Below are 72,089 nucleotides of genomic sequence, written 5' to 3'. Positions count from 1 at the left end.
ATGGGCTTTCAAACGGTATATCATTTTCCAGGATTCTTTTTTGGTTCGTATGAGAAATTACGTTTGTTTTACAAGAAAACGTGTTCACGAGAGCACTCAACAGTGTTACTTATCAAGTTGTTTAATTCATTGAAAACTCTTTTAGATGGACCAGTAGTTAATTTTTAAAGTAGGCTGTCTTAAAATAAGGAAGTCATAGGTTACAAATTGCACTTTAAACACTTACTTCTGATCTGACTGAAATATTTTCAGAAAATGTTAGAAAATACTTCAAACAAGGGCTAATTTTATAATCGAAGGTTAATTCCAGATTCCGATATAAGGATTATCTGTTAGTGGGTTAAAAAGGGTTGTTAAGGCTTATTCACATTCTTATCTTTTTCAGCAGTGCAGTTATGTGTGAAATTGTAATTTGGAGTAAATACTAACTGCATGAATTTGTGTTTAAGTACTACTACACACAGTAGGCCTATGGACATTACTTACTTATTCACCCTGTATATTATTGTTTATTGAAAACTATATTTGCTATTAATTATGTACACATAAAGTATAATATCGTTTTTTTTTTTAATTCGGATAGAAATAAATATTCAATTGAAATGGGTTACTATTAGATTTTACAAACAATTAACATCACATGTTAACCTTGTTTTCGTGTAGAATAGAGGGGGTGTAGGAGACAGAAAAAGGAGTAATTAAAATCAAATTAAAACCAATTAAACACACATAGATTTAATTCAATCCTAGGACCGATTGTACGCAATTAATTCAGTTAAACTTGATTGAAGTATGTGCAATTGACACAGGGAGATTGTCATCAATAATGAAAAGTAGAGGTAGATGGCCGTTGTGATTAAAAGAATCGTTTAACTTGGGCAAAATGATTTGAAGGTCATAAGTGAAGATTTAAATACTGAGTCATATTTTACCGGTTGTGATGATAGAAATGAAAATGATAATTTTGTATTTTCTTATCAGGACACCCAAGGAAATATCCAATAAGATATAATAATAATAAAGAAGTCCCAAGTCGGAAATAAGGAATTCTTTTTAAAAGAGGACAAGCAGAGCGGACATTAAAAAACTGTTATAAAGAATATTCTCCAATGTTAGAATAGAATCTGAAATTCGATTAAATTCGATCACTTCTGAGATCGGGGAAGTGATTATAATTAAATATAACTTAAACGTTCAGAGTTTGAAGGAAATTTGTGAGAAGTAAGAAAGATTCGTGTGAGTCTACACAGTAGGTTTTTCTTTAAATTTTCGTAACCAGGTAACAACTGACAGAAGGTGATATTAAATTCATCAAATTATTAAGTGATATTTATTGTGAAAAGTTGAAATTAATGAACTGTAAAATGGAATAAACTTTAAAAAAAAAAGAGAATAAACCATGTTAAGTTCTAAAAATCAAATTAAATAATATATATAAAAGATTGGAATCCTCTCGAACAGCTGATATGATAGGGAAGTATTCTCTCCATTTTCTGAACGAGAGAACATCCCAGTCGCACTAAGTGATATCCCAGCCGATTGGTCTGCGTTTGACATCTGGTATAAATTACAAATCAATTTGATTGACTTCAACCAAGGTTTTTTGTTTTCCCAATTTTTTAAAAAAATATATATATATTTTTAAACTTTACTGTTAATATTTTTGGGTATTGTTGTTGAAATAAATTGTTATAAAAACTTTAAAATAAAATTGTGAAAAAGAAAATGCAAAGAAAAACAGAAAACTTTAGTCTACATTCACTATTTGTATGTGTATTATTTTACACAATTAATTATTTCATGTATTTATAATTTACAAAATTCTCTTTAAATAAAACGTGCAAATTGGATACAAATTATTAAAAGTAAATGGAGAAATTAGTTGGTGAGATTTTGGCTAAGATTGGGTTTGTTGGTAGTTTGCTCCAAGACATATTTAATCCTAATAAGAGAGAAAAACCATACATGAGAGTGGCTTAGCCTCTTCTTCAGGGATCTTGGAGCCCCAAAACTAACAACACCATTCCCCGAAACTCGCCCTTAATTTGGCAACTCTTACCACTTCATTATCGTTCAATATGATCCCAAAATAGAAACTCTATAAATATCTAATCTAATTTTGTTGAATGGAATTGGGAGAAGAGGTCACAAGTTAATATTATACTGGTCACATTAGTGTGTTTATTATTTTAATACAGAAGTTATATATAAAGCGATAAACAAGGATAATACTTAGCATCCTTGTTAAGTAAACACGTCAAGATTGTATTGATCTGTCCCGTCTAGAAATGGGCCCTAGAAAGGCATCAAGGTACAAGCAGTAATTAAGTGAAGTTAGTAGTAAACAATTACTAGGGCAACCCTTGAACCACTAATAATCTCTGAACTACCACCTCGAACTTGCTGGCCGTGCTATTACTGTAGCAAAGAGGGACGTGTCTTCCCTTTCACTAGAAGTGGAGCGGTAAGGGACCATCAGTTCCCTTCACTTTACCCTTAACCCTTCTTCCTCGGTTGTTACTACTACCACTACTAGTATACAACCCATTCTAAACAGTTGGAACTCCTTTCGATTCAATCCACCGCATCTCGCCCCATAATGGCGGCTCAAAACCCAAACCACAAAACCTACGTCGTTTCAATCCTACGCGCCACCTTTTCATAGCTCTCGTTACTCACACTACATAACGCCCAAGAACGAGCGAGACCAAACCACTTTTCTTAGCTAGAAGAAACTCTTAAATCAAACAGATAACATCTGGGTGTCTTAATATTTTCACCAGTCACGGAGGCGGAAAGGAAGAGATCTTGGGGGGAAAAAGTAGAGGATCCATCGTCCGTCCACCCCCCCCCCCCCGACCGCCATACAGAAAACCTTCGCAGTAGAAAAGGAGGTGAACTCTACAGCAAAAGGAACTGACTACTCTTTGCCGCCTCCTTTCCAAGTTTTATAAGAAAGGCTAGATAGGAATAAGCGGGGGTGGTTTGGCTGAAGTAAGTGGAAGAGTTTAAATATGTTCAAGTTAAGAATAGGGTAGCGAACTTTTTGGCTGTAAGAGAGATGGGAAACAGCAGCTTTCTACTCTCTTAATTCTAAAGCTTCCTTCTCCCACAGTGTGATATGGCAGAACGTTAGCTCTGGTAACCAAAGGGGGGGGGGGTTTGGGCAAAAGGAAATAAAGGGGTTATTTGGGAAGAGGTTCAAGAGAGATGGGGGCAGAATGCTGAGCGAGAGTTTTTAATTTCACTGCCTTTGCTGGCCGCCGCCTCCAAAACTCTATTTCGACTATTTTTAATTACAAAACCTAATTGTAAACCAAGTCGATAACTAATTAGAGTTAAAAGCGAGACCCTCTGTCTCCTTAGAGCCATGAACATCATTATTCTCCTAAATGGGTTTCTATAAACGTCCTTCCTTCCCCCCAAATATATATATTGAAATTGTAACAAGCATGTTTTAATTTTACTGCAAATTGGGCACATTCAATTATTATTATCAAAGTCCCACGAACTTTTTTTATGACTAAAGCTTTTTGAAAGCTTTCCCACTTTACAATTATCTTTACAAATTTTTTTTTGTAACTAGTTTAACTAAAAACCATAAAATTCTTTTTCCCAAGGAGGAAAAGTTATGAAATTTTGATATACGTTACAGCCTATAATGGAATAAGACCGAATAGCGGACAACTTATCAAAAAATAACAAATTACTTGCAATAACTTTTAAGCTTAAACAGGACTTGCGACATGGGACTTCAAAGTTTCTCTGAAATTAAGTTTACCTTAGCAACCACCCAGAAAGTTTTATCCTTTTTGTTTCTAAGCACAAACCTTTACTGGCTAAACCTTGCCCCCTAAGTACAATGAAATAAGTCTAGTAAATCTGCTTCTAATAAACAGCAAACAGCAATAATGTTGCCTGCATTTCTTCCTTGAAGGTAACGTGGAACCTGAATCTAAGCAATCTTGACTGTAGTTCTGGATCCTGGTTGGCCAATAATAGTTTTTTCTGCTGAAAAAGTGAAAAAAAAAATAAATTAAAATGTAGGTCATGATTTTGAAGTGTCACGTGATTTGGCACATGAAGGGATAGTGCCAAGCCATTCCTCATCATCTACACAGGATAAATGGATTCTTGTCTACTTTTCTTTTTCTTTTTTTTTTAAAAAAAAACAAATCCAATTTATTAAAACAAAAGTGCATCTAAGACGCCACGGTAGCCGAGCGGTTAGAGGGGCGAGACCTGCGAAGCTAATGTGTATTTTGGTACTGGGTTTGATTCCCCGGTCTTAAGCCTTGGATTTTATTTAATGGTTAATAAAAATAAATTTACAGTAAAGTATGTTTGCTAGTCGCTTCCGTCCACAACACCTAATTGGTAGTAGGACGTTAAGCCCCCGCCTGAAAAAATAGGCAAAAAAAAGTGCATGTAGAAAATAAAAGTGAAACTTAATAGAGATGTGAATTTAAAGAGATGGCGAATGATTGCCCCAATGATTGACTAACGGCCAACAATGGTTAGCAATTTGAGAAAAAATTTGTTCTTGTTCTATTTTTAAAGCTCATACGAAGAATTATCTCATAACTCAATAATTTCACGATTCCTTTCCGACGGAACTTCGGTGGATCCCAATTTGTACTGCCAATGTTTTAAAAAGCAAAAAAAAAATTATAATAAGATAATTAAACCACAACCCATAACTCAATTTCGCTCACTCGAGTTAATGCAATTCCCAATTAGTGCTTCAGCAGATCGACTAACTTATTATTTTTTATTTAACTTGTTGATCTCAAGTTATTTTCCAGCAAAGTTTCTACTAGAGTGGCCACTTTAATCCATCTTCAACTCCTCCAAACTTAGTGATTCTCTCATTGCTCAATCAGCATCCTTCGTCTTCTTGTTATTTATTTATTTTTAATAATAATTATTGTTTACAAAATTATAATACGTATCATTATTTAAGCGGCTCGTTAAAAAAAAGAAATAAATATAAACAATATAATATAAAGGTTAGCTCAACTAATTTAAGAGCCAAATTAGGCGGGTAAACTACATTTTCTTTGCAATTTATTTAGTTTTCCTTTTTAAATAATCACATGTCAGCAACTAATAACTCACATCTACTAGACCAAAATAACTTACATTATACCCTCGTATCATTCATTCATAAAATAAAATAAATACTTAATAAACATCGGCTATGAATAAAATGAAAAACCCTGAAAATTAACAACTAAAAAAGTCCCCTTAATTGATTAAAATTTCCCCTTTTTTTATGTATAAATTACTATATTTAAAATTATAATATTTCTTGCGAATAATGATATAGTTCCGTTTTCAGAAGATATATATATAAGAAAAACCAAAACGCTTATAACAGTAGGGTGCACCCTTTTTTATTTTTAATTACTTGTACACACCCTTTGGAGGTTGGTCAGGAAAAAAAGGTAATTGCGTGATAAAATGAAAATTGCCTGACGTCTGTAAATTAATCTCACTGAAACTATATTATTAGTTACTTTCTTCTTTTTTTTTTATAATATTATAACCGTATTATATTTTTAAAATTTTATATAATTATTTTGTGGCTACTTTGGTTTACTTAGCATATTGTTGTAATGAATATGTTATTCTAAAAAGTTTATTTTTAAAAAGTTGCAAAGAGAACTGTTGGCTTAATTCGTGAACAAAAAAAATCTATATAGCTTTCTGTTGACGATGGAGGCTTAGATAGTCAGTTGAGTCGCTGGGAACATCCGGTTTAGGCTAGACATAGTGAAAGATAAGCTGTTTTGATGTTCCATTTATAGATCTGAAAGAAAATGATTCTTCTCTGGCACAAGAAGAGAGTGCAGATCATATTCGTAGCAATGGAAAACCGAACTGATTATTCTTAGAAGACTTGACAGTGAATGGTTCGAACGATGTCGTCCAGTTTACAAGCTTTATGTAAGCCTAAAAACATCCTGGTATCACCCCGCTTTCCCTGAGCAGTAGGAGTAGGCCTTTTCTTTCTATGGCTTAGTAGAGTAACACAGGACTGAGAATAATCTGAAATCTTAAGTTCATATCTTACAGTATGTACAACGGTTAGTTAATCCCACACATTTAGCACTTATGGACTAGCCACTTTTTCAGGGATCTTGGCGACCCTGCGGTTATCCCAGTCTAACAAAATGAACCTTTTTCATTAACATCCTAAACACTCACCTGAATACACATAGGACTTTGTGAGATTATTTGTACGTATTTAGCGAACTCACAGACTAACTCGATGTCCATTACACTCTTACTAATTCAGAATTACACATTTATGTGTTTTGCGGTAGTCTGCATTTATGCACAAACACAGATTTATAAAGGGGAGCCGCTTATGATCTTATTGGTTGCCATGGAATTGGCTAATAGCCTGCGCCCTCTTCATAATCTTTAAATCTTTTTTTCTCAATCAATCCATTTTATACATCGCTACTTCAATTCTAAACACAGGCAATAGATCATTCGAAGCCGTTCTCCAAAGATAACGTGATTAAGGGCAGAGTTACTCTTCCAAAAAAAGTACTTGCTCTTGCTAGGGCATGACATTCCTTTTATACCTTTTATTGCGTGAAGCGATAAGCAGTCGCTTTCCCCCCAAAAAAACTGTTGTTTTTAAAGTTATAAAATTTGACCCTTTTTGACTTCATTTCTTGTCTCTACTTCTTTAGATCTGTCTTAGACTGTTTTATTTTTTAAATTTACACATTTTGCAACTGCCCATGAACAGACAAGACAGACCAACCCTGTAATGTAAAATATTACTTTGTAAACTAGCCCTAAAGATGACCTAGTCCCTAGGTCGAAAGCTCGGCAGAATAAATGTATCACGACTGAAATGGCAATTATTTTTTCATCCTCTTGATATTAGTTTAATTACTAATACCAAATTAGTGTAGTTAGCTTACCCATCAATTTTGTTGACCAGATATCCATCAATTTTGTGGATATCTTTCTGTTTTAATGGTTGAAAACTAAAAATACCATTCCATCAACTAATTAAAAGAAATCTAAGGGCTCATTTACGTATTGGACTTATTGTTTAGCCGCAAATATGCGGTTACAGTTTGCGTAGAATTAATTAAATGGATGCATTCATTGCAAAACCTGATTCGACCGCTACGCCACCTGTTGTTCGCCAATATTCAGAACAATAGTGGTTAATATCAATTCATTTTGTAGTTGGTGAACATTTTCTATTATAGAACCGGAAACGTTTGGTTAATTTAGGTTAAAATTTAACGATAGAAAACGAGATTGTTATAATTTATGGAAATGGCATAATAAACGTAATTTTAGCTGTTTGTGGTTCTTCTAGGTTAGGTATTCAAGCGCAAAGTGTTTATTAATCGGGGTTAGAATTGGATTTACATTCTAATACATCATTAGACGATTAATATCAAACAGGAAATCGAGGGTGATTGCATCAAGTTGTGATAGAATCGACGGCGACGCCTTGTAACAGTTGATTAACACCCATAAGACAGAGGGAATTTTAGTTGATTAAGGGTTTGCCAAATTAGTCTTCAGCCAATCAGGTTAATGCCACAACATGTAGAGCAAAGTGAGCACTCAAAGGCCGCAGAATGAATTTTCTGCCCCAGGATTGGGGATGAAAACATTCTTTTTTAGTAAGTGAAGGAAGCCGTGAGAAAATTCTAATATACAGGAACATTGGAGTAGAAGAAGCCACCGCGTTCCAGCGTATCTGTCTAGAGGGGAGAGGCGTCCCTCCGTTAGATCAGAGTCTGGAAAAAAAAATTCCTGGATTAAGTATTCACGTAGTGGGCATTGGACAGGCCGACGCGATGCAATGGCCTCTCGGTTAGTTGGTTAAATGCTATATTAAACATAAGTGAGTGGTTTTTGAGCGAAATCTCCAAAGCCAAACTGTCCTTTGTCGTCCAAAGCCGTCTCACAGTTCCTTTGTCTGGGGAATGCCTGGGCAATCAGACAATATATTGCTATGCTAATCGGACTACCCATTCAGTCAGTCACCATTGCCTTAAACCTTAACGTTTTAGTAATATCAAGGAATATCTCTGGTATTGATAAAATCGCAGCAGCTCTGCCTTAAACACTGTGGAACAGTTTTGTTTCCTCGACTATCTGTTCTAAAAGAGTTATTACCTTAAAGTATCCAATTAATTGTACAAAACTAAATTCTATAAAATTATTTTATAGCTCTAAGAGACCCTGTTGCTTACATCATTTTGTTGACGTATTACCAGAAACAATCTCATTAAGTATTTGATAGCGTGGTGTCCAAAATTAATGCATTTACTTTTCAATCCATGGAACAAAAAATCTAGGTGTGCCCTACAAGATTGAAATATTGAGGGAAACCTTCCTAAAAACATGAATATAAAATGTAAATTAATCATCTAAATTTGGTTGAAAGCCAAATAATTTTCAAATTCATTTAAAATTACACAAGTCACAGTTAATCTTTTAGGTTACAGTTTAATCTTTACCAAAATTTTGTATGTATAAAATGAAGATAAACCTCTTGGAACAACCCAAATTAAACTTACTCCTTTAACTTTTCTTAAAGTTAAAAACTTTTCAATTCGATAAATTACACAACTCGCTAAGAAGTGTACATAATAATTCTTTCCGGTGAATAAGTAAATGAATGGAAAAGTTAGACTAATTCCAATATAATTATGATTACGTAGGTGTATTTAGAGAATCGTATATATGTATGTATGCGTACATAAATTTCTACATATATAAAGGAAGTATTAATTAAGAAACAGTCGCATATGTTTCACCTTTAATCTGTTTCAACTTGAATCACACCTTTCATAGTTCTCAGTACAGATGTTTTCTTATCAAAACTTAGCTTTGCAAAATATAACTTTTCTTGCAAAAACTAATATTATTCAAAAGTTGACGTATAATTTATAGCAATCTTTATTAATTACTGAGAACTAATTGAATGATCTGAGTTATTGATTTATTTAAAGTAATACAAGTTCTTGAAATCGGTTCTTACTTTCTGTTACTAGCGAGTAATGGAGAAGTGGGAGTTTTGCCTTGTTGAAACCGAACCTCTTTCCGTTCATGTTTTTCATAAGAATGAAAAATTAATGCTATTTTCAGTCATGACAAACTTTATTATGCCGTATTATGCAGTTTACAATGTTTTACATCATTGGTTCGTATGTCTTCTGTCTTGTCTGCCCTCTAATGATGTAAAATAGTACATTGTAAATTAGCCTTGAAGATGACCTAGTCCCCCTAGATCGAAAGCCCAGCATAATAAAGTTTGTCATGACTGAAAATGGCATTAATTTTTCATCCTATTGAAACTATGATTTAGTCACCAAAAATAATGAACAGTTTTTCATAAGATTTTTTTGTTTTAAAGTTGTCCTTGATATAGACAATCAGAAATAGGGATGTGAGGCGTAAAAAGTAGGAGTATCAGAAAACGATGGAGGATATAGTATAGGGAAGAAGAAGTTAAGTTGTGGTGGATATGTTTTTAGGAGGAAGCCCCCTTATAGTTGGGCCAGAGATGGTTGAGAGAGGATGGATTTCCTCTGGCAGAATAGAAGAAGAGGAATATCTCCGAGAAGATGGCTCCTGAGAGCCAAGACAGGGCCCTGGTTGGATCGGAAGCTTCATGGTAGCCGAGCGGTTAGAGGCGTGACCTGTAAAGCTAATATGTATTGTGGTACTGGGTTCGATTCCCCGGTCTTAGGCCTTGGATTTTATTTAATGGTTAATAAAAGAAATTTACAGTAAAGTATGTTTGCTAGTCGCCTCCTTCCACGACACCTAATTGGTAGTTGGTCGTAAAATCCCGCCTCAAAAAATAGGCGATTACTTTTCTTTACTTTACTTTTACTGATAACATTTATCTAATTGTTTAACGTAGTAAACATGCTGTATTCAAGGAGATTCTTCTAATGGTAAAATCATGTCTAGATCTGATTCTAAGCTAGCAAATCACCATCTTTTGATCTGTTCAAAAATTTCTAAAAATATTGTGGAGATTTAAAATTTTCTCTGTCATGTAACATTGTTGATATCTTTCCATCTCTTTCTCTCTGTACAAAATTAATTTACTGCTATAGTCAATGCAATCTATAGCTTGTTGCAGTATACATATACAAGATCAATGTGCATATAAAACAATATTGTAGAAAGCAACCCATGTCAAACAATTTGAATAGTGAATTGAATAACGAACGGAAACATCGTAACATTGACATGTTAAGCACACACAGGGTATAGTGATGCCATTGTTTTGTGACATATAGTTTTGGATGCTGGTAGCACGATGAAAGGGCATGTAACTACACAATATAGTGTGGAGAGCCAGGACCAGGGACTTTGGGGATACGCTTAGTCCTGTTTACCTAGCAAACAACTTGTCTTCTTCATTAATAATGCATAAATATTCTGGATTTTCAGTTATTATATTCTACCATGTATATGTTGTAACAATTATTCGACAATGTTGCTGGTTGTTGTCAAATTATTCGCTTGACATTATTTTCCAATTTAATTCATTTCTAATAATCTACACACAAAAAATGAACTGACATTTACTGAAATATCTCCAACTGGATTGAAATTATTTTGGATGTGATTGAATTAGTTCATGTTTTGACATTTCACAGTTCACATTAGGGAGCCACAATTTGGACCAATTAAATGTTTCGGCTCACAGTTAGTCTTTCTCTAGACCAGTGGTTCTAAAAACAAAGAAATTTCAACCCTTTATATCTTCTACAGTTATAGATCTGTGCACAAAAAAACTATAGTTTATAATTGAGAAAAACAAAGTGTATAAGAGAACAAAATTTCATACTAATACGTGGTTCACGGTGGGAGATATAGAACGGCCATAATTTTACAGAATTTCATGACCCAAAAAATTTTCAACCCTTTATATCTTCTACATTTATAGATCTGTGCACAAAATAACTATAGTTTATAATTGAGAAAAACAAACTGTATAAGAGAACAAAATTTCATACGAATACGTGGTTCACGGTGGGAGATATAGAACGGCCATAATTTTACAGAATTTCATGACCCAAAAAATTTTCAACCCTTTATACCTTCTACTGTTATAGATCTGTCCACAAAATAACTATAGTTTATAATTGAGAAAAACAAAGTGTATAAGAGAACAATATTTCATACGAATACGTGGTTCACGGTGGCAGATATAGAACGGCCATAATTTTACAGAATTTCATGACCCAAAAAATTTTCAACCCTTTATATCTTCTACATTTATAGATCTGTGCACAAAATAACTATAGTTTATAATTGAGAAAAACAAAGTGTATAAGAGAACAAAATTTCATACGAATACGTGGTTCACGGTGGGAGATATAGAACGGCCATAATTTTACAGAATTTCATGACCCAAAAAATTTTCAACCCTTTATATCTTCTACATTTAAAGATCTGTCCACAAAATAACTATAGTTTATAATTGAGAAAAACAAAGTGTGTAAGAGAACAAAATTTCATACGAATACGTGGTTCACGGTGGCAGATATAGAACGGACATAATTTTACAGAATTTCATGACCCAAAAAATTTTCAACCCTTTATATCTTCTACATTTATAGATCTGTGCACAAAATAACTATAGTTTAAAAATGAGAAAAACAAAGTGTATAAGAAAAGGAAATTTCATACGAATACGTGGTTCACGGTGGGAGATATAGAACGGCCATAATTTTACAGAATTTCATGACCCAAAAATTTTTTAACCCTTTATATCTTCTACATTTATAGATCTGTGCACAAAATAACTATAGTTTATAATTGAGAAAAACAAAGTTTATAAGAGAACAAAATTTCATACGAATACGTGGTACACGGTGGAAGATATACAACGGCCATAATTTTACAGAATTTCATGACCCAAAAAATTTTCAACCCTTTATATCTTCTATATTTATAGATCTGTGCACAAAATAACTATAGTTTATAATTGAGAAAAACAAAGAGTATAAGAGAACAAAAATTCATACGAATACGTGGTTCACGGTGGGAGATATAGAACGGCCATAATTTTACAGAATTTCATGACCCAAAAAATTTTCAACCCTTTATACCTTCTACAGTTATAGATCTGTCCACAAAATAACTATAGTTTATAATTGAGAAAAACAAAGTGTATAAGAGAACAAAATTTCATACGAATACGTGGTTCACGGTGGGAGATATAGAACGGCCATAATTATACAGAATTTCATGACCCAAAAAATTTTCAACCCTTTATATCTTCTACATTTATAGATCTGTGCACAAAATAACTATAGTTTAAAAATGAGAAAAACAAAGTGTATAAGAAAAGGAAATTTCATACGAATACGTGGTTCACGGTGGGAGTTATAGAACGGCCATAATTTTACAGAATTTCATGACCCAAAAATTTTTTAACTCTTTATATCTTCTACATTTATAGATCTGTGCACAAAATAACTATAGTTTATAATTGAGAAAAACAAAGTTTATAAGAGAACAAAATTTCATACGAATACGTGGTACACGGTGGGAGATATACAACGGCAATAATTTTACAGAATTTCATGACCCAAAAAATTTTCAACCCTTTATATCTTCTATATTTATAGATCTGTGCACAAAATAACTATAGTTTATAATTGAGAAAAACAAAGTGTATAAGAGAACAAAAATTCATACGAATACGTGGTTCACGGTGGGAGATATAGAACGGCCATAATTTTACAGAATTTCATGACCCAAAAAATTTTCAACCCTTTATACCTTCTACAGTTATAGATCTGTCCACAAAATAACTATAGTTTATAATTGAGAAAAACAAAGTGTATAAGAGAACAAAATTTCATACGAATACGTGGTTTACGGTGGGAGATATAGAACGGCCATAATTTTACAGAATTTCATTACCCAAAAAATTTTCAACCCTTTATATCTTCTACATTTAAAGATCTGTGCACAAAATAACTATAGTTTATAATTGAGAAAAACAAAGTGTATAAGAGAACAAAATTTCATACGAATACGTTGTTTACGGTGGGAGATATAGAACGGCCATAATTTTACAGAATTTCATTACCCAAAAAATTTTCAACCCTTTATATCTTCTATATTTATAGATCTGTGCACAAAATAACTATAGTTTATAATTGAGAAAAACAAAGTGTATAAGAGAACAAAAATTCATACGAATACGTGGTTCACGGTGGGAGATATAGAACGGCCATAATTTTACAGAATTTCATGACCCAAAAAATTTTCAACCCTTTATACCTTCTACAGTTATAGATCTGTCCACAAAATAACTATAGTTTATAATTGAGAAAAACAAAGTGTATAAGAGAACAAAATTTCATACGAATACGTGGTTTACGGTGGGAGATATAGAACGGCCATAATTTTACAGAATTTCATTACCCAAAAAATTTTCAACCCTTTATATCTTCTACATTTAAATATCTGTGCACAAAATAACTATAGTTTATAATTGAGAAAAACAAAGTGTATAAGAGAACAAAATTTCATACGAATACGTGGTTCACGGTAGGAGATATAGAACGGCCATAATTTTACAGAATTTCATGACCCAAAAAATTTTCAACCCTTTATATCTTCTACATTTATAGATCTGTGCACAAAATAACTATAGTTTATAATTAAGAAAAACAAAGTGTATAAGAGAACAAAATTTCATACGAATACGTGGTTCACGGTGAAAGATATAGAACGGCCATAATTTTACAGAATTTCATGACCCAAAAAATTTTCAACCCTTTATATCTTCTACATTTAAAGATCTGTGCACAAAATAACTATAGTTTATAATTGAGAAAAACAAAGTGTATAAGAGAACAAACTTTCATACAAATACGTGGTTCACGGTGGGAGATATAGAACGGCCATAATTTTACAGAATTTCATGACCCAAAAAATTTTCAACCCTTTATATCTTCTACATTTATAGATCTGTGCACAAAATAACTATAGTTTAAAAATGAGAAAAACAAAGTGTATAAGAAAAAGAAATTTCATCCGAATACGTGGTTCACGGTGGGAGATATAGAACGGCCATAATTTTACAGAATTTCATGACCCAAAAAATTTTCAACCCTTTATATCTTCTACATTTAAAGATCTTTGCACAAAATAACTATAGTTTATAATTGAGAAAACAAAGTGTATAAGAGAACAAAATTTCATACGAATACGTGGTTCACGGTGGGAGATATAGAACGGCCATAATTTTACAGAATTTCATGACCCAAAAAATTTTCAACCCTTTATATCTTCTTCATTTAAAGATCTGTGCACAAAATAACTATAGTTTATAATTGAGAAAAACAAACTGAATAAGAGAAAAAAAATTCATACGAATACTTGGTTCACGGTGGGAGATATAGAACGGCCATAATTTTACAGAATTTCATGACCCAAAAAATTTTCAACCCTTTATATCTTCTAGATTTATACATCTGTGCACAAAATAACTATAGTTTATAATTGAGAAAAACAAAGTATATAAGAGAACAATATTTCATACGAATATGTGGTTCACGGTGGGAGATATAGAACGGCCATAATTTTTGCAGAATTTCATGACCCAAAAAATTTTCAACCCTTTATATCTTCTACATTTATAGATCTGTGCACAAAATAACTATAGTTTATAATTAAGAAAAACAAAGTGTATAAGAGAACAAAATTTCATACGAATACGTGGTTCACGGTGGGAGATATAGAACGGCCATAATTTTACAGAATTTTATGACCCAAAAAATTTTCAACCCTTTATACCTTCTACTGTTATAGATCTGTCCACAAAATAACTATAGTTTATAATTGAGAAAAACAAAGTGTATAAGAGAGCAATATTTCATACGAATACGTGGTTCACGGTAGCAGATATAGAACGGCCATAATTTTACAGAATTTCATGACCCAAAAAATTTTCAACCCTTTATATCTTCTACATTTAAAGATCTGTGCACAAAATAACTATAGTTTATAATTGAGAAAAACAAAGTGTATAAGAGAACAAAATTTCATACGAATACGTGGTTCACGGTGAAAGATATAGAACGGCCATAATTTTACAGAATTTCATGACCCAAAAAATTTTCAACCCTTTATATCTTCTACATTTAAAGATCTGTGCACAAAATAACTATAGTTTATAATTGAGAAAAACAAAGTGTATAAGAGAACAAAATTTCATACGAATACGTGGTTCACGGTGGGAGATATAGAACGGCCATAATTTTACAGAATTTCATGACCCAAAAAATTTTCAACCCTTTATACCGTCTACAGTTATAGATCTGTCCACAAAATAACTATAGTTTATAATTGAGAAAAACAAAGTTTATAAGAGAACAAAATTTCATACGAATACGTGGTTCACGGTGGGAGATATAGAACGGCCATAATTTTACACAATTTCATGACCCAAAAAATTTTCAACCCTTTATATCTTCTACATTTAAAGATCTGTGCACAAAATAACTATAGTTTATAATTGAGAAAAACAAAGTGTGTAAGAGAACAAAATTTTATACGAATACGTGGTTCACGGTGGGAGATATAGAACGACCATAATTTTACAGAATTTCATGACCCAAAAAATTTTCAACCCTTTATATCTTCTACATTTAAAGATCTGTGCACAAAATAACTATAGTTTATAATTGTGGAAAACAAAGTGTATAAGAGAACAAAATTTCATACGAATACGTGGTTCACGTTGGGAGATATAGGACGGCCATAATTTTACAGAATTTCATGACCCAAAAAATTTTCAACCCTTTATATCTTCTACAGTTATAGATCTGTGCACAAAATAACTATAGTTTTTAATTGAGAAAAACAAAGTGTACAAGAGAACAAAATTTCATACGAATACGTGGTTCACAGTGGGAGATATAGAACGGCCATAATTTTACAGAATTTCATGACCCAAAAAATTTTCAACTCTTTATACCTTCTACTGTTATAGATCTGTCCAAAAAATAACTATAGTTTATAATTGAGAAAAACAAAGTGTATAAGAGAGCAATATTTCATACGAATACGTGGTTCACGGTGGGAGATATAGAACGGCCATAATTTTACAGAATTTCATGACCCAAAAAATTTTCAACCCTTTATATCTTCTACATTTATAGATCTGTGCACAAAATAACTATAGTTTAAAAATGAGAAAAACAAAGTGTATAAGAAAAGGAAATTTCATACGAATACGTGGTTCACGGTGGGAGATATAGAACGGCCATAATTTTACAGAATTTCATGACCCAAAAATTTTTTAACCCTTTATATCTTCTACATTTATAGATCTGTGCACAAACTAACTATAGTTTATAATTGAGAAAAACAAAGTTTATAAGAGAACAAAATTTCATACGAATACGTGGTACACGGTGGGAGATATACAACGGCCATAATTTTACAGAATTTCATGACCCAAAAAATTGTCAACCCTTTATATCTTCTACATTTATAGATCTTTGCACAAAATAACTATACTTTATAATTGAGAAAAACAAAGTGTATAAGAGAACAAAATTTCATACGAATACGTGGTTCACGGTGGGAGATATAGAACGGCCATAATTTTACAGAATTTCATGACCCAAAAAATTTTCAACCCTTTATACCTTCTACAGTTATAGATCTGTCCACAAAATAACTATAGTTTATAATTGAGAAAAACAAAGTTTATAAGAGAACAAAATTTCATACGAATACGTGGTTCACGGTGGGAGATATAGAACGGCCATAATTTTACACAATTTCATGACCCAAAAAATTTTCAACCCTTTATATCTTCTACATTTAAAGATCTGTGCACAAAATAACTATAGTTTATATTTGAGAAAAACAAAGTGTATAAGAGAACAAAATTTCATACGAATACGTGGTTCATGGTGGGAGATATAGAACGGCCATAATTTTACAGAATTTCATGACCCAAAAAATTTTCAACCCTTTATATCTTCTACATTTATTGATCTGAGCACAAAATAACTATAGTTTATAATTGAGAAAAACAAAGTGTATAAGAGAACAAAATTTCATACGAATACGTGGTTCACGGTGGGAGATACAGAACGGCCATAATTTTACAGAATTTCATGACCCAAAAAATTTTCAACCCTTAATATCTTCTACATTCATAGATCTGTGCACAAAATAACTATAGTTTTTAATTGAGAAAAACAAAGTGTACAAGAGAACAAAATTTCATACGAATACGTGGTTCACAGTGGGAGATATAGAACGGCCATAATTTTACAGAATTTCATGACCCAAAAAATTTTCAACTCTTTATATCAGTGGTTCTTAACCTTTTCATAGACGCGGAATACTAACATATGTATATATTTTTTTTGCGGAACACTTGGGCCATATTCGCGGAACACCAGTTAAGAACCACTGCTCTAGACTTTGGCCTCTTCTTTGATCAAAATCTATTTTGTTATTATTAATAAATCATTATAAGAGCCATGAAGGTGACCTAGTTCTCAAATATAAATCTTAGGTCAAAATTAATAAAAAATAAGATTGAAATTTGCAATAATTTCTTTTATTTACTGGATCGTAAAGTTATTTAGTTCCTTGGAGAGAACTGTTACTGTCCAGCTTCTGCTTTCTAGAAGATATTTCGTTCTCGAAATATGTGCAGTAATAGAAGTACTCCTTGTGTTTAATTAATATAAGGTAAAGGAGAATAAACGATCAGAGTTTGACTTACTTCAAACAATGTTTTATATTAGTTAAAACGAATGAGATGAATAGATTGCAGTAATGATTTTTGAAGTAGAGCCGAAAGAATTATCCTTAACTTCGGGCAACATAATTTGGGAAAAAGAGGATAGAAAAAAATGAAGAAAATTCGAAAGTAATAAATATAAGTCTGGTTGCAATAACAAGATATTTTTGTTGCAGAGAAAATGTAGAGTTGTAAACTAGAAAGGAAAAACTAGTGTTAGAATGTGTAGAAAGTGGTATACAGGTTGTTAGTTCTGGCAGTGGACAGATCGTGGTGCATGAGTCTTTGTTGTCATCCCAGATTTGGAAGGAAGAAGTGTCAGTTTGTATTGGTGATTCGTGGATGTGGGTGTGAGTGAGATAGAGTGTCTTGGGGAAACTGGGGATTGTTTCAGCCGGCTGGGTGGATACGGATGGGTTAGGGCCAGAGACGACTGTGCTATATCTCGACCCTTTTTTTTTTTTTATTACTCTAAGGGTCCTGCAGGGCTACTACATCTCTACTCTGGAGCACCAGTACATACAGAGATATATATATACACAGAGTTACTTGGTGTGTGTATTGGGGGCTGAAGAATTAGAGCATTTGTCTGTGAATGCATGTGGACTGGCACAGTTTGCTGGCAACACTAACTCTTTCAAAAACCCAGGATGGTGGGCTATCTTACACAGAACATGGAGGAACTCATGACTGTTTACAGTTACAAAGGAAACAGGACCCATTATAAATCTTATTGTCAGAGCCTAAAATCTAGCTTCTATTGATTACAATAAGAGCGTCCATTTTCTTAACATACCAGCTCACAAATATGCGCACAAAAAACTGCATCTATCTAAAAAAAAATTTTCCAAGGCTCCCAATTTTGGGAGATCTTTTGATAGAAAAGAATGTATAATCTTCTCTCAAGTTATTCTCGTGGAAGTCATGGAGAAAAAGGAAGTGGGAAGAGGCTGCAAAGTAAATGATTCTTTTGAAATAAATGAACGTTGAAAAAAATTGTAATTTCAGGCGTTAGAAGTTGTTGTTTTGTTGGTTTAGTAAGGTGCGCAACATCGAAGGTCCTTTGCACCTGAACTATTTTGGAGAATAGATAAGGTAGCCGAGCGGTTAGAGGCGAGACCTGCGAAGCTAATTGTGGTACTGGGTTCGATTCCCGGTCTTGGATTTTATTTAATGGTTAATAAAAGAAATTTACAGTAAAGTACGTTTGCTAGTCGCCTCCGTCCACGACACCTAATTGGTAGCTGGACGTTAAGCCCCCGCCTGAAAAAATAGGCGATTACTTTACTTTACTTTTATTGGAGAATAGACACTTTACTATATTACTTGATTTACTTTAACATCTAATCTTGTCGAAACTGACCAATTGATTGCTCTAACGCGTCTTTCCTTCTAACCTAACTAAGTAATGTTAGGGTGGAGTACTCGATATTCCTCGTACCCCACAGAGATCTAGCCTAAATTTTAAAATCACCTATTTACACGAAATTTATATACACACTCATACACTCATCCTAATAAGTACATTCGTCCTAATAAATACGTTCATCCTGATAAATACATTCATCTTAATAAATACTTTCATCCTGATAAATATATAAGTATGCATGATTATATTGAATTAAATACCTTAATATCTTTAAGGAATTGCAGAGTGTTTTGTACGCTGTTTTCGTTGTCTCGTTCAATACTTCTTCCAGTTGTGAGGGAATGTTAAACTTTTGACTAGCTCTGGAATACTTGGAACATTCAAGCAGGATATGGCGTACAGTTATAGGAACGCAAATAGGTGGCATCTTCTCTTCTGAAGATGTGACCATGGGTTAATAACGTGTGGCCAATCGCACAACCTGGCTAACACAACCTCCTCACGGCGAGTGTTTCGGGCATGATGTTATAAGAAGTAAGCTTATTTAATTTGTGCTCTCATATTCTGCTGTGAGACAAAAGATTGAACTATAAATGGGAGAAAGAGGTTTTTAGAAAGAAACCTATTAAATTAGTTCAGCCTCAAGAGAAGGCTGCTAAGAATATGTAAACTACGGCTAAGCGGAGAAAAAGGAATCTAGAAGGATGTGAAGGGGGAAAAAAAAAACTTCTGAAGGCCTGAGTGATCGGTAAAGAAGAAGACAATATATGAAAGTAGTTATTTAACCTAAAGTAAAAATTGTAAATAAATAAGTAAATGCACAAAAATGCAACAAGTCGCATAAAGATAGATTGAAAAATCCGTTCCCCCATAGCTGCCCAATTGTGGGCTACAACAATGGCAGTAATTGCTTTTTCTGTAAACTCTTCAGAGCAAGATGTCCTAACAACTGGAGACAGTTGGAGGAATCATTCATCATTAATAATAATCAGACGCTAATGATCATGATCTTGGTAGAGTCCCAAGAAATATTTTCCTTTTCTCTTCTTCAACTAAGTAAAAAAAAAAAAAATAATAATCATAATAATAGTATATATTTCAACAGGTAATAACCACAAAAAAGAAAGGAGCAAGATAAAAACAGAATAAAAGTCCAAGCAAAGGGAGGAAAAGGAGAAGAAGAAATCGTTAAGAAGATTGAGGCGAATGTCATCGCTCATGGTGTCCCACCCAGCAGCCCACTTTGCCCTCGTTCTGCTATAGATTTACTTGCTTACATTTTTTTCATCTTCTTTGTTTATTTTTATTTTTAAACCGGTTTCATTTCTTTTGTCTGATGCTTCTTCATTTTTCATAAAAATTATGGGCTCTTTTTTTTTTTAACCAAAGAGTATTTATTATTGTTATTGTGGAATCTTTTTGTTTTTTGTTTTTATTGCATCCATCTTGTTTACTGGGACTAACAATAGGGAACAAACAAAAAAACTAAATTAATATTACTCGATAATTTAAATAAAAAGTAATTTTGGGAAGAACCCTATCAACCAAACTTTCCAGGTAAAATGGTTCAAATAAAAGTTGTAGATAAGTATGGAGTACAAAATAAGTATACAATCAGTCGATGCGCCAAAAATAGATAAATAATACTATTACGATTAATAAAGGTGAAAGCTAGAACAGCCGAGAAAATAGTAAAAATGTTGTAATGGGAGAAGCACCACGGTAGCCGAGTGGCTGGAGAGGAGATCCCGCAATGCTAAGATTTTTTTTTGGCACTAGCTGTTAAGTCATAGCCACTTTATTATTCCATAAATATGGATAATCCACAGCTAAATATCCAACATAACCGAGCCACATCACCTTTATTGGTTTTCCATAATTTATATCTCTATGTTTATGCCAAATACTCACTAGCAAACTTTCTGCCAATCATGCATTCCTTACGATTAAATACATTCATATCAACTTAAACTCATACCAAATATACTTGCATCTCAATAAATAACTTCATTCTAACCACAGCCACATTCTGCATAACAACTAAAATAACGAGTTGGGGGTGGAGTATTTGATATTCCTCCAACCCATTAGACTTAAACCTACCAGGAAGCTGGGACTAGATATAAACGAGGTACATCCGACATTAACAATAAATTAATCATATTATTATATTTGTAAACAGCTAAAAAAGTTATTAGTTCTTGCAGGACTAATAATTTATCTGAGAATATGATATTTTCATAATTGAACGGACACTCCAAATATTTTAATATTTTATAAAAAAAAAAAAGATGTTTCTTTCATGTGAATACTTCTTACATGTCATGGTAATGTGTCTAAAATCTTCATTCTGTTGACATTGTTCACATAGAGGGGAAGGACACAGCCCCAATCTATTCATGTAGGACTTACAGACTGTATGATTGGCTCTTAGACGACTTACCATCGTGACCACCTTTTTATCAACACTTAAGCCCTTAAACCATACTGTTTTCTTAAGAAATGGGCGCATAGATTTATAAAAATTGCCTTTAATACAGCTACCATACTTCTCTTCAATGCTAAGATGTACTGTTGGTTAGTGGGTTCGATTCCCGGTCTAGACCTTAAAATTTTATCTAATTATTAATATGAGAAATTTATATTAAAGTGTATTTTGTTTGCTAGCCAGATTTCATTTTTATTACTATTAATATTTTGAAAAGCTGTGTGAGAAGGATCCGGAAATACCGGCGGATCTGGTTTGGTTTTAAGTAAAGATCTGCATCAAAGATTTTATTAGGTCAGGACCGTTTTGTATAACTGTAAATCCAAAATACGGATGGCTTTAAAAGGCATAATTGATGCATTTTTGAGAATTCTCGTAAATGACTCCGGAAAATTTTCTCTGAAACTCGATTATACGAGATCACATACTCGTAGGCCTGTAACTGTTATTTACTTTTTTCCTAATTTTTATTCTAGAATAGAATAGATTAAATTAGGGCGGCCTCAAGGCCTTCGTCACTGCGACCCCTTTGGATCTATTGTGGCTCCCCGACTTTAGAGCTCGCCCTCCAGACCCATCCGTTTGATCAGACTCTTAATTCTGGAGTGTGGTTCCTGGGTAAAGCTCTCAGGCCTTGGTTTTTTCCTCCCCAAGAAGTAACATCCTTAGCCATACAAGCCCGTCACACTGACACAACACGTGCAATGCTGTTTCCTCTTCTTCCTGGCAGAACCTACAAAGGCTGTCATCTGCCAGGCCCATGCGATGCATGTGTTTTCTGAGCCTGCAGAATTTTTATTCTAGTCTCAGGATTGTTAAATCAGTAGAAATGGATCTAGTTCTTACACTACTTTAAAACAGAACTTTCACCTATACCACCGACCATGAAATAAGGCTATGTAAAATTGATAGTAAATTCGCAAAAGATTATTGTTGTGGAACGAAATCTAAACTTTAAACAATCCATTACAATAAAGTAATATAATTAAATTAATTAAATATCTGTACGACTACTCGACAAACGTTCAAAACTGACCCTGACAAACAAACGATCACTATATACCGCTATACTTGCCCCAATATGGACGTACGGAATACAACTTTACGGAAGTGCCAAAAAATCGAACATCAACCGACTTCAGACCTTACAATCAAAAATTCTAAGAACCATAGTTAACGCTCCCTTCTACGTCTCCAATCATACTATACACTCTGATCTCAATATTCCTCTCGTTTCTGAAATAGCCCAAACTCGATACACAAAACTCCATTCAAACCTACACGATCACTACAACCCTCTGATCCATAACATGTCTACCACAACACTTCCTTCTAATCCTCAACGCAGACTAAAGCGGCGGTGGCCACGCGACCATCTCAACACAACGCCGACCTCCTAGGATGGTTGCTGTGTAAGCTTGCCAATCTGGCGAACTAACGGCTTCCATCACTGGATGGTCGTCGTTCACTCCAATCACGCCCTTGGCGCACATGCATGTGCGCGTATATGTATGGTATGCATATGCGTGCATGTGTATTTGTGCCATCCCTTTTCACTCATCACTTTTGCTTATTGTACTGCATACAGTTGCAAAATAAATAAACAAATAAAAAAAAAAAAAAAAAAAAAAAAAATATCTGTACGTTTGCTTTATAATGTTAGAAAGATTGTGTAGGTGAACTCGTTGCTCGGAGATATGACTGTACCATTACTATTGTGGCCGGTAGTTATGCACGACAGGGACTGTACTGGTTCTACGGCTTCTGCAAGGATTGAAGTCCTCAGCTGGACACGTGCTCCCATCGTGATAAAAGAGCTACATATTTCCACTGAACACATTCTCTGCCTTCAACAAATTGTTTATTTTCAACTGGTTCTTTATTATGCCCTTTTAAATCAATTTAGAATATTACATTGTGTATTTCACAATTATATTTAAGGAGATTATTCTATATTTAGCTCACAAAATTTATGTTCTCTTTGCAATAAATATGTTTTAGATTTGTATTCATAAATCTTTAAAAAAAAACTTAAAAATCATTAATACTTTTAACACTGCTTGTACTTTATTTTTCTTTCTATTACCTGGGCTGGTATCAAATCACTTGTTGATAGGATTTACCAAGTCCAGAATACCCATATTTAGATTAATGGCCCAAAGCAGATGAGTTAGCTTACGATGGATCAATATTTAACCAAGAAACCACAGCTTAAATCTGCGCGCCTCTCCCGCAGTGTAAAAATACAACTCGAACTTCGCAAATCTAAAAACATTACACGTACACTAAACGTAACAGAACCCTTAAATATTTACTAGATTTCATTAATTTTTACAAAAAATGTTTGATGTATTATTAACATTTTGAACAAAAACATATGTTCACCATGTAACCTACCTCATTCAGTCAGTAAGTGTAGTGGCGAGATGAAAGCTAAGTGAAGTTCGAATTTTCTACACCAAAGTGAAAAATCAACCTCTTCAGAAGAATGAAAATGTAAAACCGGTCATAGATGCACTCACCGAATGAAATCAACGATATTATCTAGTTAACTGGCGAACCTAACGATCATTATTATCAACATTTAAGAATATTGCCATCACTATTTTATCCTGCAGAATTCGAGACAAATGGATATCTAACTTATTATGGCTCACAGATGGGAAAAACCTGACCTTAGGTTAGCATATATTTATAACAAAAATACCAGCGGTACTCTACCGTGTTCGAGAGCTTTTAGGTCTCAACTTTGCAGTTGTCTGGTTTTTTTTTTTTTTTTACAGTATTAAACCAGGTATTGGTATCATATCAAATTTTGGTCTCACAGAAACCCATAGGAACCACATTTCTGCTGAACCATCGCATCAAACGTTTTAATGGTCTTAAGAAGTCTGTGAAATACTTCTTTTTTTTTTTGTTTCTGAAATTTTCAGCTCAATGTTTTTGCAATTTTTCAGTGTTTTTGAGCCGAACAATGGAATTTTTTGTTCTTAGTGGTTACCAAAAAAATAAAAGGAGTACCTCTCTACTAAATACAATAACAACCATGCATTAATAATTCTTTTTTTTTAAAGCAATTTCAGCCAATTGTAGTTTACAGGTCAATACTTTTCAACAATTTCAGCTTTGAAGTATAACAAATTAATTGACAACACAAAATAGTAGCTTTATTTAAATACTGCACCTGATAAAGAGTAAAATTTACTTTGCAGCTATCAATTTATTTCTAGTTCTCTGTAATTTGTTTGGATTTATCAGACTTTACTATTTGTCTGCTTTCAAATAAAGTCCTTTTTCTCTTGTAAATATTTGTAAATGCAATTTTCCTTTATTTTATGAATGAATGAATATTTACAAAGTGTTATTTACACAATGTAGAAGTTTGTAGTTGACGGTAAACTCCAATCTATCGTGCTTGTAATCTGTTGGAGATCCACCAGACAAATGAAGCCTATCAAACATAGTCATTGCTTTTGTGTTCTCTGTAATTTAAAATAATTGGATTTACAATTGTGCCATCAAATGGTAGCTGTATACAATATTATCGGTCTTCATTATAAGGATGATTACAAATTAATTTTTTATATTGAAAATTCAAATTTAAAATCTTTATTAATCAATGGATTGTTAGTCTGTGCGCAAAGGTATTGCTCAGGTTATTTTGGAGTCTAATTAATAACTTAAATATTTCAGCTTAGCGAGCAATAGCATAGAGGATATTGTTAAAAAATTTTAATTTTTTGGCCTTCTGAATAATGTAATCTCTTTCTTGTTTTCTCAGATCTTATGGAAGCTGTAATCCAGTCTAGAGGTTCAGTGAGACGGGTTGTGGTAGTGGGATCTCTAAAGGAGGATTCAAGATTACTGTATCATTGGCAAACAGCGTCCAATTAATCTTGAGCTTAATGTTGGAGTCAGAACAGTGGTAAATGACAAAACTTTGTAGCACGTCAGACGTGGAAATATTTGTTGCACAAATATTTCTTATAGTTAAATAACTTTTTACAGGAACGTATTAAGTATGTGGGTAAAATTGCTTTGAATTAATCGTCTTATACATTAGATATGATTTCAAACAGAATAATAAACTCTTTTGTTTATTAGTCTTAGCTATTTCCGTAAACTTGTCTTCTGTGCTTAATATAATCCGTAAACTCCATGTCAACTGCGCAGCGGATCAACTGTTTAGTTGCAAGCCGAACAGACAACAAGAGGTTCGCCTAATAATAGTTGTAATTAAATTCTTCTGATAGTTTACTTAAAGAAGAAAGCAGAGCGATAGAAAGGACATGACTACCAGCTAAGAATCAGGCTTTGGTCTCTCATTGACAATAACTTAACAATTTTCAACAAATCTGGAAAATTACTAAAAAATTATAGATTTTAGTCTAGTGAGTTTGGAGGTCACTTTTTTTGAAATGAATTGAGCTTAAGTTACAATATTTTTTAGAAAAAGATTGACAATCAGGCAACCTAAGGTTACCTTATTAAGTTTTTGAAAGCTTTTAATGGATATAAATTCCTTAAAAACAGGAACCACTACTGTTCCTCAAAAATTCAGGTTAATTTAAATCAAGGAATTGTAAAGAAAACAAAAATTTTCTCATTTTAAGCCTTTGATGGGGTTTTCTTCAAATCACCCAATTCCAACTTGAATCACTCTCTCAATAATTCCATTAAACCAAGAAATTATAATATTTTCTATAAAGTAATCGTGTTTTCAATATATTATCTACATTATACATTCTCTCTACAATATCAAACTCCTTGTTATAAAAGTTCTTATAACATGTACAGTTCGGCGTTTTATGATAGTAGTTGAATCTAATGTTTAGTAGTACGATAAGATTATCGATTGCCGAGTACAGTTTAGCGATCAAATTTGTTTTTATAGATTCTATTTGTGAGCTTCTTAAAGATGCCTAGTAACTTTTTATTTCTGAAATAAGAGATAGTATTCTATTAGATTACAATATTTGAAATTGAATTTCCATAATAATTTTTCGAAATATTTTTGTGATTTAGCTATTCATTTGTATTCGTTTATTAAAATCATTATACCACAGCCTTGTTTTAATAGAGACGAAGCCCGTAGAGCTTAGTTTTATTGTGGTCCTGGGTTCGATTCCAGGTCTATGCCTTGGATTTTATGAGAAATTTATAGCAAAATACGACACCTAATTTTGTAGTTGGTGGTAGAGCCTGCCTGAAAAAAAATAGGCATTACTTTACCTTTTTTTTTTGAGAAATCAATAAACTGAATGATAGCCGAGCTAGTAAGCCTATAATTTCATTTAATTCAATTATCACTCTTAGCCCATCATTTCTTAAAACAAAATCGATTGTCCACTATTACAATAGTTGCAACAACTATAGACGTTATTAACAGCAATTTAATTTGATTGATGAGCATTGTTCTACCATTACCGGCTAGATATATTGATGGACAATCTATCATTTTACATTGTCAATAAATTTCAATTAGTTGATGAATGTATTGAAATTTATATTATGTAATAAATTGTTTGTTTCAAACTGAAAACGGATTCAAATTGATCTGTCTTTTCAATTTTTGAATTTTTTCGTCAAAAATAGGATAAAACTATTGCGCCTTCTTCTTTGGCCCCAGTTTGACTTGATAGTGTTTTCAGATTGTGTAGTTTTGATACAAAATAATTTGCACAGAGCCAGCTGTCAGTTATGTAGAGTTTTTCTCTTCAGGATTTCCGTTTTGTAAGACGGCTTGCTTTTCCACCAATACAGAGTTCCATTCGTTTTTCAAAAAATCGACCAGATTTGCCAAACCCTAACCTTTGGAATAGTAACCTCTTCCCTAGAGGAGAGGGAATACAGGCAGTATGTACTCGTATTCGCAGTGTACTTAAAGTTTATGAGATGATGATGCAAAAGACATTGGGTAAAGTTCATCATTGCTTTATTGCAGGAAGTCTAAGGTGGTGGGAAATACATGCTTATCTAGTCAACAGTTAGCCAGACGCAGCTTTGTCTGAAATAAGAGAAAACAGTTCGTATAGAGGTTTGTAGAGAAAACACTCTCCTATTGTGTCAATATGAAGTACCCATATGCAGAGAGTATGGTTGGTTTCCAGCTAGGGAAACACTTAATAATTTCAAGCCCTACACAGTAGAACTCTCTCCTAATTAAACAGACGGAACTGAAGTGGAAGATGCTTCAATAGATCATGGGCGTCGATCTGGCGAAAACCCCAACAAAATATATTTTAATGAAATTGTTACCCTGCATGCACTTCACATATAAAAAACTGTACATTGGTTTACTCGCCCAATTTATTATTCGTATTTACTCGCCCTTATAACATAATCTTCAGTCTCTCAATCCTATTTCCCCAACAACTCGTGTCGTGTGACTGGGTAACTGCTAAACTGAAGCAGCTTCGAAAGATGAACAGGCGTAAGTAAATTAATGTAATGTAATCTACAAAAAAAAGAACTCGTTGACTGTGCATCATATTTCTATGGCGACGCTTATTGGATCTTATTTTCACTTCATCTTAATATTATTATTATTATTATTATTTATTTATTACTTGCTTATAAATACAATTTGTAGCAAGGGGTTTGACCTAAACATATATTTACAATAGAACTTTAATCACAAAATAAAATACCTATTCTGTAAACAAATAAACTGAGATCACAAAATGAAGAAATAAACAAAAGTAGATTAACATGTTTTTTCCATACATGAATTCTTCTTAATAACAAATTTGCTGGTATTATATATATATATTAAAAAGGGTAAATGTACACAAACTGAGTTAAAAGAAATATACTGGAATCATAAAAATAGAATTAAAAAAAATAATAAAAAAAAAAAAAAAAAAAAAAAAAAAAAAAAAAAAAATTGAATAAAAATATGAGAGTATAATAGAAATGCCTAAATATCAGATTCTTAATTACACAAAATAAAACTTCTTATTTTTAACGCTTTAGTTGCATAAATATCAAATTCTTAATTATTCAGAATAAAACTTCTTATTTTTAACGCTTTAGATACATAAATGTAAACATATTTCACTTGGTGCTGACTATCAAAAGATAACAGATTTTCCATAACTGTTTTAGATGGAGGCACATTAATATATTCTATTATGAACTTATACCTTAAAGCATCGAAAATTGGACAAGTTATTAAAAAGTGCATAATATTGTCCTTGTCCTCCTTGCATAGGGGGCAAGGCGCCTCTGAGTTAAACTTATATACTTTCCCATCAACAAATAGTTGGGGCTTTTTCTGGGAAAACAGTCTAAGTTGGCAGGCAACCCGGGTCACATTTATATTACATTTAAAATGAATATATTGTTCACTTGAACCAAAACTGCTGATGTTTCTAAAAATGGAATTAAATTTCGAATTTATCGCAATGTCAACGTCCTTACAGATGAGGTGATTATTGAAACTTGTTATAATGCCAGGTACTCTGCTAGAAATGAAATCTATATCTTGTTGGTCAAATATATTTTCGGCACCAATAATAATAAAACTTTTACGCGTGTTTGTGACCCAGTTGAATGGAATGCTCCCATTGTCAATATTTGCTAAAAGCGCTTCATAGCAGATACGAGGAATTCTTTCGCGTGGCATAGTCAGGATCTTCAACCACCAAGAGACAGTACGTTTAAAAACTTTCGATATTATATGTATAATCCCAATTTCAAGTCTCACAAAACAGTCAGGCGTGTTTCTAGATAGCCTCATCAAATTTTTGTAAAATCTTAGCGGTATTCTTTCTGCAATCTCCGCATAGCGGAGCCCCCATAACTCTGATGAATACAGGAGTACGCTAGAGACAAGAGAATTAAACAGATAATTCTTTACATCCCAAGAATCCGATTTTATCTTCGATAACAAAGAGAGTACGGAAGAAACCGCGATTGAGCTTTTATTTTTAAAATGTTGGGCCGCCTGCAAGAATTTACCCGATGTCGAGAAAGGAACACCCAGGTAGGAAAACGAATTAACAATTTCGATTCTTTCATTGTTACAAAAAAATTTTGGAATATTTGAAGATAATTTACCTTTATAGAAAGGCATAACAACAGTTTTGGAGGTATTAATTTGGAGATAATTAGTGTCACAGTAAGACTGTAGTAAATTGAGCTTAAACTGAACATCCTTTGGGGAGTAAGCGGCTATGGCCAAATCATCCGCATATGATAGCATTAGTAGTTCATTAGATTTGTCAATGCTAATTCCTTTGGCGCCCCTAATCTTAAAATATTCGACAATATTTGAAGTATACAAATTAAATAAAAGTGGGCTTAATTTCTCCCCTTGCAACACTCCCTGTGTGATGTTAATGGAATTTAAATCGTCATGAGTGTCTGTTAAGGTTAGTGATGCATATTCATACAGTGCTTTAATAACTCGTACCATTTTAGCACTAATACCCAATTTATATAATTTATTAAATAGTAAATTATGAGGCACCGAGTCAAATGCGCGTTTGAAGTCTACAAAAATTATATAAACACGTCTTTTACTAAATCTGAAATTAAGATTTATCGCGCTGGAAAGACTAAAAATCGCATCCATACAACCCCTACCCGGTCTGAAGCCGCACTGTTCCTCGGGAATCAAAGATAACTGTTCTGACCAGCTAAGTATGCGTTCATATAGTATTTCCGTGAATAACTTTAAGATATTATTGATAAGGGCAATGCCTCTGTAATTAAGGGGGTCTTTGGGGTCCCCTTTCTTGTAAAACATTTTTAGCTTGACCGCACACCAGGCCTGGGGGATTTTTTCTTCATTCCAAATTACTTTAAATAATTGTAACAGATAATGTTCCCAGGAGGGAGGTAATAATTTAAAAGCCTCATTGGGTATGAGGTCAAGACCGGGGGCCTTACCATTACTGCTTTTATAGATACTTCTCTGCAATTCAAGTAGATCTATGTCTTGATCCAAAGCAGGTTGATACGTACCAAAAAAAGTAAAATTGTAATCAACATTCTCAGGAAATATATTATTATAAAACGACCGCCATTCAGACATAGAGATGTTACAGTCGGGGTTCTTACGCCCGCGATACCTGCTTAAGGCCCTCCAGAACTCTGCAGGGTTATTTATCCCGGAAAATATTTTTTTCAAATTATTCTGAAATAATAATTTCGTACTTCGAATAAGACTGAAATGGTTCTTTTTAGCAGACAAATAAACTAATAAATCTTTTTCGGAATTGTTTTTCTTATATATCTTATAAAGCCGGTTTAGATTTCTCTTTGATTTTTTACAAGCAGGGGAATACCAAAGATTATTGTTGTTACTAATATTCAAGTTTCCAAAATTTATCTTAAAAATTTTCCTGATTATTCCCGCCCTAACGAGCGCGTTGTAAAGGGTACTGATCAAATTAGACGATAGAATATCGGCACTGTCGTGATTCACATAAATATTATTTGAGGTAGCAATAGTCTCAATGTAAGCATTCCATTTTTCAGAATTCACTCTATCTATATAATAATAAGAGGAAGTAAAAGGTTCGGAACGAACTTGGGAGTTGACATTGTTATCAAAGAATAAAGAAAACAAACACAAATTGTGATCCGAGTTACCAGCCACATTTACAATTTTAAAGTCCTTACTAATTAGTAATGTGTTATAATTAATCCATAATAAATCAATACAACTGCAGCCCCTCTCGCTTAGAAAAGTAAATTGGCCGGGCATATCGGACGGACTTCTGCCATTACACACAATAAATCCACTGTCTTCCATCAAATCAACTAAACACTTACCCCTTCGATCTGATATCTGGTCTTGAGAAACCCTACATGGGCTAAAATGAGAACCAGCAAAAATATCGCCATCTAAATTATTATAAAGGCCAGGTCTGGCGTTAAAATCGCCTCCTATGATTATATTTGACAATTCAAATTCGGCAATCAAGTCACTTAAGTGCACATTAAAGGTATTAATAATAAATTCATCCCCCAGACTAGGGCGCCAGTAATTAGCGCAAATAACATACGATTCACTATTGTAGTTTAAAAGGACAGAAAGCCAGTACTGACTTTTGTTTATAACTCTAAGATTATCAAATAGGCCATCACGAACTAATACGATTATTCCCCCACTACCTCTACCTTTTTTATAGTATTTACTAGCCGGGCAATTAAATATAGAATAATTACGAAGAAACAGCGGTAATTTAACCTCTTCATTGCAGCACCAAGTTTCTAACAAACATACAACATCGAATGACAAAAATAGTTTGATTTCGTTAGGGCCAAAATTATATAAAGTATTCAAACCTTTGACATTCCAGAAAACAATTTTTAAATCATTTACCTGTAATAAGTCATTATCTAATACTACTTCTTTCGCTGTCGATCTAAAAAAGAATCCGCTGATTTTCTACCTGATGTTTTCTGTTTTGGTGATCGCTTTTTATGACTCCTAGATTTATTTACTGCCTGTTGTTCAATGGTTTCCGTTGTTACGGGTTTATTTTGAGAAGTAGCACCGGTTTCAACTTCATTTGCCTCAAGCTTGCAAGACAGTTTCACCAAATCGTCTTTATTCCTAATGTGCATGATAGACGAGTTCTCATTCACACGAACCTTTAAATAGTTGTTATTGAACCAAACATACTTAATTATCTTACGCTGTTGTAGACGCTTAGCTTCTTGAAATAATAAAGAATTATGTGGAGACATAGTTTCATTCACAAAGATCTGTGATTTGGCTGGATCATTAAATAATTTAGTATTTAACTTAGTTTTCTGTAATTTTTTCTTTTTCAAAAACTCCTGCTTATCAATATCTTTGATAAATTTAATTAAAATTGGTGGAGGAAATTTAAAGTTGTTCGACTTAGGCTTGGCTCTAAAGTAGTTAGAACATTTCTCGCATATCTTGTCAAATTCAATTGCAGCCCCGACTTTTTCCAAAATGAATTGTAAATTCTCTTCTTCAGAGTAAGGGACATTTAAAATCTTTATAAAATTATATTGAGTAGTTTGAATAATTTCTTGCATTTCATAACAACATGAATCAATTAGACTTTTTAGCCTACTATTTTCCTTTTTTAAATCTTTATTTTCTACAATACATATCTTGACTGATCTTTCTAACTCCTGAACTAAATTAGTAACTTCATTTCTGAAAGATTTAATTTCATTCTTATAAGCATTAAACTCCTTTTTAGTGGAGGTTATTTCCTCTGTGATTATATCGAGCTTATCAGATAAAAGACTTAGGAACTTACGCTCACCAGAGGCACTATCATCGACAGTGAGACCGCCCACTTCATGACGTAATGCAGTTGCACTAGCCCCACCACTCATATCAGCACCTACGTACCAATTTATGCCAAGAAATACACTAAAAGTTATTATGTTCTTTTTCCAAATTATGCAATTAAAAAATTGAAATAGAACCTACAAAATCACACATTTGTTCACAGAAAAAAACTGACGAAGAATATGTAATTTTCTTCTAAAAAAACCACCTTAAGCCACTCAAAAAAATAAAAAAATATCAGAGTAATAAAAATACGTCTGTTCTCTACGAGAGCACAGGCCAAACTCACTTCATCTTAATATGGAAGAATTCATTTAGATTCAGTGAGAAGAAGCAGAGAAAGGCAATTTACTCATTTTTATTCATAATTATCTTGACAAGTTAACAATGTCATTGGGTTAAGTTTAAAGTTGATAAAATATTATCTGTAAGAGGTGAACTTTTCTTGAGGTCTTAGAAACTTCTTCCTGATGTATTTTAAAAATTATTTTAATTTTCCTTCTACCTCTTCTTTAACTCTTAACTGATGAAACAAAAACTTGGGTGCTTATGCACTTTTCCAGCGAGCTACTTACTTTTAACTAATAGCTATAACATTGTTTTATTACATTTAATAAAAATTTAGAGAAAACTTTTAATGGTTCATAATGTTGTTCTTAACTAAATTGGAAAAAAAGAGCTTTTAAAGTTCACTTCATAAATATCTAAAACTAATTCTTTAAAGTAAAAACATTAGCAAAGCTCTGTCAGACAGAAAGTTCGTTTAAATGTATTGAAGAGATAGTGGTGCATCCGTCGCTCTCAGCAACAAGCAGGTTTATTGCATCTTCATTAATGCAATAGTCTGCATAGAGAGTTGTCGCTGTTCAATACAAGTGTCTCATGTCTCTTATCACATAACAAGAGCACCTTGTAAGAGCTTATTGAAAGTTAAACTACGAAGACAAATTTACTAACTAATAAACATCAACGATACTAACACATCCACTTCGTTAATTCAGGTGGTTCTAATGAGACGGTCGTCCTAAAATTACAGGACGTTAGTTACTACTCAGGAGACTTCACAACAAAACATTACTCAACCCCATATGGGCACAAGGACCAGAATCTTGTAATTCCTTCCGAACCCATAATTCTTATAATCGAAAATTCTTTACCGAGTAGTTAAAAACTTTATCACGATTTAATCGTACCCTTCATTAAGACTTAAATGTTCCATTAGTTATTGAATCCTGCTTGGGTAATTCTCTAACCTTCTCCTACAATCCCTTCGGCACATTTCTTCATCTGACGTTCAACCGCGAAGTCTGAAACCGTCCAAGAGGTCTCCTTATTCGTCACCCTGTTGTTATCCAGCCTACCCCAGGAACTCCGAGTCTATTTGATGCAAACTATAAATATTATGTGCTATTGTATGTCAATCATTTGACTTGCAAATAATTTTGTTTTTTATTATGATTTGTACGAATCAAAGAATCAAATTAGCAACATCGTGATCACATTTTAAAAGAAAATATTATCTTGTGCCTTTACAAATATTATTATTACTACACTATAACAGAGAATAGGAAAGTGTGTGAGAGAGAGGAAGAATCATTCATCGCCGTTTATAGTTGTGATAAATGATCACGAAATCCGAATCTAGAATGGACGGTTTGTTTGCCTCGTGCCGTCAAGCTCTAAAGACGGTTGTTATATGCTGCTGGAGCTCACGATTCTTTTGTAACCACATTTAGACGCATGAGATGAGGTGAATACAAAAAAAATAAACATAAAAATTAGTCCCGACTACAGGATACTGAAGTTCTCGTTGGTTCATCTCCCGTGATAATAAAACAAGGTTTCAACAAAGCAAGGAATTTTTTCCTAATTTGTATTATCTATTTTTTTTGCTTTGAACTTTAACTTTACTGTGCGGCATAGTGTGAAGTTGTATTCATTTCAAGAGTGTTTATGAGATGATGATGCAAAAGACATTGGGTAAAGTTTATCATTGCTTTATTGTAGGAAGTCTAAGGTGGTGGGAAATACATGCTTGTCTAGGACAACAGTTAGCCAGACGCAGCTTTGTCTGCAATAAGAGAAAACAGTTCGTATAGAGGTTTGTAGAGAAAACACTCACCTATTGTGTCAATATGAAGTACTCATATGCAGAGAGTATGGTTGGTTTCCAGCTAGGGAAACACTTAATAATTTCAAGCCCTACACAGTAGAAATCTCTCCTAATTAAACAGACTGAACTGAAGTGGATACTTCAATAGATCATTGGCGTCGCTCTGGCGAAAACCCCCAAACACAATCTATTTTAATGAAATTGTTACAGAACTGTACATTGGTTTTGCCCTATATAACGGAACGTGTAAAATAGCAGTTAGCAGGAGCTGGAAATGATCCGGAAATAAGTTTAAAAAGATCTTACGATTTTAAATTAAAAAAAAGAAAAAGAAGTCTGTATTATACTACTACTTCCTGTTTTCTGTAACTTTCCGAAGCAGTTACTAAAAGTATTTTTATTTGAACTTAAAACATGTGACGTCTGTTTTAGACCTGTACTTTGGTGTGTATGTTACACTTTTTTACAAAGAACACTGGCTTTATTTTTAGTGATGTCCAGCTGAAGCTTATCTTCAACAATTCTCTCAAAGCTCTTCTACAAATTTGACTGAGTATATAATATTGAAGACAAATCCTCTTTTTCCAAAGTAAAAAGTTTTCCAGCTTTAAGAAAAAATTTAATTATACAAATAGCTGTAAAAGAGTCAATTCGTATAAGTGTTTACACCAAAAATTTTTTGCTCGAATAAAAAAACTGGGAGAGAATTTCCGTGTTAAAAACAAGTTTGTTAAAAAAAGGAAGTGTACCACACAATGTTGGGAGTTTCTCTTGCCATTGATGAAGGCGAACAGATAAGAGGAGATTCGAACATTAGTTCACACTCGAGTTAAAAGCAATTCGAGTTTGCTTCTTCTTCTTCTTCTTTTTGTTCATCAAACTCTTGGAAGTAATAATTACTTTAAAATTCATCTTTTATTTTTAATTAAACAAATTACTTAGGGACTGTACCTTTTTTTTATGATGAAGATACAATCTTCTTTTTCTACTTCTTTATTTCTTGTTTTGAAACCTTGGCAGAAGTTTGCTGTAAAAAGGTAACGCACACACCTTTGTACAACTTGTGAAAACAAATTTTTCCCTTTCTACTTTCTTTTTTTATTCTTTATTGTTATTTTTTATAAGTTCTCCTTCTTATTATTATTATTTTTGTTTTTTACCAAGGTAGATTATGAAGTTAGAGAAGAAACACTGCTGGGAGAAGAGGAAACTTTTTATAGAGAAATAAGATTGTTGCTGGAGGACAGGGAGATAAAACAACAGCAAGAAGAAGTGGACAGATTGTATAGGGAAGTAGAATGAGACAAGAAGTTTCTTGCTGGCAGAAAGTGTGGGCACCAAAAGAGACGCGCTGGAAAGTGGTGAAGAAATAGGGAAAGACTGGAGTTGAAGAGAGAGACAGACAGAGACTGGAGAGAACAGGTCACACATTTTCTCTGTGTCCTGAGCTAGAGTGGTAACTCCACAGTTTGCACTGAAAATGGAACACACCGCTATTTCTCTAATAGACTTAGAAATTACTACTAAGGATACCAAAACCTGTCCACCAGGTCTCTTACCCAAACACTCTGTAACCTCATCCCTCTGGAGTAGCTGCTCTCTAGATTCCAAATTATATAGCCTTTACACCAACATTTCTCCTTCATACTTGACTTATGTTTTATAATGAGGCTTCTTATTTTTACGCGCCACCTTTCTAAATGTAACTTTCCTAAAATAATATTATTGTTAGGAGCAGCTTAGTAATAAGTTTTATTTTGGTATACTGAGCCGAAGCTCCTCAATTAAATCAAACTTCTTGGGGATACCTCAGAGTGTCACATCAAAAAAAAAACATTTATTGGCAGAAAAAATTCGATGAAGTATTTTTTGTTTTTTGTAAATGACCAGTCAATTCTCTAAAAAACTTGAAGAAAGATTACGTCCAGCATCATTGACATCATAGAAAATTCTCTGTTTCAAAGCTGAAACTTCACATACAGATTTGAAATCTTCAGGAGTCCTGACTGCTATCTGGCTATTAAAACCCACATTACCATGTTACTGTTGTTTTTTTTTTTTTGTTTGTTTTTGAGCAATGAACCTTTCGGTTATTATGCTCTCTATCCCACTTCCCTCTTCATCCCTTCACGGACCACTCAAGGTGTAGATCTACCTTCCAAGCTATATCTCATCAAACAGCCTGACTTGCTTCAAAAACCCGATCACCCTGTTTATCTGAGCTGGATCATTCCCAAGGGCCTCCGCAATGTCGTTTTGAATATTATTACTCCGTCGAGCCTGTTCATAGGCCGGGCATTCAGCAATGACATGCTGCACATAAAGACAGCTGTTACAGGCGTTGCACAACGGTGTAGGCTCGCCACACATCAGGTAACCATGCGTTAGCCGGGTTATGACCAATTCGCAGCCGAGCCACTACTACCTCCTCTCTTCTAATTGACCTGTATGCTGAGTCCCAGGCGTGCACAGGTTCCGTTCCTTAATTGCTCTTAGTTTGTTGTCGGTTACTGACGTCCACTCGCGCTGCCAGCTACGCTGCCATGTTACTGTTAGAAATAGATCTATTTATTTATTTTTTGAAAATAGTTCCAACAAATTTTCTTTTCAACTATTTACACACTATTTTCAAGGAAGTCTACAATTTTTATTTGTCTAATTTTTTCCCAGAAAAATTCAATTTTTCCCCAAATTAATGGTTGAAAATACACAGTGCTCGATTGATTACGTGTTTTTCACCAGCAAATACAAGCTTTGTAACAAGAGATTTCCGATTCAGGGAAATTAATGGCGGTAGTTTTAAGTAAATTATGGCTTAAGTGCAAGCTATAGTTAACTATGTTCAGTTAAGTTTAATTATAATAATACGTTAAGTATTTGTAGTATTACGGATTGTTAAATTTATTCTGTATAAATTATTTTATCTCAATACAATCGCACCTCTTAATTTAATATAATTCTAGAATTCTCTATCAAATACTAGTACCATAAAGTTTATATTCCTTAATTAGGTAGTTAATTATTACACTGAATTGTAAACCCCAACAGTCCTTATTGTTTGTTTACATGAAAGTTGAACACAGTATATTTTTTGTGTTTCAGTTCATTTTTTACTCTACACTATATTTATTCTATTATCTAGTTAAACATATAATTAATTCTTTTTAGAAAATTTCTCATATATTCAAAAAAATTTATGCTTTGAGTTTTTTTGGGTATGTGCGTATGTTCTCATGTTTATGTATAATGTAAATTATGTTTAAGAGAAACATAATTCACTGCTAGTCAAATCTACAAATTAAAAATTTTCGCTGTTTTTCTAAAACCATTCCAGACTTGCAATTCTGGGAGATCTGTCAAAATATCCAACTACGGTTGCTAAGCACCTCTTTCAATCCAAAAAGTTTTCGAAATCACAGTTTTCTTGTACATATGGGATCAGTTAAAATGCAGAGGGAACTGAATGGTGTTCCTCTTCCGGATTCCTCTTGTAGCAAAAGGACTTATTCCTTTATTTTTCAATCCAAGTAACTTCCAGACATTACTTTTTAAATCAGTGGCTTAGAAGAATAGCGTTGTATTTTCGCTGTAATTTATTATTGTTTTACCAATAGCAAGCTAAATCTCTTGTGCAACCTTAAAAACGCTGACAGTGCTTTCCAGTTTTCGCTTGGCTTACGGTTTCATTTCATTTCTTAGTTGGGAACAAACACTTAATAAGTGATTACAAAAAATCAGTTCGATTTTTTTTTTAAACTTTTCAAACATTGATATGATATACTTTGTCTTAGCATTTGTTTATTATGGTCAACTTTTAACTAAGGTGGCATCCATCTTTTATAAAGTTTTTTATCAAATTTAATTCTAATCTTTTTATCGGTACATACCTAAGAAACCCTCGTAAACCTTTAATCGCCAGTTGTTCAGTCGATACTGTTGTTCACCGATGTGTTCTATTCGAAGTTTAATCAGTGGTTAACGTTTTCGGCAATCCTTCGAGTGACTCAACTTGAGAGAGGTTGTCATGCCACATTGTCATGTTACCAAGATAGTGTTTTGTAATAAAGGCACAATGCTGTACAAAAAGACTGAAGCACATCTTGCTATAAAGTATCTTTTACGTTTTTGGTTTTTGTTTAATTGTTAATGTTGTGATTCCATTCAGTGACACAATCTTTTAAGATAAACTTGTAGAGTCTTAAATAAAAAAAAAGTTGATTCATTTAGTGAGTAAGAGCCGTCTGTTGATGAGCTATAGCTGACTATGGGTTTGCTAAGACACCAAAATCTGTGTAATATCTTTGAGCTCTCTCTAAGTGAATGTTTGAGGTGGCCGTGCTGTCTGTGTTGACTGACTGGGAGGAGAAACCCAAAATCCTTTAAGAAAGTGGTAAATACCCCAATCCCTTTATAGAAGTTTACAGAGTTACCACCCGTTTCCATGCTGGATCTTATATTATCTAACTCTAGTTCATTTTGACTTGGTTGAAACTAAAACAAAATATTTCCTTTTCTTTAGAACGATCATCCAGAGTTGTTCTTTAGATACTGTTCTGTGACTGTTTGGGTTCCAACTCATCAAATATATTGTATACATGTTCTTACCTTAAAATGCTTAGTTTGAAATCTCTTTAGGTACACAGGATGAGCTGTTATTAGTCTCTACAAACTGGACTCCACTCAAGCGAGCGTGCAAAAGACCGCATGAGATCCTCCTTGAATGAGATGAGAGATCTCCGGCCAAAACATGAAATGATCTCTTGGGTTCAGATGTTTAATTGCGTAAAAAAGATCTTGAGCTGTACAAGGCGTCTTTTCAGTCATTATAAAACGAAGATGTGATCATCAATTTAATATATGAGGTATACACTGCCGTGTAGCCTGATTCCTCTCCTCCGCAACGAGACCGGTTCGAGGTCAGTACGTTGAGAACTGTCAATCCAATCTCCCGCCAAGTGCGAAATACGCGGCGTCATCCGTTATCTCGTTTGGAAGGGAAAAACTCCGGTTGAGGTTTATAATGAGGTAAAAACTGCAAATGGTGATAAAGCAATTAATCGCACGAGTGTGCTCAAGTGGTGTCAAGCGAGTACGTCTGTGCATGATGATCAGAGGAGCGGAAGACCTTCAACTGTGACTGACGAAATTGTGGAAAAAATCGAAAATGCGCTCCGTAACGTTCGCAGATTGACTGTGGATGAACTTTCTGCGATGTTTCCGCAAATCTCCAGATCTCTGCTACATGAAACCATCACAGAAACTCTCGGATATCGGAAACTGTCCGCGAGGTAGGTTCTAAAACAACTGACAGACCAACAACACAAGTTGAATCGTTCTGGAGGCCAGGCTAGAGTTTTTGAGGCGCTACAAACTCCATGGAGATGAATTTCCCCATCCGCTCCATTGTTACTGGAGATGAAACTTGGGTTGCACACTACACACCTGAAACCAAAAGGCAGTCTCAACAGTGGCGTCACACCTCTTCACCCTCCGCCAAAAAGTTCAAATGAACATCTGATGTAATTATTCATTATTGATCAGTGTTAATGTTAATTTAGATAGTTAATTAATTGTACGACTCTTGAAAATAAATGATAAAGTGAAACTGTTTTAGAAAAATGAAGTAGATACCTGTAAAAGAAGAAGACGAAGAAGAAGAAGAAAGTATTACCAAGGGGTGTTTAATACAAATTGGGGGAGAGAGTTTCACTTAACTAGAAGTAGGAGAAAGTGTTGGAAGTGTTAAGAAGAGAAGAAGCTGGCAAGTAAGTAGAGAGTGGAGAAGGATAGGGTAGATGCCATCTAGGCGCACAGACTCGGCAGAAGATGGTCCGACGGCGGCGGGGGCAGTATTGTGTGTGTACCTAGAACAGGAGGAACGCCAAGAGAACACTGAGGAGGTTGCAACCGTAAACATGTCGTACGCTCACTGCAAACTAAATTGCAAACACTGTCTTAGCGCCAGCAGGCCAACGAGGTTATATCTTCCGCTTCCACCACTTCCTGTATGCTTGCTAACTTTCCAACAAGCCTCCGTCATAGTACAAAGGACATGTACTCTAGATTTTTATTTCCGTCTTAGCATATTTTATTCTATCTTGGTTAGTATTATGTGCAGAATTTCTTTTTCTACTTTTTACATTAGCAGTAAACCAGTTAAACGTTGAATTCTATCGATTTTGGTTTTAACTTCCTTTATCATAAAAGAAAATCTAACATGTACATTCTCAGACTTTTTCTAGTCACATCCAACTTAAAGTTTTTATAAGATAATAATGTTAATGTCCTTGATTTTTTTGATTTTCAGAATTTCAGCCACCATGAGAGGTTGATCCATCTTTAGATGTACAGTTTTGACTATTACGGAAACATTCAACCCCGGTTTGTAAGGTATTTAAAATACCTCCGCCAATGGAGAATACCGCTAACTGTGAAAAACCCGCTATGATGTCGTTTTCTTAGTGCTAAAGGTGTGAAAGCGGCAGGAATTCATCGTAAGAGCAGGGAAGTTTATGGAGCAAGCATTATCAGCAATGGAAATGGATACCGAAATGGATTAGAGCTTTTAAAAATGGCCGCACGAATGTTCATGATGTGCAACGAATTAGGTAAGCCTTCACTCACTAATCTGAAGATTTAGTGCAGAAAGTTGCAAATGATTGACTAACAATCTGTTTCTGCATTTTAGGATGCATCTAGGGGGTGATCAGCGCCCAAGACGACTGTGTTGCAGTAGTTGTCAAATCAGGCGCTTGCCAAAGCCGACTTCTATGAGGATGGAATTCAAAAAAGTTGGCTGTAGGATACGATGAATGTCTTTAATATTAGTGAAAATTATATAGAAATGTAGATTAAGTTACAGAAATAAATGTTTTAAGAAAAGTATACTTGTTTTTCTTTTATTTCTAATACCTGCGAATAGTTCCCTTAAATTAGTTTACTGAAATGAAATTCAGAAGTGGCCTCAATGGAATTTCAAAAAGAAGTCAAAAATTCTCTCTAGAATTACTTTCAGACAGAGGAGAACTCAAAATGGGCATTTTACCTGATACAAATAAAAGATGCACGTAAATGTCATACAAATTTAAGGCAAATAAATGGAAATAAACACAATTCATTACATTATTGTAACAAATATTACAATAAATGATAAATTTCATTAAGTGAGAATTATAGAGACTAAAATTTGATTTAAGATGTCTTTCTTTTTAAATAAATATTTTGATAAACATGAAGGATGCTACATTGTCGATGAGTAGTCAATAAATAATGTGATGAGTTTGTATATTTATATATTATGGTGAAAATATAAATCTCTGAAAATATTTAATATACATACATATATTTTATTTATTTATGTGACACCATTCGCACGTAATATATTATGTATTTATGCTCATAAATTATCACTCTTAACTGCATTAAAAAAAATAAAAGAGAAGGGAAACAGCATGTACGTACAAAACATACGTAGCATGCTTTCATGTTATTTAATTAATAACTTCAGGAAATAGATTTAATAAATTTGAAAGCTTGTGTAAAACATGAACAGAATGGTGAATAAATTCAAAATAAAATTGGAGAATATAAATTCATATTCTGGTAGGAGGAGAAGAAGGAGGAGGAAGAATAATTGATGACTAGTGAAAAAATGATCAATCACTTATTTGGAGCTCTCTGGTGTGGAGTGTGAACAGCTTCTGATACGGACTTCATGTGAAGGTAATTCGGCCATCTCTTGTTACACCATCCGAACGACCATCCATGGAAGTGATTAATTTATAACTAAATACAGTTGTTTCAATCAGAAAAACAATAGCACTTCTTTTTCCAGTTTTTTTAGCTATAAAACCCAACTGGATATCTATTGTATATAAAACTAAAAATAAGTTTATGTATGTAATCTGTTTTTTAAAAAATAGTATTTAATTAATTCATCAGGTATCACCATTAATAATTTACAACAGCGTCAGTTAGTTATTTTTCTTTAAAAAAAAAAAAAACAACTAATGCGATTTTGAGTGTTCTGGACTCAGTAGGAAGCAATTCTGTTTTTCTTAACCAGAAAAGAAAATCTGTGAAGATTGATTTGGCCAAGTGACTCATTGTGTGAATATAATTTATCGTTGGCTGGCGTTAGGCTGGAAATTAATTAATATAGGAGCTTAGTATTAGTATTAGAAATTTCGAGCACATTTTTCTAAATTTTATACTATGGAAATTACTTTTTTTTTTAGTCCTCAAGTTTCTTCGTGCAAGTTAGAAGAAGAATTTCACCATTGTAGAAAATAGTCTGCGAGCTGGAAAGAGCTCCGCTAGCTTAGAACTGCGCTTCTTTGAAGTAGATGCTAATTTTTGATAGGTGATCTGTAACTAAGTATTAAAGTTTACAAGACTATACTTAACTATTTAACTAGAGCTACAAGTTCAATGCAAATACCACAAAACAAAATCACTATTTAGACGGTCAACAAAGAATAATATTGTAAAGTTTTTCTAAAAAAAAACTTTTACTTACACAACTAATGCCTGCCACTAGTTATTAAATATGTGGGTTTGATTAACTAATAAAACTCGCTAAAGTTGTAAGTAATAACCTGATTTATTAACACGTTAACATTACTCACATTAACATTTACAAGCAACTAACGCTATTCATTACAATCACCATTTACAACAGTCACAACAGTTTACTGTTACTTACTCACTTCGTAACGCCACAAAACTGTTCCCCGACTGACCACTGGTCCGCACTGCACCGAATTGCACTAGTCTCAGCTACACTAACACAGCTCTACTCATCAACTGACTAATTGCCCAACTAGCTACCACTGAAGCACTCCGCAACACTGACTCTCCAAGACTTCACTAACAACTGATTAAAACTGCTTAAAAACTCTTAAAACTCGATTAACACTTGATTAGAAACTGACTTCTCCAGCTATGTCTGCCTCCTTTTAACTGCGTGCCTCCCTCCAACTGGGACTGCCCTCCTCCAACTCTCTGAGCATAAGTTTCCACGCCCTCCTGACGTTCATTGGCTGGAGAAAACATACTGCCACCACCTCAGCTGTGAGCCGCCTCCTCCCATTCTCCGTCTCTCTCCAACTCCGTCTGTCTCACTCTCACCTGTCAATCACTGGCTGGGAAACACATATGCCACCACCCCAACTGAGGCCTTTCTCTTAGCTGGCTTTTACACAGGTCACTAACTCCTTGAACAATCTAGCCATTTCCTTTCTAGTTCAAGTAAAGACCGGCCCTTTTGTCTACACAGTGGTGGCCTGTTACCGGCTTTAGTCGCTTAACCCCTAGAACAATCTAGGCCTTTCTTTTCTGCCACAAGTAGATACCGCCCCTTTTGTTTATGCAGTGGCGGCCTGTTACTGACTTTGGTCGTTCAACCTCTAGAACAGTCTAGGCCTTTCTTCTCTGCCCAGGTCAACTTCGTTACAATATAGAAGAGTTTCACTGACTTTATAATTAAATTTCATAGAATGATTTTAGTCGAATGAAGCACATATTTAAATATGATCAAATGCTCTGATTGATTATTATTAAGGATAGCTTGCACAGTTTTTCAACTAGGATAGCTTTATGGAGGAAAAAAGGAAGCTTTGACCCCTCCTTGCAGAGATAAATTATAAGAAGAGTCTTACATTTAAGTGGAGTTTAAAGCTTAAATTTGCTAGATGATGCTAAACATGGAAGGGTTAAGAATCTTTTCATAATTACTCTTTCATCATTAAGATAGATTTTAGCAAAAAAAAAAAAAAGTTACAGGTTCAGAGAAACGAGATTTCCCACTAGCAGAAAGGTGATTTCCAAAAGTGTCAACCACCAAAAGCACACCTCTTTCTATTACGACGTTTGTTTTCCATACAGATATGAATAAAATATTATCTGCCAGTTACGAGTATCAGGAGATTATTTTGAAGAAGTTTTTTTTTTTTTTTTACCAAAGTACCATATATTTTAATTTAGCGACAGTGAGATTAATGAATAAAAGTTGGAGCTCCTAATGGAATTAAAAGTAAAGATTTACAAGCGATTATATATATTTTAATTAATTTTGATCCAAATGTTTAATACCCAGTCGGGATCAGATTTGTATTTTTAATGCACTCAAATAACTCAAAATAATTTTTAAAAGGTATAAATATGCCCCAGTATTAAATTTAAAACATTACGTAAAACTAAATATCTAAAATTCTAAACCAGCATTTTACTTTGCTTTTTGTTGGGATTTTTACTAAATAAATAATTTCTCAGGTTATTAATGCTTTATTCTAATATCTTACAGCAAGAGGTACATTATCAAATACAAATAGAATGTTTTGCGTATATTTTTAACTATTTTTACTAGTATTTCTTGGATTTCTAAATGTTTAAGTATTTTTAATTGGGGAAAACGTTTTTTACGTGTACCCAATCTTAGCAAAAATAACTGATTACAATTTCTTAATGTATTCCTAATAAAATTACTTCATTCTAGTGGTTTAACATTCATTTATAAATTAAAAACGCCAATAAATAAAATTCATCAGTAACAAAAAAAACTATTATAATTTATATAACTACATTTTTATAAAATATAAGTTAAAATAACGTTATTCAACTCAAAAGATTAACAGAAAGTGTAAGAAAGCCAAAAATAAAAGAAAAAGTTAAAAAATACCTTCAGAAAGTGAGCAAAAATTTAACTTTTGTATTCGGGTAACATAATACGGTAGGAGCTCAATGTAGCAACATGGAAAGGAGGTGCAGCGCATTGGATAACTTGTTTAGCGAATCAGAAAGTGGTGGGGGAATCTAACATGTGAAACTAGTACATTCAATTCTGATTGGCCGACGTATATCTGTACTTCTTAACAAAGGCCACACCTAGGGCTAGCGCCTGTACCAATCAGTTACGACCATTCTTAAATAGCATTTTACTTTGCTTTTTGTTGGGATTTTTACTAAATAAATAATTTCTCAGGTTATTAATGCTTTATTCTAATATCTTACAGCAAGAGGTACATTATCAAATACAAATAGAATGTTTTGCGTATATTTTTAACTATTTTTACTAGTATTTCTTGGATTTCTAAATGTTTAAGTATTTTTAATTGGGGAAAACGTTTTTTACGTGTACCCAATCTTAGCAAAAATAACTGATTACAATTTCTTAATGTATTCCTAATAAAATTACTTCATTCTAGTGGTTTAACATTCATTTATAAATTAAAAACGCCAATAAATAAAATTCATCAGTAACAAAAAAAACTATTATAATTTATATAACTACATTTTTATAAAATATAAGTTAAAATAACGTTATTCAACTCAAAAGATTAACAGAAAGTGTAAGAAAGCCAAAAATAAAAGAAAAAGTTAAAAAATACCTTCAGAAAGTGAGCAAAAATTTAACTTTTTTATTCGGGTAACATAATACGGTAGGAGCTCAATGTAGCAGCATGAAAAAGAGGTGCAGCGCATTGGATGACTTGTTTAGCGAATCAGAAAGTGGTGGGGGAATCTAACATGTGAAACTAGTACATTCAATTCTGATTGGCCGACGTATATCTGTACTTCTTAACAAAGGCCACACCTAGGGCTAGCGCCTGTACCAATCAGTTACGACCATTCTTAAATAGCATTTTACTTTGCTTTTTGTTGGGATTTTTACTAAATAAATAATTTCTCAGGTTATTAATGCTTTATTCTAATATCTTACAGCAAGAGGTACATTATCAAATACAAATAGAATGTTTTGCGTATATTTTTAACTATTTTTACTAGTATTTCTTGGATTTCTAAATGTTTAAGTATTTTTAATTGGGGAAAACGTTTTTTACGTGTACCCAATCTTAGCAAAAATAACTGATTACAATTTCTTAATGTATTCCTAATAAAATTACTTCATTCTAGTGGTTTAACATTCATTTATAAATTAAAAACGCCAATAAATAAAATTCATCAGTAACAAAAAAAACTTTTATAATTTATATAACTACATTTTTATAAAATATAAGTTAAAATAACGTTATTCAACTCAAAAGATTAACAGAAAGTGCAAGAAAGCCAAAAATAAAAGAAAAAGTTAAAAAATACCTTCAGAAAGTGAGCAAAAATTTAACTTTTGTATTCGGGTAACATAATACGGTAGGAGCTCAATGTAGCAACATGGAAAGGAGGTGCAGCGCATTGGATGACTTGTTTAGCGAATCAGAAAGTGGTGGGGGAATCTAACATGTGAAACTAGTACATTCAATTCTGATTGGCCGACGTATATCTGTACTTCTTAACAAAGGCCACACCTAGGGCTAGCGCCTGTACCAATCAGTTACGACCATTCTTAAATAGCATTTTACTTTGCTTTTTGTTGGGATTTTTACTAAATAAATAATTTCTCAGGTTATTAATGCTTTATTCTAATATCTTACAGCAAGAGGTACATTATCAAATACAAATAGAATGTTTTGCGTATATTTTTAACTATTTTTACTAGTATTTCTTGGATTTCTAAATGTTTAAGTATTTTTAATTGGGGAAAACGTTTTTTACGTGTACCCAATCTTAGCAAAAATAACTGATTACAATTTCTTAATGTATTCCTAATAAAATTACTTCATTCTAGTGGTTTAACATTCATTTATAAATTAAAAACGCCAATAAATAAAATTCATCAGTAACAAAAAAAACTTTTATAATTTATATAACTACATTTTTATAAAATATAAGTTAAAATAACGTTATTCAACTCAAAAGATTAACAGAAAGTGCAAGAAAGCCAAAAATAAAAGAAAAAGTTAAAAAATACCTTCAGAAAGTGAGCAAAAATTTAACTTTTGTATTCGGGTAACATAATACGGTAGGAGCTCAATGTAGCAACATGGAAAGGAGGTGCAGCGCATTGGATGACTTGTTTAGCGAATCAGAAAGTGGTGGGGGAATCTAACATGTGAAACTAGTACATTCAATTCTGATTGGCCGACGTATATCTGTACTTCTTAACAAAGACCACACCTAGGGCTAGCCCCTGTACCAATCAGTTACGACCATTCTTAAATAGCATTTTACTTTACTTTTTGTTGGGATTTTTACTAAATAAATAATTTCTCAGGTTATTAATGCTTTATTCTAATATCTTACAGCAAGAGGTACATTATCAAATACAAATAGAATGTTTTGCGTACATTTTTAACTATTTTTACTAGTATTTCTTAAATTTCTAAATGTTTAAGTATTTTTAATTGGGGAAAACGTTTTTTACGTGTACCCAATCTTAGCAAAAATAACTGATTACAATTTCTTAATGTATTCCTAATAAAATTACTTCATTCTAGTGGTTTAACATTCATTTATAAATTAAAAACGCCAATAAATAAAATTCATCAGTAACAAAAAAAACTTTTATAATTTATATAACTACATTTTTATAAAATATAAGTTAAAATAACGTTATTCAACTCAAAAGATTAACAGAAAGTGCAAGAAAGCCAAAAATAAAAGAAAAAGTTAAAAAATACCTTCAAAAAGTGAGCAAAAATTTAACTATTGTATTCGGGTAACATAATACGGTAGGAGCTCAATGTAGCAGCATGGAAAAGAGGTGCAGCGCATTGGATGACTTGTTTAGCGAATCAGAAAGTGGTGGGGGAATCTAACATGTGAAACTAGTACATTCAATTCTGATTGGCCGACGTATATCTGTACTTCTTAACAAAGGCCACACCTAGGGCTAGCGCCTGTACCAATCAGTTACGACCATTCTTAAATAGCATTTTACTTTGCTTTTTGTTGGGATTTTTACTAAATAAATAATTTCTCAGGTTATTAATGCTTTATTCTAATATCTTACAGCAAGAGGTACATTATCAAATACAAATAGAATGTTTTGCGTATATTTTTAACTATTTTTACTAGTATTTCTTGGATTTCTAAATGTTTAAGTATTTTTAATTGGGGAAAACGTTTTTTACGTGTACCCAATCGTAGCAAAAATAACTGATTACAATTTCTTAATGTATTCCTAATAAAATTACTTCATTCTAGTGGTTTAACATTCTTTTATAAATTAAAAACCCAAAAAAATAAAATTCATCAGTAACAAAAAAAACTATTATAATTTATATAACTACATTTTTATAAAATATAAGTTAAAATAACGTTATTCAACTCAAAAGATTAACAGAAAGTGCAAGAAAGCCAAAAATAAAAGAAAAAGTTAAAAAATACCTTCAAAAAGTGAGCAAAAATTTAACTATTGTATTCGGGTAACATAATACGGTAGGAGCTCAATGTAGCAGCATGGAAAAGAGGTGCAGCGCATTGGATGACTTGTTTAGCGAATCAGAAAGTGGTGGGGGAATCTAACATGTGAAACTAGTACATTCAATTCTGATTGGCCGACGTATATCTGTACTTCTTAACACAGGCCACACCTAGGGCTAGCGCCTGTACCAATCAGTTACGACCATTCTTAAATAGCATTTTACTTTGCTTTTTGTTGGGATTTTTACTAAATAAATAATTTCTCAGGTTATTAATGCTTTATTCTAATATCTTACAGCAAGAGGTACATTATCAAATACAAATAGAATGTTTTGCGTATATTTTTACCTATTTTTACTAGTATTTCTTGGATTTCTAAATGTTTAAGTATTTTTAATTGGGGAAAACGTTTTTTACGTGTACCCAATCTTAGCAAAAATAACTGATTACAATTTCTTAATGTATTCCTAATAAAATTACTTCATTCCAGTGGTTTAACATTCATTTATAAATTAAAAACCCCAAAAATAAAATTCATCAGTAACAAAAAAAACTATTATAATTTATATAACTACATTTTTATAAAATATAAGTTAAAATAACGTTATTCAACTCAAAAGATTAACAGAAAGTGCAAGAAAGCCAAAAATAAAAGAAAAAGTTAAAAAATACCTTCAGAAAGTGAGCAAAAATTTAACTTTTGTATTCGGGTAACATAATACGGTAGGAGCTCAATGTAGCAGCATGAAAAAGAGGTGCAGCGCATTGGATGACTTGTTTAGCGAATCAGAAAGTGGTGGGGGAATCTAACATGTGAAACTAGTACATTCAATTCTGATTGGCCGACGTATATCTGTACTTCTTAACAAAGGCCACACCTAGGGCTAGCGCCTGTACCAATCAGTTACGACCATTCTTAAATAGCATTTTACTTTGCTTTTTGTTGGGATTTTTACTAAATAAATAATTTCTCAGGTTATTAATGCTTTATTCTAATATCTTACAGCAAGAGGTACATTATCAAATACAAATAGAATGTTTTGCGTATATTTTTAACTATTTTTACTAGTATTTCTTGGATTTCTAAATGTTTAAGTATTTTTAATTGGGGAAAACGTTTTTTACGTGTACCCAATCTTAGCAAAAATAACTGATTACAATTTCTTAATGTATTCCTAATAAAATTACTTCATTCTAGTGGTTTAACATTCATTTATAAATTAAAAACCCCAAAAATAAAATTCATCAGTAACAAAAAAAACTATTATAATTTATATAACTACATTTTTATAAAATATAAGTTAAAATAACGTTATTCAACTCAAAAAATTAACAGAAAGTGCAAGAAAGCCAAAAATAAAAGAAAAAGTTAAAAAATACCTTCAGAAAGTGAGCAAAAATTTAACTTTTGTATTCGGGTAACATAATACGGTAGGAGCTCAATGTAGCAACATGGAAAGGAGGTGCAGCGCATTGGATGACTTGTTTAGCGAATCAGAAAGTGGTGGGGGAATCTAACATGTGAAACTAGTACATTCAATTCTGATTGGCCGACGTATATCTGTACTTCTTAACAAAGGCCACACCTATTGCTAGCGCCTGTACCAATCAGTTACGACCATTCTTAAATAGCATTTTACTTTGCTTTTTGTTGGGATTTTTACTAAATAAATAATTTCTCAGGTTATTAATGCTTTATTCTAATATCTTACAGCAAGAGGTACATTATCAAATACAAATAGAATGTTTTGCGTATATTTTTAACTATTTTTACTAGTATTTCTTGGATTTCTAAATGTTTAAGTATTTTTAATTGGGGAAAACGTTTTTTACGTGTACCCAATCTTAGCAAAAATAACTGATTACAATTTCTTAATGTATTCCTAATAAAATTACTTCATTCTAGTGGTTTAACATTCATTTATAAATTAAAAACGCCAATAAATAAAATTCATCAGTAACAAAAAAAACTATTATAATTTATATAACTACATTTTTATAAAATATAAGTTAAAATAACGTTATTCAACTCAAAAGATTAACAGAAAGTGTAAGAAAGCCAAAAATAAAAGAAAAAGTTAAAAAATACCTTCAGAAAGTGAGCAAAAATTTAACTTTTGTATTCGGGTAACATAATACGGTAGGAGCTCAATGTAGCAACATGGAAAGGAGGTGCAGCGCATTGGATAACTTGTTTAGCGAATCAGAAAGTGGTGGGGGAATCTAACATGTGAAACTAGTACATTCAATTCTGATTGGCCGACGTATATCTGTACTTCTTAACAAAGGCCACACCTAGGGCTAGCGCCTGTACCAATCAGTTACGACCATTCTTAAATAGCATTTTACTTTGCTTTTTGTTGGGATTTTTACTAAATAAATAATTTCTCAGGTTATTAATGCTTTATTCTAATATCTTACAGCAAGAGGTACATTATCAAATACAAATAGAATGTTTTGCGTATATTTTTAACTATTTTTACTAGTATTTCTTGGATTTCTAAATGTTTAAGTATTTTTAATTGGGGAAAACGTTTTTTACGTGTACCCAATCTTAGCAAAAATAACTGATTACAATTTCTTAATGTATTCCTAATAAAATTACTTCATTCTAGTGGTTTAACATTCATTTATAAATTAAAAACGCCAATAAATAAAATTCATCAGTAACAAAAAAAACTATTATAATTTATATAACTACATTTTTATAAAATATAAGTTAAAATAACGTTATTCAACTCAAAAGATTAACAGAAAGTGTAAGAAAGCCAAAAATAAAAGAAAAAGTTAAAAAATACCTTCAGAAAGTGAGCAAAAATTTAACTTTTTTATTCGGGTAACATAATACGGTAGGAGCTCAATGTAGCAGCATGAAAAAGAGGTGCAGCGCATTGGATGACTTGTTTAGCGAATCAGAAAGTGGTGGGGGAATCTAACATGTGAAACTAGTACATTCAATTCTGATTGGCCGACGTATATCTGTACTTCTTAACAAAGGCCACACCTAGGGCTAGCGCCTGTACCAATCAGTTACGACCATTCTTAAATAGCATTTTACTTTGCTTTTTGTTGGGATTTTTACTAAATAAATAATTTCTCAGGTTATTAATGCTTTATTCTAATATCTTACAGCAAGAGGTACATTATCAAATACAAATAGAATGTTTTGCGTATATTTTTAACTATTTTTACTAGTATTTCTTGGATTTCTAAATGTTTAAGTATTTTTAATTGGGGAAAACGTTTTTTACGTGTACCCAATCTTAGCAAAAATAACTGATTACAATTTCTTAATGTATTCCTAATAAAATTACTTCATTCTAGTGGTTTAACATTCATTTATAAATTAAAAACGCCAATAAATAAAATTCATCAGTAACAAAAAAAACTTTTATAATTTATATAACTACATTTTTATAAAATATAAGTTAAAATAACGTTATTCAACTCAAAAGATTAACAGAAAGTGCAAGAAAGCCAAAAATAAAAGAAAAAGTTAAAAAATACCTTCAGAAAGTGAGCAAAAATTTAACTTTTGTATTCGGGTAACATAATACGGTAGGAGCTCAATGTAGCAACATGGAAAGGAGGTGCAGCGCATTGGATGACTTGTTTAGCGAATCAGAAAGTGGTGGGGGAATCTAACATGTGAAACTAGTACATTCAATTCTGATTGGCCGACGTATATCTGTACTTCTTAACAAAGGCCACACCTAGGGCTAGCGCCTGTACCAATCAGTTACGACCATTCTTAAATAGCATTTTACTTTGCTTTTTGTTGGGATTTTTACTAAATAAATAATTTCTCAGGTTATTAATGCTTTATTCTAATATCTTACAGCAAGAGGTACATTATCAAATACAAATAGAATGTTTTGCGTATATTTTTAACTATTTTTACTAGTATTTCTTGGATTTCTAAATGTTTAAGTATTTTTAATTGGGGAAAACGTTTTTTACGTGTACCCAATCTTAGCAAAAATAACTGATTACAATTTCTTAATGTATTCCTAATAAAATTACTTCATTCTAGTGGTTTAACATTCATTTATAAATTAAAAACGCCAATAAATAAAATTCATCAGTAACAAAAAAAACTTTTATAATTTATATAACTACATTTTTATAAAATATAAGTTAAAATAACGTTATTCAACTCAAAAGATTAACAGAAAGTGCAAGAAAGCCAAAAATAAAAGAAAAAGTTAAAAAATACCTTCAGAAAGTGAGCAAAAATTTAACTTTTGTATTCGGGTAACATAATACGGTAGGAGCTCAATGTAGCAACATGGAAAGGAGGTGCAGCGCATTGGATGACTTGTTTAGCGAATCAGAAAGTGGTGGGGGAATCTAACATGTGAAACTAGTACATTCAATTCTGATTGGCCGACGTATATCTGTACTTCTTAACAAAGACCACACCTAGGGCTAGCCCCTGTACCAATCAGTTACGACCATTCTTAAATAGCATTTTACTTTACTTTTTGTTGGGATTTTTACTAAATAAATAATTTCTCAGGTTATTAATGCTTTATTCTAATATCTTACAGCAAGAGGTACATTATCAAATACAAATAGAATGTTTTGCGTACATTTTTAACTATTTTTACTAGTATTTCTTAAATTTCTAAATGTTTAAGTATTTTTAATTGGGGAAAACGTTTTTTACGTGTACCCAATCTTAGCAAAAATAACTGATTACAATTTCTTAATGTATTCCTAATAAAATTACTTCATTCTAGTGGTTTAACATTCATTTATAAATTAAAAACGCCAATAAATAAAATTCATCAGTAACAAAAAAAACTATTATAATTTATATAACTACATTTTTATAAAATATAAGTTAAAATAACGTTATTCAACTCAAAAGATTAACAGAAAGTGTAAGAAAGCCAAAAATAAAAGAAAAAGTTAAAAAATACCTTCAGAAAGTGAGCAAAAATTTAACTTTTGTATTCGGGTAACATAATACGGTAGGAGCTCAATGTAGCAACATGGAAAGGAGGTGCAGCGCATTGGATAACTTGTTTAGCGAATCAGAAAGTGGTGGGGGAATCTAACATGTGAAACTAGTACATTCAATTCTGATTGGCCGACGTATATCTGTACTTCTTAACAAAGGCCACACCTATTGCTAGCGCCTGTACCAATCAGTTACGACCATTCTTAAATAGCATTTTACTTTGCTTTTTGTTGGGATTTTTACTAAATAAATAATTTCTCAGGTTATTAATGCTTTATTCTAATATCTTACAGCAAGAGGTACATTATCAAATACAAATAGAATGTTTTGCGTATATTTTTAACTATTTTTACTAGTATTTCTTGGATTTCTAAATGTTTAAGTATTTTTAATTGGGGAAAACGTTTTTTACGTGTACCCAATCTTAGCAAAAATAACTGATTACAATTTCTTAATGTATTCCTAATAAAATTACTTCATTCTAGTGGTTTAACATTCATTTATAAATTAAAAACGCCAATAAATAAAATTCATCAGTAACAAAAAAAACTATTATAATTTATATAACTACATTTTTATAAAATATAAGTTAAAATAACGTTATTCAACTCAAAAGATTAACAGAAAGTGTAAGAAAGCCAAAAATAAAAGAAAAAGTTAAAAAATACCTTCAGAAAGTGAGCAAAAATTTAACTTTTGTATTCGGGTAACATAATACGGTAGGAGCTCAATGTAGCAACATGGAAAGGAGGTGCAGCGCATTGGATAACTTGTTTAGCGAATCAGAAAGTGGTGGGGGAATCTAACATGTGAAACTAGTACATTCAATTCTGATTGGCCGACGTATATCTGTACTTCTTAACAAAGGCCACACCTAGGGCTAGCGCCTGTACCAATCAGTTACGACCATTCTTAAATAGCATTTTACTTTGCTTTTTGTTGGGATTTTTACTAAATAAATAATTTCTCAGGTTATTAATGCTTTATTCTAATATCTTACAGCAAGAGGTACATTATCAAATACAAATAGAATGTTTTGCGTATATTTTTAACTATTTTTACTAGTATTTCTTGGATTTCTAAATGTTTAAGTATTTTTAATTGGGGAAAACGTTTTTTACGTGTACCCAATCTTAGCAAAAATAACTGATTACAATTTCTTAATGTATTCCTAATAAAATTACTTCATTCTAGTGGTTTAACATTCATTTATAAATTAAAAACGCCAATAAATAAAATTCATCAGTAACAAAAAAAACTATTATAATTTATATAACTACATTTTTATAAAATATAAGTTAAAATAACGTTATTCAACTCAAAAGATTAACAGAAAGTGTAAGAAAGCCAAAAATAAAAGAAAAAGTTAAAAAATACCTTCAGAAAGTGAGCAAAAATTTAACTTTTTTATTCGGGTAACATAATACGGTAGGAGCTCAATGTAGCAGCATGAAAAAGAGGTGCAGCGCATTGGATGACTTGTTTAGCGAATCAGAAAGTGGTGGGGGAATCTAACATGTGAAACTAGTACATTCAATTCTGATTGGCCGACGTATATCTGTACTTCTTAACAAAGGCCACACCTAGGGCTAGCGCCTGTACCAATCAGTTACGACCATTCTTAAATAGCATTTTACTTTGCTTTTTGTTGGGATTTTTACTAAATAAATAATTTCTCAGGTTATTAATGCTTTATTCTAATATCTTACAGCAAGAGGTACATTATCAAATACAAATAGAATGTTTTGCGTATATTTTTAACTATTTTTACTAGTATTTCTTGGATTTCTAAATGTTTAAGTATTTTTAATTGGGGAAAACGTTTTTTACGTGTACCCAATCTTAGCAAAAATAACTGATTACAATTTCTTAATGTATTCCTAATAAAATTACTTCATTCTAGTGGTTTAACATTCATTTATAAATTAAAAACGCCAATAAATAAAATTCATCAGTAACAAAAAAAACTTTTATAATTTATATAACTACATTTTTATAAAATATAAGTTAAAATAACGTTATTCAACTCAAAAGATTAACAGAAAGTGCAAGAAAGCCAAAAATAAAAGAAAAAGTTAAAAAATACCTTCAGAAAGTGAGCAAAAATTTAACTTTTGTATTCGGGTAACATAATACGGTAGGAGCTCAATGTAGCAACATGGAAAGGAGGTGCAGCGCATTGGATGACTTGTTTAGCGAATCAGAAAGTGGTGGGGGAATCTAACATGTGAAACTAGTACATTCAATTCTGATTGGCCGACGTATATCTGTACTTCTTAACAAAGGCCACACCTAGGGCTAGCGCCTGTACCAATCAGTTACGACCATTCTTAAATAGCATTTTACTTTGCTTTTTGTTGGGATTTTTACTAAATAAATAATTTCTCAGGTTATTAATGCTTTATTCTAATATCTTACAGCAAGAGGTACATTATCAAATACAAATAGAATGTTTTGCGTATATTTTTAACTATTTTTACTAGTATTTCTTGGATTTCTAAATGTTTAAGTATTTTTAATTGGGGAAAACGTTTTTTACGTGTACCCAATCTTAGCAAAAATAACTGATTACAATTTCTTAATGTATTCCTAATAAAATTACTTCATTCTAGTGGTTTAACATTCATTTATAAATTAAAAACGCCAATAAATAAAATTCATCAGTAACAAAAAAAACTATTATAATTTATATAACTACATTTTTATAAAATATAAGTTAAAATAACGTTATTCAACTCAAAAGATTAACAGAAAGTGTAAGAAAGCCAAAAATAAAAGAAAAAGTTAAAAAATACCTTCAGAAAGTGAGCAAAAATTTAACTTTTTTATTCGGGTAACATAATACGGTAGGAGCTCAATGTAGCAGCATGAAAAAGAGGTGCAGTGCATTGGATGACTTGTTTAGCGAATCAGAAAGTGGTGGGGGAATCTAACATGTGAAACTAGTACATTCAATTCTGATTGGCCGACGTATATCTGTACTTCTTAACAAAGACCACACCTAGGGCTAGCCCCTGTACCAATCAGTTACGACCATTCTTAAATAGCATTTTACTTTACTTTTTGTTGGGATTTTTACTAAATAAATAATTTCTCAGGTTATTAATGCTTTATTCTAATATCTTACAGCAAGAGGTACATTATCAAATACAAATAGAATGTTTTGCGTACATTTTTAACTATTTTTACTAGTATTTCTTAAATTTCTAAATGTTTAAGTATTTTTAATTGGGGAAAACGATTTTTACGTGTACCCAATCTTAGCAAAAATAACTGATTACAATTTCTTAATGTATTCCTAATAAAATTACTTCATTCTAGTGGTTTAACATTCATTTATAAATTAAAAACGCCAATAAATAAAATTCATCAGTAACAAAAAAAACTTTTATAATTTATATAACTACATTTTTATAAAATATAAGTTAAAATAACGTTATTCAACTCAAAAGATTAACAGAAAGTGCAAGAAAGCCAAAAATAAAAGAAAAAGTTAAAAAATACCTTCAGAAAGTGAGCAAAAATTTAACTTTTGTATTCGGGTAACATAATACGGTAGGAGCTCAATGTAGCAACATGGAAAGGAGGTGCAGCGCATTGGATGACTTGTTTAGCGAATCAGAAAGTGGTGGGGGAATCTAACATGTGAAACTAGTACATTCAATTCTGATTGGCCGACGTATATCTGTACTTCTTAACAAAGGCCACACCTAGGGCTAGCGCCTGTACCAATCAGTTACGACCATTCTTAAATAGCATTTTACTTTGCTTTTTGTTGGGATTTTTACTAAATAAATAATTTCTCAGGTTATTAATGCTTTATTCTAATATCTTACAGCAAGAGGTACATTATCAAATACAAATAGAATGTTTTGCGTATATTTTTAACTATTTTTACTAGTATTTCTTGGATTTCTAAATGTTTAAGTATTTTTAATTGGGGAAAACGTTTTTTACGTGTACCCAATCTTAGCAAAAATAACTGATTACAATTTCTTAATGTATTCCTAATAAAATTACTTCATTCTAGTGGTTTAACATTCATTTATAAATTAAAAACGCCAATAAATAAAATTCATCAGTAACAAAAAAAACTATTATAATTTATATAACTACATTTTTATAAAATATAAGTTAAAATAACGTTATTCAACTCAAAAGATTAACAGAAAGTGTAAGAAAGCCAAAAATAAAAGAAAAAGTTAAAAAATACCTTCAGAAAGTGAGCAAAAATTTAACTTTTTTATTCGGGTAACATAATACGGTAGGAGCTCAATGTAGCAGCATGAAAAAGAGGTGCAGCGCATTGGATGACTTGTTTAGCGAATCAGAAAGTGGTGGGGGAATCTAACATGTGAAACTAGTACATTCAATTCTGATTGGCCGACGTATATCTGTACTTCTTAACAAAGACCACACCTAGGGCTAGCCCCTGTACCAATCAGTTACGACCATTCTTAAATAGCATTTTACTTTACTTTTTGTTGGGATTTTTACTAAATAAATAATTTCTCAGGTTATTAATGCTTTATTCTAATATCTTACAGCAAGAGGTACATTATCAAATACAAATAGAATGTTTTGCGTACATTTTTAACTATTTTTACTAGTATTTCTTAAATTTCTAAATGTTTAAGTATTTTTAATTGGGGAAAACGATTTTTACGTGTACCCAATCTTAGCAAAAATAACTGATTACAATTTCTTAATGTATTCCTAATAAAATTACTTCATTCTAGTGGTTTAACATTCATTTATAAATTAAAAACCCCAAAAATAAAATTCATCAGTAACAAAAAAAACTATTATAATTTATATAACTACATTTTTATAAAATATAAGTTAAAATAACGTTATTCAACTCAAAAGATTAACAGAAAGTGCAAGAATGCCAAAAATAAAAGAAAAAGTTAAAAAATACCTTCAGAAAGTGAGCAAAAATTTAACTTTTGTATTCGGGTAACATAATACGGTAGGAGCTCAATGTAGCAACATGGAAAAGAGGAGAACAATAAATTTAACTAAGCACTATAAGTTGAAATAAACTTCAATCTCGAGATTAATTGTTATGAAGAACCAAATTATTTTGATATAAGAGTAATTTGATTCTAATTACTAAAATATTTGTTTGTTCTCGGACTCTGTTTTTCAATTCCATATCTCAATAGAGCAATTTTGAGCTTCTGTGCCTTGTGTATTTTAAACTCAGAGGTAAACATATGTGACAACATTCACTTAAAGTAGAGGGATCGATGTAGCATTTAAATATTTAACAAAAATGCATGTTTTATATGCAGTTCCCCTACATAAAATAGTGCATTGATTTTGTTCACCAGCTTTGCTTGACGCCGTAGATATCTTATTTTCCCATTTCTTGTTCTAGACGGCGGAAGTGGAGTAGCCAAGTCTACTGTGTTTTTAGTCTTGTCCAAAAGAATATTTGGAAGCCAAATTTGGATGAAACAGGTGTTTCGATGTAGGAGCGTAAGAGAAACATACAAATATGGATACAATGATCTCTATTTATATATTTTGGATAAAAAGTAGTTTAATTTTGTTGCTTATTACTTAATGTAATTTGAGGAAAAGAAATTGTATTGTAGCCTAATTTCATTAAATAAGATTAAATTTGTTATTAGAGATGTAATTTTAATGCTCATGTTACTATTTAATGTACGTTTAACAAAAAATAGAAATAGAACATTCATATTTAATTGAAAAAATAAGCAAAAAAGAGTAATTAATAATTAAAATCCCATAATGAAGTGATGACGTGACAGCGTGACGTAATAGTAATAACTAGATATTTCAGGAGCGACAGCGAGTACTCCACGGCCCGGGAATCTGATGGCATTGTCATGCATATTTCATTGACTCCCGTGTACGACTGCCTGCATGTTTATGCTCATAATGTTTGTATTAGATGTCCTGTGCAGAATACATAACTTAGCACAGTTTCTCTAATAATGATCATGGGGCCCGCACTAAATAGCAAAGGTCCCCCTTTTATTCAAAGATATAAATCCTTTAAATTTAACGATATTTATGTTAGAAATTGTTAAATAATTATTGTCTTTTTTATTTTATTTTATTGAAATTGATAACTATTGAGAAATGATTAACCATTTGTGTAAGGTAATATTCAATAACAGTTATTTTGTTTTATGAATTATTTTAATGGACCATTGATGTAAAAATCATTAAACTAGTGTACTAAGAAAAACTATCGCAATCGTGGAGATATTCTATTTTGGGTTTTCCACCGAAAATACACGTTATCTGTTTCCTTGGTTACGAGAAAGTGTTTTTTTCCCCTCAATTTCCTTTTCTGCGTCTGATAATGAGTGCTACCAAGGGTTTCAAGTGCTTAGACAGAATATGAAATTCCTCTAAAAAAAATCTATTTTTCACATTTGTGATTTTTGCTATTTTCTCTTTAAAACCAGCTAAGCGTGTTTGACGTGTATACACTTCAAACCAATTCTCTATTACGGTGCGTTCGACGTGTATACTCGTTGTGAAGAATATAAAATTGCCAATAACTATAAAAACTCGAAATTTTAATAAAATACAATAAGAATATTATTTGGTGGGATGTTTCCTTTATCTTACCAATAGAACTGCCAAGTATTTTATACGGAGGGAGGTGGTGGGAGTCAGCCAAATGATAAGTGGTTGGTACATGTTTGGTCTCCGCATTAGAGATTGGGGAATTACCTCACACAAATAGAAGCTCTCCAGCCCCTTGTGCAATGCCCGTTTTTTTTACCTTAGATAGAGATTCAGACCTCTCAGTAAGAGCATGATTTCATTTTGCACAGAATTCAAAGCTCTTCTCTTCCTTGTAAAAGCTCTTGCAGTCCTAGTTAACTACAGCAATGCATACGTGAAGCGGTGCAAGAGTTTGAAAGAGCACAGAATGCTCTGTAATCTTAAACCCCAGAAATTGAAGAAAAAGTCGCTTGCAGTGACTATTGTAAACTTTTGGATGTTTTGCCCTGCGTTCGACATAGTGTACACGTCACTGTCTGATTTTAATTCCGCACACTGTGGTTTTTGAGGCAGTTTTTTGGGTGAAGAGTTAAGCATTAAGGATTCCCTCAGCCACTTACGTAATATACGGATCTCAGTGTTCTTAGACTCAATGTTGTAACATCAGCACTTAAAGATATCGCAGGTGGCTCCATTTTCAATTGTTCTATGTACGAGAAAACACGCCACTTATTTAAATGCTACCCACTCACTAAATGCCTGTTTTTTACTTGTATTAAGAAATGCTGAAACAAAGTATAGCATTTATCATTTTGTTGCAGTTTTCCACATCGTATTTTTTGGCCCCAGGGATTTTATGCGCCCCAAACTATTAAAACAAGAAGAGAGTCAAAGGAAATTCCATTGAAAACAAGATGAGAAATATGCAAAAACCACCATGTGCAATTTTACATTAAGTTCACATTTGATTACGAAAATATCTTTAAAATAACTTTTGTAATTTATGTATTTGCTTTCTTAGAAAATAAACTTATTTAGTTTAAATAATTTTACTTATATTTTATTTATTCAAATACCTTACATCTTAATTAACTGTAAGAAGCAAACAATAATAATAATAGGAAAAAAGATGATGCAGTGACATTTTTAAAATGATATTAATGAGCTACCAGATGAACACTTCTAAAACACTAATAATATTAGTAAGAATGAAATAAGTAAGTAAATTTCCAAATTTGAGGAAAATCAAGCTTCGCTCATTAAGATACAATACACATACAGGGTGTTCATTTTAAGACGGTTCATTTCATGCTTAAACGGTTAATCTGAGCAAAAAATGGTAGAGGAAAAATTTGTTGCCCGTCACCTCTAGTTTCAGAATATGTGACTTGATTTTAGATTCCTACCCGCATACGTGGCTGACGCGCGACCAAAAGTGAGGGTTCGCAGTTGACCCCATTTTCAAATACACTGTTTTAAAGAGTATAAAAATTAATCTTATGAAAGAAACCGGAAACCGCAATTCGATATCTTCAAAATTAAAGGTGCTAGGCCATTTCAAAAACTGGTTTTTATTAATAATGTTTCAATTTTTTAACTTGTTATCAAAGAGTAAGAAGAGCACGCGATAGGTCATTTTTATGTATTTTTTCATCCCCTTTCTACTTAAAATATTGCCAAGGGAGTAAAGCTAGTATTTTTCTTAATATCGGGAAATAAGTCGTTTTCCGAGTGATTTTTCTAAGAAAAATCAAACGTTAAGAGCTTTAGATGTTCTCAAGCATACGAGGGGGTACCCAAAAAAAACCGCAATTATTTTTTAAAAGCTATTTATTTACAAATTTTTTACAGAACAACCTTATCCCCTTCAAAATACTCTCCATTACAACTAATATATTTGTCCCACCGGTGCTTCCACTGTTCGAAACATTTTTTGTAGTCATCTTTAGAAATGGCTGACAGCTCCTTCTTCGTTTTTTTTCTTGACCTCTTCAATGTTGTCAAATCGGTGACCTTTCATGCCCTTTTTCATGCGTGGAAATAAGAAAAAGTCGCACGGAGTCAGGTCAGGCGAGTAAGGTGCGTGGGGCAGCGGAACCAAGCCATTTTTAGCCAAAAACTGTGTAACAGAGATGGCTGTGTGTGCAGGTGCATTGTCGTGGTGGAAGAACCAGTCTCCTGTTTGCCACAAATCGGGTCTTTTTTGGCGAACACTATTGCGCAATCTTTTCAAAACTTCAAAGTCGACGGTCTGTGAACACCAGCTCTCGAATTTTTTCAACATTTTCGTCGATTCGGGCAGTTGATGGACGTCCAGAACGAGGTTTGTCATCAATCGACATGTCGCCATTTTTAAACCGAGTAAACCACTCGTATACTTGGAGCTTTTCCCATAGCGTCATCTTTGTAAGCTGTTTTCAACATTAAAACACTTTCAGCAGCATTTTTGCCGAGTAGAAAACAAAATTTCAGAGCTGCACGTTGTTCACTTAAACTTGCCATCATAAAAAACGAAAAAAGAACAAAACAGCGCTGGTAAAAACAATCACTGCAGATGAACAGAACAAGCCAGGCAGACAACACAGGCAGGACTGAACTGGCAAGGAATTGCGCTATACACGTCTAGCGGCAGAAATGCGTACTACATAAGCTCCATGCGCGGCAACGAAATTCCGGTTATTTTTGGGTACCCCCTCGTACACAAAGTGGCTAAAAATTAATTTCACATCTGTTACAAACAAGAAGGTTTTAATAATTATTTGGTAATTTTGGGAGAGTTGCGTTTAATTACCAAAAAAAAAAAGTGGAAACCTCCTGCCACATATTTAAGTGATCAATATCTTTCATGTAAAGGATCCAAACTTATTCCTTAATTTTTCAAATAATGCACTTTCGCAGCATGTACTGTGCCTTCAAAGGTGCTTCCTCAGAAACAGAGAGCAGCTGATAACCTCCTGGCTAACCTGGCTTGCGAGCCAGAGGAGGCGTTGAATTTAAATTTTAAATTTAACGTCAAAAATTTACATATACAGATACAAACAAACACTCTTTAAAATACCTTTTTTTTTATTGCAACTAAAACTTAAATTGAAGCTAACGATTGAATTTTTGAAAACAATTTATCAGCAAGAAAATTGGGAACTGACGTAAAAGTGGAAGTCCAAATGAATGTTTTCAAATATTTTTGGTTTTGTAGATTACAATAACAGAATATGAAAAATATTTTATGAAGAAATTTTAAAGAAATAAAGAAAAAGAAAAACCTTTCTGTAAGACTAAAGGAATGCGTTTGTAATATAAATTTATAAAATAGAAGAGTTCTCTAAAATTGGATTATAAAAGTAGAAGAGCAGCTCTCCAGGTGTTGGTAACATTGTAACAAAGGAAGTTTTGTACGTGGCAAACTGTATGAGAAGGATGCAAATTAGTGGTGAGAGACAGAGACACACAGAGATGAGCGCAAATCTTGGAGAAAGGGGATTGTTTTGCCATGATTAGATTGCCAATTAGTTATGGCGTGTGTTTGTGGAATGTGATGTCATTGAATATAACCTGTACCCTACACTCTCCTTTTTTGGGAGCATTAACAAAGTGTAGGTTAACAATAATCTCCATTAGAAATTGTTAAAGACACTTCTGATGGTTTACAGTAATAGAATTAACAAAACAAACTTAGATAAAACAGACTTTAAAATCTACAAGACAAATCCGCTAGCAACATCTACAGAACTATATCAACAGACTAAAACTAAAGGGTGAGGACAACAATAAATGGCCTCAGGAGTGAACAGCTTCCTTTAACTGGGAATTATTATAATATTAATCCAATCTTCCCTTCTGTACTGATGCTGAAGTTTTTTGGGAAACCTGCCTCATATATCGGTTGAGTTTGCCCGTACATTATCTTCGGAAGTACGTAAACTGATGGTTAATTTTTCCTACAGCATCACCATCAAAATCCGGAAGTATGTTTTTCAACACCTGAAAAGCAAGCAGAAAAGATAATTAGCATTTTTTATAAAAATAAGGGGGAAAAAAAAAAACAAAATACTTCTTGGATATTGTATTCAGCTACGTCTCTGTGTAACTTGTATTGAGTTATTATTAATTCGAATTTTCTTTTTAAATGACTTTAACAGTGTCAGTTTTAAAGCTGTTTGGCAATAAATAAGATGCTATGCAGGATGTCTAGATGGATTTTGAATTATATAACTTGTAAGGTACATAAGCACATTTGGAAGGTACGAGTATACGAGGGTCGTTTGAAAAGTCCGTGCAAAAATAAAACCTACTTAATTTTTTGGGGTAAACCTTTTTTATTTTTCAACATAGTCTCCTTTTAGGCTTATAGTATGTTGATCCCTTCCGAATAATAGGATTTGTCCAAGTCTGAAAAATAGCCATTCGTTTCTGCAATCACCTCCTCGTTTGAATAAAATCTTTTTCCCGCCAGCCATTTCTTCATATTGGGGAACAAATAGTAGTCCGAGGGAGCCAAGTCTGGAGAATAGGGGGGATGTGAAACGAGTTGGAACCCTATTTCCATTAATTTTGCGACCACAACTGCTGAGGTGTGAGCTGGTGCGTTGTCGTGATGGAAAAGGACTTCTTTGTGGGCCAATCGTGGGCGTTTTTCTTGCAGCTCGGTTTTCAAACGGTCCAATAACGATGAATAATATGCACCTGTAATAGTTTTACCCTTTTCCAGATAGTCGATGAGGATTGTTCCTTGCGAATCCCAAAAGACAGTCGCCATAATCTTTCCGGCCGAAGGAACGGTCTTCGCCTTTTTTGGCGCAGATTCCCCCTTGGTAACCCATTGTTTAGATTGTTCTTTGGTCTCAGGAGTGTAGTGATGTATCCATGTTTCATCCACAGTGACGAAACGACGCTTAAAGTTCTGCGGATTCTTCTGGAACAGCAGCAAACCGTCCTTGCAACACTTCACACGATTTCGTTTTTGGTCAAGCGTGAGCAATCGCGGCACCCATCTTGCGGATAGCTTTGTCATGTCCAAATGTTGATGCGAAATATTATGTACCCGTTCATTCGAGATGCCCACAGCACTAGCAATCTCACGCACCTTCACTCTTCTGTCATCCATCACCATATCATGGATTTTATCAATGATTTCTGGAGTAGTAACCTCAACAGGGCATCCAGAACGTTCAGCGTCACTTGTGCCCATATGGCCACTCCGAAAATTTTGAAACCACTTATAAACTGTTCTAATCGAAGGTGCAGTCACCATAATGTTTATCAAGCTTCTCTTTAGTCTCCTCAGGCGTTTTGCCTTTCATAAAGTAGTGTTTAATCAACACACGAAATTCTTTTTCGTCCATTTTTTGAAAATCACTCGACTTCCTCGATGCAAACGAATGCCAAACACAAAGAAATAGACCGATCTGGCTGAAACTTGGTGTGTGTTCTTCCAAGAGATGCTACTAACTAAACATAACCTCGATACGCGCCAGTGGTGCTATCTCTCTGACTTTGCACGGACTTTTCAAACGACCCTCGTATAAAGTAATGCATTATGTGCTCATGGGTATATATTAAAGGGTAAAGCGATTGATTTATAGGTGATTGGTTAAATTAGAATCTTCAAGAAAGAATATAGTTATTAGGTCGAGAGTATTTATCAGCTAGAATGGCTAGGTTATTCGAACGAGTTTAAACAATGAAGGTAGAATAGGCTGGAGCTAATAATATGTTCTTCAGGCTGATTGGGAGCCGTTTGACTGCACAAATTGATTAACTCCTCTTATTGAAATGTCTTAAATTTAAGTGTCAAAGCACTTGCTTCGCTCATAGCTTTTAATATTTATAATAAATTTCCTAAATAATAAAGATTAACACCATTAACGACAATCATTTTTTTGGACATTAAATAATAAATAATTTATTTCAGAAGCCATTTATGATTTACTCTACGAGTATGTTCTGATGAAAATTGTAGCAATAATTCAACTCAAATTTAGTAGCAGGTAAAGAATAATAACAGTAAATTTATTAGAATTTATATAATAATAATAATAACAATAATAATAATAGTAATAATAATAATAATAATAATAATAATAATAATAATAATACATTTACGTATTGCATATAAAGTTACAAGACCCTTTAGCAAGGAGTTTATGTTTGAAAATATTTCAATAAACAGAAATAGTTTTAAATTAAATATCAATTTTAGGAATTTATATTATAAAACGAATTTTAAAAACCCATGTGCATTATATTTCATCGCTTTTAGTATATGTACCGCCGAAGCGGGTAACAGATGTAATTAAAAAATGGTGTAATCATGATCTTTCGCTCGATGTCGATAGGGCCCGTTCATTCTGGCTACAGTCGTTTTTATAGAGATATAAGTTTATTGGCTCTTAATGAGGAATATATTTATTATACTTGCGCTTTAGACAAACTCGAGAGTGGTCAGCCACAATTCGAGTATCGAGTTGCAAAGCATTGAGAATCAGGTCTAGAAATGGTTATTACCACATAGACACCAACTCAATCTGTACAATGTGAAATTTAAATAGAAATGAAACCCTGGAGCACTTTCTCTTTGTATGTCCGCTGTATTCACCGCTGAGAAGACATTACCTGGGAGGGATTCTTCAAAAAAGAGTCCCCATCAATCAATATTCTTCAAAGTAAATTCATATGATCGCCTAAATAAGATCTACCATTTTGTTATAGAATCTTTAAAGCTGAGATCATTTGTAAGAAACGATTAAAGAGATAGAATTTAGCGACAAGTTTAAGTTATGTTTAATTTACATGAAGAATCATTGTTATTATTTTTTGCTTATATAGGAATGTTTAACTTATTTTATTATATTTAATATTTATATTTACATTTAGTGGTTATGTACAATTATTGAACACTTCAGTACCCCTGTAATGTGTAAATTTACATTTTTTTTATTTATCCATTTATTGTGATTTACACCTGCACCTACAGGGTACAATAAGTACATGCGATAAGTGTAAATAAACAAATAACGTGGCAGACGTAAATGACGGTCATCCAGTGATGGCCGCCATTAGTCACCCAGTTGGTCAAGGGGCCAACGGCGCCTCCGTCGTCTTCGAGGAGTCTTGAAGGGTAGCGTAGTTGAAGACAAGTTTGTAGCTAAAGGGTTGGGATGAAATGAGAGATTTTGATGAAAATTTTTATATCGGATTTTGGCAAGTTCTCGGATATGAGTGGAATTTGGAGATCTGTATGTATTGTGTGTGGTTGCTAACATAGAATGGGAGCGTCTACTATGCGGCGGAGTATTTTGGATTGGAGTGTTTGCAGTCTATTGATGTTGGATTTTTTTAGCTGTTCCGTAAAGTCGTCTTTTGTTCTGCAGTGAGAGTTTTGAGCGTTTGTCAAGTAGTCTGGCTAGAAGTTTGTATCGTTTGTTTAGTTCGGTACGTTTAAGTCTTGTATAGGGGTAAGTCTCTTGTCTACATTCCAAGGTACCGCACATAGTCGGCTGGTGGGATAGCTGTATGATGTAAGAAGACAGGTGGTGGAGTTTGACGTTTGAGTGTGAAGACTATGTATTTAGACTTAGATTAATTTTTATACGCCAGTTTTTCTAACCAAGGTTCTATTGAGTGAAGGTGGGACTGTAGTGAGCGTACTGCGAGGATAAGGTCAGAGTGTGTGGAGAGAATGGCAGTGTCGTCAGCTTTAGGTGTAAATAGAGGTATTAAGGTTAGCAGTGTAGATTGTGTAAAGTAGAGGAGCTAAGACACTTCCCTGTGGTATACCAGCAAGGACAGGATAGATGGAAGAGTGAGTAGTGCCTTGAAGAACTTGAAAGAATCTGTCAGAGAGGTAAGAGCTGAGTATGAGGTAATAAGTGCTAGGAAGGATGCGTTTGAGTTTGAGAAATTTACATTAAAATACAGAAATTTATCTATCATCTATATTTCATCGCATTTCTCCACTTTTTGTTTTGTGGAGTTAAAATCGATTTATGCAGTGAACCGGCTCGAATATTAAGGCAATCGATAGGCAAAAGATAGAAACAAAAAAAATATTTCTATCACAAACTCTATTTCGGAAAATGGTACTCGGATAAGAATAAGGAAATTTGAAAATCCTATAATAGTCTTTTTCTACCACAATCTAATAACGAGTCAATCTTTGTAAGAATCTTTTTGTTTACCTTTTTTTCTCGTAGTCTTTTTCTTTTATCAAAAGGGAAATAGCAACAGTCGGACAACTGTTGTTCGACTCTGGTGTTCACCAAAAAAAGTGAAGATGGCTAAATTGTTTTGTACTCGTATGTGTGAAAGGGAAAGGGAGATTTTTCACGAAAAACTTTTTTTTCTTTATATCTATTAACTCGGCGATTTCCCTTTTGAGTTTTTTTGTTTTTGTTTCCCAGCAGAAGAAGTGAGTAGTTAGGTTGAATGAAGTTCGCTGGCCTTTTCTCTCTCTCTCTCTCTGTTTTGTATGTGCGTGAGTTCATCTCTAGTCTGAGGACATGTGTTAGTCGGTTTGTACTTGGTGTCGGTGTAGGAGACGGTATACACGGTGTAGGAGATAGAATGGGGAATCAGAGAATGTAAGTCGACTTTTATCAGTTGTTACAAATTGAACGGAGCGGAACTGCTTCTCTCCGAGGAGCCAAACTCTCCTAAAAATAAACCTCCCAATTCCAACCTCCTCCTCTTTTTTTCTCCTTCCTCCTCCCCAACACAACCGGAGGGTCTTTCTTATTTCCTTCTATCAGGGACGCCAGATAAATATTGTTTACTTCACTAGTCTACCTCCCTCCAATATACTACACACTATCCACCACAGAAGTAATGATAATAATAGAAAAAGCGACTCCAGGATAAATCTTCATTATTTGCTATACTCTGGAGCTGTGAAATATTACCATCGCTCCACCTCCTCCTCATCCTTCCACCATGGTGATTTATTTGGAATTAAGCTATGCACAGCTTTTTTTTATTTATTTTTTTGGTTTTCCACTACCAGGAAGTAATATGATACTATCAAATCTTCGACAAAGAGGTCTGTACGGAGTAAGTGGACGCTGAAACTACTGGAAGATCAATCCTTATTGCTCTATGTAGCCCTATTGGACTATTAATTCCCAAAGGTAAAGTAAAGTAATCGCCTATTTTTTCAGGCGGGGCTTAACGTCCAACTACCAAATTAGGTGTCATGCACGGAGGCGTCTAGCAAACATACTTTACTGAATTTTTCTCATATTAAACATTAAATAAAATCCAAGGCCTAAAGATCGGAGAATCGAACCAAGTACCACAATACATATTAGCTTCGCAGGTCTCGCCTTTAACCTGCTCGGCTACAGTGGCGCCTAATTCCCAAAGGTTATCTGTTTTATCGTTGATCGACTTGGCATGCGTGTGTATTAGGGTGGGTCAAAAAAATCGGCTATTTTTTTTTTTACAAGTGCAACGGAAAAATGGGTTCCTAGACACCTTAAAAAAATTCCCACCAAATATGAGCTCTTAATTTTGAAGGGAAGATCCTCCGCATCGCAGTTTTTTATTTTTTTTTCAGTCCAATAGAAAAAAATTCATACCTCTCTATTAATTGACTGTACAAAAAAATGTTTCGAATAAATTTTGTAGGAAATTTAATGTTCTACAAAAAAGGTATCTTATATTTTTTTCGTAAACCTCGCCATTTGAAAGATATAAAGGATTTAATTTTGATTATTTTATGACAAATTCCATTTTTGTTTATGAATTTTATACCTCGACAATAAATGACTTTTACGAAATGCGAAATACTAATATTTGTTGGAAATTAACTGCTCTATAAAATCGGTGTCTTATGTTTTGGCGATAAAGTTAACCGTTCAAAAGATATTCATCATCAAACTTTCATGTGTACGGATTTTAAAAGTTTTTGATTAGATATTCGAAAAATTTCAATTTAATTTATAAATTTCATTTCTTGTCATTAATATAAGTATTATTTGAGTTTTATTTTCAAAATTATCAAAATTTTTCTTCATTTATTCTAAACATTTTAGTTTTAATCATTAGAAATCACGAGATCCTAGGGAAAATTTCTTCTCTAGAGAAGAAATCGAGACAAATATACTTAAACATAAATAAAAACTTAAAAAATATTTTGACGTTTCTCAATCGATAACAACTAAAATTCGTGTAAATTTTCTTAAAAATCATAAATTAAATTGAAATTTTTCGAATATCTAATCAAAAACTTTTAAAATCCGTACACATGAAAGTTTGATGATGAATATCTTTTGAACGGTTAATTTTATCGCCAAAACATAAGAAACCATTTTTATAGAGCAGTTAATTTCCAACAAAAATTGGTATTTTGCATTTCGTAAAAGTCATTTATTGTCGAGTTATAAAATTCATAAACAAAAATGAAATTTGTCATAAAATAATCAAAATTAAATCCTTTATATCTTTCAAATGGCGAGGTTTACGAAAAAAATATAAGGTACCTTTTTTGTAGAGCATTAAATTTCCTACAAAATTCATTCGAAACATTTTTTTGTACAGTCAATTAATGGAAAGGTATGAATTTTTTTCTATTGGACTGAAAAAAAAATAAAAAACTGCGATGCGGAGGATCTTCCCTTCAAAATTAAGAGCTCATATTTGGTGGGAATTTTTTTAAGGTGTCTAGGAACCCATTTTTCCGTTGCACTTGTAAAAAAAAAAATAGTCGATTTTTTTGACCCACCCTAGTGTGTATTGTAATATTCCTGACCATATGAGGTACAATTAATCACTTTGCGGACATAATCACATGTTTATGTACTTAAAAGTACGTCAATTAAACCTGTTCATCTACAGGAATAGCACTTGTCACATAAAACTATAAAAATTTAAACGTTATACAAAAAAAAGTAAAAAAATATAAATATTTTTGTTTTTATTTAAACATTTATAACGGAACAAAAAGTATTAAATTAAAGCCTTGAAAACGTGTGAGAATAATAATAGTAATAATAATAAAGGGAAGGGATTAGCTACGCGGTTAGCGTACTGGACTCTCACGTGGAGGTCCCGGGTTCGAATCCAGCTGCTGACCCTTAGATTTTCTCTTCCTAGGAGCTTCTTACAGCTCACTGCCCGGTGATGGACAGTGTTGTCTGTAACGAGAGAACACTGTACGGAGGCCGGCAGTGCACTGAAAAAAGCTCCGGGCGCCAATAACCTTAGATGTTGACGCGCCTTACCCATAAAAATAATAATAATAATAATAATGAGGGAAGAGATTAGTTCAATGGTTAGCGGAAACTGGATTCCCACGCAGAGATCCCGGATTC

General features: G+C 32.8%; 1 long non-coding RNA gene across 2 annotated transcripts; it reads left to right on the top strand.

The window, feature by feature from the left end:
* The first annotated feature begins 23,801 nt into the window (after window positions 1–23,801).
* Window positions 23,802–41,943, top strand: LOC141450817 (uncharacterized). 2 transcript variants are annotated; one of them, XR_012456336.1, is made up of 5 exons: window positions 23,802–24,343; window positions 25,445–25,588; window positions 36,235–36,488; window positions 41,374–41,674; window positions 41,755–41,943. It is a non-coding gene; the product is annotated as an uncharacterized lncRNA (long non-coding RNA). The 2 variants fall into 2 exon arrangements; XR_012456335.1 differs by having other exon boundaries at window positions 23,803–24,343; window positions 36,231–36,488.
* Window positions 41,944–72,089: the final 30,146 nt, after the last annotated feature.

The sequence above is a fragment of the Rhodnius prolixus genome, unplaced genomic scaffold (assembly GCF_049639745.1).
Source record: "Rhodnius prolixus isolate KJV_2025 unplaced genomic scaffold, Rpr scaffold_8, whole genome shotgun sequence".
Taxonomy (NCBI): Eukaryota; Metazoa; Arthropoda; class Insecta; order Hemiptera; family Reduviidae; genus Rhodnius; species Rhodnius prolixus.
The sequence above is the reverse complement of the archived record's forward strand: the minus strand, read 5'-3'. Positions and strand labels throughout refer to the sequence as shown.